Source organism: Oncorhynchus mykiss, chromosome 27 (assembly GCF_013265735.2).
Source record: "Oncorhynchus mykiss isolate Arlee chromosome 27, USDA_OmykA_1.1, whole genome shotgun sequence".
Taxonomy (NCBI): domain Eukaryota; kingdom Metazoa; phylum Chordata; class Actinopteri; order Salmoniformes; family Salmonidae; genus Oncorhynchus; species Oncorhynchus mykiss.
The window spans coordinates 24,203,527-24,273,691 of NC_048591.1; the positions used below are offsets into that span (position 1 = coordinate 24,203,527).

General features: G+C 42.6%; 5 protein-coding genes and 1 long non-coding RNA gene across 65 annotated transcripts in view; 2 read left to right on the forward strand and 4 right to left on the reverse strand.

Moving 5' to 3' along the window:
• Positions 1-8,091: 8,091 nt before the first annotated feature.
• On the reverse strand, positions 8,092-23,128 carry igsf5b (immunoglobulin superfamily, member 5b). The gene is made up of 9 exons (XM_021588128.2): positions 22,844-23,128; positions 22,077-22,156; positions 20,445-20,756; positions 14,589-14,888; positions 14,011-14,148; positions 12,219-12,243; positions 10,928-11,016; positions 10,538-10,608; positions 8,092-9,259 (listed from the first exon to the last, which is right to left on the reverse strand). Exons 2-9 carry the CDS (start codon positions 22,120-22,122, stop codon positions 9,146-9,148), a joined length of 1,095 nt encoding a protein of 364 aa, XP_021443803.1. The 5' UTR covers positions 22,123-22,156; positions 22,844-23,128; the 3' UTR covers positions 8,092-9,145.
• A 453-nt stretch (positions 23,129-23,581) lies between these two features.
• Positions 23,582-40,801, reverse strand: LOC110507833 (SH3 domain-binding glutamic acid-rich-like protein). Of its 50 annotated transcripts, none has more exons than XM_021588131.2 (13): positions 40,619-40,801; positions 39,904-40,089; positions 39,690-39,770; positions 34,128-34,304; positions 32,643-32,831; positions 30,741-30,767; positions 30,618-30,644; positions 29,655-29,681; positions 28,854-28,877; positions 28,483-28,509; positions 27,563-27,592; positions 25,523-25,586; positions 23,582-24,605 (listed from the first exon to the last, which is right to left on the reverse strand). In XM_021588131.2, the coding sequence occupies exons 1-12, from the start codon at positions 40,661-40,663 to the stop codon at positions 25,566-25,568; spliced, it is 861 nt and encodes a 286-aa protein (XP_021443806.1). In that variant the 5' UTR covers positions 40,664-40,801; the 3' UTR covers positions 23,582-24,605; positions 25,523-25,565. The 50 variants fall into 50 exon arrangements, with proteins under 50 accessions (XP_021443806.1, XP_021443808.1, XP_021443807.1 ...); XM_021588133.2 differs by having other exon boundaries at positions 27,572-27,592; positions 30,741-30,770; XM_021588132.2 differs by having other exon boundaries at positions 25,523-25,583; positions 30,741-30,770.
• On the reverse strand, positions 30,777-32,636 carry LOC118944777. 10 transcript variants are annotated; one of them, XR_005040089.1, is made up of 4 exons: positions 32,040-32,636; positions 31,724-31,982; positions 31,391-31,633; positions 30,777-31,320 (listed from the first exon to the last, which is right to left on the reverse strand). It is a non-coding gene; the product is annotated as an uncharacterized LOC118944777 (long non-coding RNA). The 10 variants fall into 10 exon arrangements; XR_005040088.1 differs by having other exon boundaries at positions 30,777-30,966; positions 31,177-31,633; XR_005040083.1 differs by having other exon boundaries at positions 30,777-31,143; positions 31,177-31,633.
• Positions 40,802-47,591: 6,790 nt separating the features above from the next.
• On the reverse strand, positions 47,592-54,340 carry LOC110507834 (guided entry of tail-anchored proteins factor 1). The gene is made up of 5 exons (XM_021588185.2): positions 54,188-54,340; positions 52,369-52,534; positions 48,364-48,431; positions 48,084-48,198; positions 47,592-47,763 (listed from the first exon to the last, which is right to left on the reverse strand). The coding sequence occupies exons 1-5, from the start codon at positions 54,326-54,328 to the stop codon at positions 47,690-47,692; spliced, it is 564 nt and encodes a 187-aa protein (XP_021443860.2). The 5' UTR covers positions 54,329-54,340; the 3' UTR covers positions 47,592-47,689.
• A 351-nt stretch (positions 54,341-54,691) lies between these two features.
• Positions 54,692-58,107, forward strand: LOC110507835 (non-histone chromosomal protein HMG-14). Of its 2 annotated transcripts, none has more exons than XM_021588187.2 (6): positions 54,692-54,955; positions 56,272-56,295; positions 56,381-56,410; positions 56,527-56,565; positions 56,673-56,807; positions 57,014-58,107. In XM_021588187.2, exons 1-6 carry the CDS (start codon positions 54,938-54,940, stop codon positions 57,074-57,076), a joined length of 309 nt encoding a protein of 102 aa, XP_021443862.1. In that variant the 5' UTR covers positions 54,692-54,937; the 3' UTR covers positions 57,077-58,107. The 2 variants fall into 2 exon arrangements, with proteins under 2 accessions (XP_021443862.1, XP_021443861.1); XM_021588186.2 differs by having other exon boundaries at positions 54,693-54,955; positions 57,011-58,107.
• A 1,050-nt stretch (positions 58,108-59,157) lies between these two features.
• Positions 59,158-70,165, forward strand: part of LOC110507831 (bromodomain and WD repeat-containing protein 3) — a 17,659-nt gene continuing 6,651 nt past the window's right edge. Inside the window, exons 1-26 of the mRNA XM_021588127.2 lie at positions 59,158-59,390; positions 59,492-59,550; positions 59,657-59,686; positions 59,903-59,962; positions 60,876-61,026; positions 61,151-61,249; positions 61,421-61,581; positions 61,665-61,886; positions 62,274-62,374; positions 62,468-62,538; positions 62,774-62,874; positions 63,046-63,086; positions 63,383-63,484; positions 63,576-63,729; positions 65,433-65,567; positions 65,664-65,792; positions 65,882-66,107; positions 66,216-66,404; positions 66,608-66,797; positions 66,967-67,057; positions 67,159-67,302; positions 67,423-67,493; positions 67,606-67,822; positions 67,953-68,069; positions 68,315-68,422; positions 68,574-68,698. Of these exons, the coding sequence (XP_021443802.2) occupies positions 59,354-59,390; positions 59,492-59,550; positions 59,657-59,686; positions 59,903-59,962; positions 60,876-61,026; positions 61,151-61,249; positions 61,421-61,581; positions 61,665-61,886; positions 62,274-62,374; positions 62,468-62,538; positions 62,774-62,874; positions 63,046-63,086; positions 63,383-63,484; positions 63,576-63,729; positions 65,433-65,567; positions 65,664-65,792; positions 65,882-66,107; positions 66,216-66,404; positions 66,608-66,797; positions 66,967-67,057; positions 67,159-67,302; positions 67,423-67,493; positions 67,606-67,822; positions 67,953-68,069; positions 68,315-68,422; positions 68,574-68,698 (3,131 nt within the window). The 5' untranslated portion in view covers positions 59,158-59,353. The remainder of the gene's footprint in view (positions 59,391-59,491; positions 59,551-59,656; positions 59,687-59,902; positions 59,963-60,875; positions 61,027-61,150; positions 61,250-61,420; positions 61,582-61,664; positions 61,887-62,273; positions 62,375-62,467; positions 62,539-62,773; positions 62,875-63,045; positions 63,087-63,382; positions 63,485-63,575; positions 63,730-65,432; positions 65,568-65,663; positions 65,793-65,881; positions 66,108-66,215; positions 66,405-66,607; positions 66,798-66,966; positions 67,058-67,158; positions 67,303-67,422; positions 67,494-67,605; positions 67,823-67,952; positions 68,070-68,314; positions 68,423-68,573; positions 68,699-70,165) is intronic.

The window sequence follows — 70,165 nt, forward strand, 5'->3', positions numbered from 1 at the left end:
AAGTCTCCTGTGAAATAAGATTCAAAGAACTTGTTTATCTATGTTGCTCTGCTGTTGTTACATTTGTATTGGGGTTTTGTCCAATGCGCTCAGGGTGTTGTTACATATCATTTGAGCAGTGTGTATCATGAGCAAAGTCATTGTAGCCTATCATTTCACTTTCCATGTGGGAACCATGAGCACGGCTGACTTGGCTTTGCTGTACTGCAGCCGAATAGCCTACCAGCATCCTACCAAAAATTGCACCTTGTCCCTTACAATGTAGAATAACGCATGTCTAAACCAAATCGTTCAATAGTTATCCATATTACCAGAGCTTGATCTTATTATTTCAAACTATTACAATGGTTGATTTGCGGCCACAATTTATGGAAGATGCCAAAACTTTGGAGATAACAATAGATGGCGAAGTCAAAGATAGGCTACTGATTTCATCTGTGGCGAAGTTTCCCCTAAATGCTTATGACAAATCCAGCTCCAGAAGCAGCCAGAGCCAGCTCTCTAATCTTTTGAATACTATGTAAAACAGCAACAACAGATAACAGCTACTGTAGCTAGATAAGGTTAGCATGCTAGATTGACAGATGTCAGTGTCCTATTTGTTGTTGTGTCTCTCCACTACACATGGAATTCACAACAACGTTCACACCCCCAACTTGTGAATATGTACGAGTCTGTGTCATACTTCGGAGGTGCAACTAAACAAGCATTTCCGTTCTAGGACAGGAATTACTTCGAAATGGGGATGGAAACTTCCTCTGGAGGGCACCTTTAAGGTTACCAAGCAGGAGAGAGGGAGCAGGAGAGAGAGGGAAAGGTTAGACTAGAGCAAGTCTGCTCCTCCACTGTTTCCTAGGGAATGGCTCCAATGTTTGCTTTTAATTTCCTCCATAAAAGGCCATGGTGTGAAATGTACACATTGAAGTGGACAGTACAGGCAAAGTAACTATGGAGGTGTGCTATCAAGTTATGACCAGAGAGAGAAGGACAGAGATGGACAGAAGAAACCACAGACTATCTACCTATCTCATCCTCCTACCTCTAGTTCTGGTACAGCTGAACACAAAGCCCATGCAGTGCTGAAAGAGAGAAGCAACGACTGCCATCTCCCAGTCAGCATAGTGAGATCAAAAGGAAAGATAGGTCAATGCTTAATTACTGCACAACCAAAATACCTTGGATTGATCTACTATCCAAATTACTTTATTGAAAACTGTTTCTGAAGATTACTTTAAGCTGTTTTTTTATGAGAAGTGAATATATTGAGGCAAGACCCAGACCAGGAGTTAAAAGGCCTTGGCGAGCAGAGGTTGCATTACTGATGGTCTATCAATAGCCATTAGCCATTTCTCATTCCCTGTTGCCCTGACAATTGTCTTCGCTAAGAAAGGGGAGAGAGAATATATACATCCTAGCAACAAGGTTAGTCTACTTAGCCCAGATGAGACCTCAGACGGTGAAAGGAGCAACACAGAGACGTGGTAATCGATGGCTCCAATGGGTTCTGTAAAAGGAACGGCACATTTGGGAGTCAATCATGTCTTCCTTGCCCCATTACTCAGCCCTTGTCATCAATAGCTCTGTTTGCTCATCTGTGGAATAAAGACTATAGGGTTGCATGTCTTCAGAACCAGGGCTGAGACCTAGCATAGGAGCCAGAGGTAATGCTAAAGGGAGAAGCCTAATCTAAGGTACTCATCCCTGGAATCATGTCTAATGCATGCAAATTGTCTATTTAACTATGTATGAATAATTGAGGCCGATGATTAACTGTGGAATGGGATTCACCCAGGGATGCTGCTTTCTATCTCTCTTCCTGTCTGCTAATGGCTAGAGATGGGATGACCCCAGCCCCTCCCAGCAGGCTCACACTTACGCTGATCCTTGATGATGGGCTGCATAGCATAGGGGAGGTGTATTGAAACCAATAGCTACACCAACAATGTCAAACTGACTTTGACAGCAATTGATCAACTCTCTCTGGTTAGTGCAACTGGATCAACTATACATTTCCAATATAGAACTCTTATTTTATTTTTATTTCTTATAATTTTTGTAATGTTTTATTTTATTTAAATTTGTTTTATTTAATGTCCTTGTCTATAACTGTTCTTTACTTTGTAATGTATTTGTACATTTTATGTGCAACCCAGGAAAGTAGTGCATATTGATTGCCAATATTGTTCAGCTGGTCACTAATATTTTGTAAATGGATAAGAGGAGTTGGTTTGGTTCTCCCTGAAGGTAAGCTAGATCCGTAATGTAAATGCATGTTCAACGTACAGAGAGGGAGACAATTTCTACAGTAAGCGACTGTACATAAAAACGAATATTGATTACTACTGAAAGATATCAAATCGAACAATTGTATTTCCACTTCAGGCGAATACTGTTCTTATGGAATTTTTTCAGAATGTTTGTCAAATAAGGGCTGCAGGATGTTGCTTGTCAAAAGTGGTTTAAAAAAGAAATAGTAGGAGACTGACAAGTTGTGACAACAAATAAGCGTGCTATGGCAATAATCCTTCCTGTCACCAGTCATGAATATATTTGTCACTACACTGTCATTGATTGGTGTGTTTGAGTTAAGCAGAAGGAACTGCTCAATAGCTTACTGATAGTCTCAAGGATTCACTAGCAGTAAATACACACTGGGATGTGTAGTTTCGTAGACTTCGGAGAGCCATGGCATATTGATGATTAGGCAGTGTAGAGAAAATCTTTACACACTAATGCCACACAGTACCTAGGCTTTGTGATTTCTGTCATTATTAAACCCATGCCGAGTACAAGGCTTATTTCACATTATGATTTGCAATGATGATTATTCAGATCAGGGATTTAAAGATTGGACGAGAGGTATCATTAAACAGAGGTTAGGCTGCTGAACCAAAACAAATACAAGTGGTCAGTCAAGAGCAGCTTCATTTTAGCGGACCGGGAAAATTAAGTGCTGGTGTGCTTTGGGTTTTGACAAACTTGAACTTTGGGCATGTGCTACTCAAGTTGTGAGCAGAGAGGATCATCAAAAAGGACAGCTGTGTCTCTTGATAAAATACTGCCCATTGCTAAGCTCTGCTAGCATGTTGTGATAAACCTGGAAAGCCTCTTTCAGAAACATAAACAGTTTCCAAACCAGTGTGCACCTTTTAAAATACCTGACACAGCACTCGACGTTCAGGAAGAGAACATAAAGTAAATTCAACAAAAAAACGTGAAAACTGTCAATGCGATTGTTACCCTACATACTGTACTGGTATGTATGCATCTCTACCCTGACAGCTTTACTGCACCCTGCTGACAGTGCATATATGTGTCCAGGGCCCGTATCTACAAAGCATCTCAAAGTAGGAGTTTGTCCATATAATCTTATTCATTTTAATCTAAAAGGCTAAACTGATCCTGGATCAGCACTCCTGCTCTGAGAGGCTTTGTGGATACAGGTACAGGTCTAAATCCATGGGAAATATCTCATCAGATGGTCACAGAGAAACCATGTCACCACCACTTTTACAAAAGGCCCCTCCAATATCGCAGCTCTCTGAAAAAAACAATGTCTGTTCTTTCTTTCATACCAGTGAGCACACCTTTGATTTTTCCCCTCCTCTTTTGAAGCACACAGAGGTTGGCTCCAACACTCCAAGGTGATGGTGTGTGTGGGTGAGACAGAGGTGAACTCTCTCATAGCCTACTGTAAGGCATCCTTCATCTTCTAGGTCTCTCTGGAGATTAAAAAAAATTGAATCCTGGTCCCAAAAAAAGAAGAAGCCAAAGTGCTGGATGCCTTCATGCAGTACTGTGGAGTACAAGACACAAGTTATATCTGCTGATCATCTCAAAATAATACAAAAACAGCTCAGAGACGGCTTTAGGAAGAGCTTTTCAACTCACCTTAACAAAAAAGTGCGTTGGAATTTAAACTCTGGGATAGTACTAGATAATTCCAATCCAGGAATCGGTATGTGCCAGTATTGGTCATGGTATGTCTCTAATTTGTTGTCCATGGGCTAATACCAGAGTTAGCAAACTGATCCACACATATGAAGTCTAACATCCTATCTAATGCTGTAGGTCTCCGTTTGGGAGTTGTTTTACTAAGCTACTTCTGTGATGTGAGAGTGAGCAACGATGAGCCAATGCAGATTTTTTATGAAGAGGCTTTCTATTAGGGGCTCTAGTGTTGCATTAGTCTTTTGCCTGCTGCCCTGTGACTGCTGGGTGTAGTTTATCAGGACGAGAGCTGTCAGGGGACGTGAACTGCTGCTCCCTTTCTGCCAAAGTCCCTGCCATCTGAGCACAGCAGTGACAGGAGTGCAGGTCGGGACATATGGAGAAGGGTCCGCAGAACCTGCAGAGAGTTCATCGGAGCAACTGTGGGTGAACTCAATGTAAGGATGGGTTGGGTGATGAAGTGAGATTTCATTGAAGTGCCCATGCACCCAATCTAACCGTGGTAATATTCGAATAGGTACAGGGAATAGGTACAGGGTAAAAAATACAATAGACTGGACATCAGAAGATAACATCTGTTAGATAAAATATGTTCTTATTTGCCCAAAATGGGTGCAATTGAAGTCATCAAAAATGACAGAATAATCTGAATCAGATGCAGTCTACACTGATATAAAAATTATATCCATCCTTAGTTGGCTGGTGATATAATCGTTTCTACACCCTTGTTTGAAACAGCAGGTTGCCCTTAGCAACACACTACAAAACAATTCCCCAAACCAAGATATTAGGGCCTGTCTCAAGAAACAAAAGACTTCTGTCCAGTTCACTTATGATTCTCTGAGAATTGCCAGCGATAATATAAACACATGCTGCAACAAAAAAAAAGAAGCTTTCATCCTTAAAGAAATGGACCAGAAAATATTTAACGGCAAATCATTATTTGAGTGCACATGACGACATGAATCGTCCCCAAGGCTTAACTTGTACCACATAAGTCCAACAGCGCTTTCTTGCCAGCTACCATTCAGTCATTAATGTGATTACAGTCTGTTGACACAGGGAAAGGAGAAAAACAAAGCTAAGATGTAAGAGTTGTCATGCAATGCTATTGCTATGATTAGCAATGCACCATTAGAGTATAGAGAACACTATAATGTATGTATACTGTATAATAATGTTCTTCCTAGAATGGCTAAAAGGTGACCTTGATGTTCATTCCATGCTCTTCCAAGATGTATCCCACTAGAGGGCTTGTTTTTATTCTGGTGATAACCCTTGTGCAACTAAAAATGTGTGTTTGGCTACGGCTAATGTTAATGGTAGGATATGAAATTGAATCTAACTGAAAGTACAGTGAGTCAGAGACACATACTGGAGGGAGAGGGAAGGCAGGGCAGGGTTGGAGATGCCTCAGAGGTTTAAAAGTGGAAGTGTTCTGCTTAGCTAGGAATCAGAAGGTGGCCATACCTTGACCCTGCTCCAAATTCTGCCACAACCAGTTAAAGTGATGCTCCAGAGCTTTTGTATAATTTCAGCAAGTAGTTTTGAAAGTAGTGCTCACAAGCCAAAATAGGTCCATGATTATTTTTTAAATTCGTATGAAATGGTACGAATTCCTAAGTGCTTAAGATCCCGGATTGCATCTTCAATCAGCCACTGGGGTCTGGAGCAAAGTGAAGAAACATATACCAGTCTGCCTCTCTCAGAGATCTCTCACAGAGAAAGGACAGCCACATGCAGCTCTCTCTCTCGCACTCTGGTAAAGGGCTGCGGCATCTATTTCTAAATTGCATTAATCAGCTAATTAAGAGAGCCTTAATTATGTTAACAGGGTCACGTCAAGGATGTTTTGCTCCAGTTGCCTTTAATAACCCAGACACATAATACAGTAGCAAAGGACTGGTTTTGGAAGCCTTTCACTCATGCCCAGGCCAGTGAAAGATGCACTTGAGAGCATTGGCTTTCAATAACGAGAGGGGGGCCATGCTAAGTTATTCATCAGCATTGGCCCTGAGAGGCACAAACCAAGCACAATAGTTTTATTTGCCCTGACCAATGCCAAGAGGGACAATTTAATTCAAGTCAATTACATCAAATCAAGACCCCTCCTGAAGAGGCAAAGTAGTTTATGTCACTGGGGTCTAATATGCATGAATAAATATTTATAGAAATGGTGAAGAGCTCTCAGGCTTCACATCCTATTACTGCCGTATTATTATGTTAATATTGGAGTGACGGAGTTGCACTCATGTATCTACATTCATGGGTCAATGAGGAGAGATGAATCTGGTGCCACCTTGCCTTGTGTTTACTCAATAGAATAACCTGTGTTTCTATATCTGTACAAGCCCTGTTTCTCTCCGGCACAAGCAGTTCAAGATTAAGAATATACTTACTGTATGCAGACTGTTTAAACAAGCATGCAATAGAGAACCAGAGAACCCTTAGCAGAGGCTCCATTTATTTATTCATATGTTAGAAAAGCCCCTTGAAGAGAGGAGTGTTTATTACGTAAGAGCTGCCCCCAAAGGCTGAGAGACAGGACGGCACCTGAGAGAGACTGTGCAACGTGACTGCAGCCTCACACAAGAACCTGAGCAGGTGGAGAGCTAAGAAAGAAAGGAGGAGAAGCAATGGAGAATGAGTGAGGGAGAGACAGAGATGCTGCCAAGATGTTGATGCTGGAAAGGCACACCTTGGGGTATCCTAGCGATATGAATACACCGTTGATGAAGGGTAACTGAAAACCTTGGAGCTCACTTGAGCTCCAGGGAGGGTAACATTAGTCTGGAAAACAAAACACAGAACAGAGTCATGTAATAGGCCTCTCATATCATGCCCCTCTTTGTGAACCCACTGGAGGATGTTTAATTTATTTAATAGCCGCTGCTTTGACGGCACGGCAGGCGTTTGGTGTGGAAAAACAGAAGGCTGGGACAATCACGTTAGGGCTAGGCCACTTTCCTCTCAGGCACAGGCATTATGGGATTTTTAAGGAGAAGATCTGTACTATCACCCATCTGGTGAAATAGAATTGCAGTGAACAAAACACCACCCAATAAGGATGTTATGTCTTTCATTTACTTTCTATTAAAAGTTCTCACTCACTCTCTGACACCAAGTGGAATCTTCAAACTACAGGCTGCACAGATACAATTACTGTACCATTTACAGATAGACAAATTAGACTAGAAAACCACATAATCTGCATATAAAGAGGTATTAAGGTCAGGGCCCAAACATTTTGCTCTGTGGTGTTTCTGGCCCCTTCTTCTCCACCAAGGTCACAGACACTGACAAATCAAATCAATGTGCTAAATGGGTCTATAAGAATGCATAAATACATTGAGATGTCTGTGTGTTTTCTATTCACAAAGCATAAGCCACTGATTGCATTCCTTGCCACTTTCCACTCCCATGCTGTTAAAAGATGTAACAAATCAAGTGCCTCGACCTCTGAGATAGAAGTCATAGGCATGTCATTATTTTTTATGCATGCCGGCTCTGTAAGTGACAGTAACGCCAGTCTGACTATAGAATTGCTATGACAGGTTCATATACCTCTGCCACTCGTGACTATTCTCCTTTACCATTATAAAATGCAAATGTGATATCATCCCTTCTGCAAGAATATCCACATTCCAATGCATTGCTGAGCCTCTCTCTCACAGGAGCAGCAGCAGCATACCACTCCAAGCTTTTCCATGGCTGTTGTAGCCGTTTCCTCCCCTGAAAAGGGAATTCATTGAGTTAGAGATATAAGGAGGCGAGGGGAGAGGTGCTGACACATATTGGACTACGGTTTAGCTGTCAAAATGATTATATGAAGAAAAGGGAAGAGGGGGGAACAAGGTTCTCGGACTGGCTATTGTTGGTGAAAATGGCTCTTTCAGATTAAACATTTTATGACACCCTGGTTCCGCCTTTGTGAGGGACAATGACTGACCGAACACTGTGGCTCTGCAAGTTAACTGGGGTTTGGTTGCTCCTTGGTTGCTTAACTCTATTCAGGGGTAGATAGAGACAGTGAATGGTCTTTCTATTAATGCCAGTAGTGTGTATTGAATACATACATTATTGAATCCCTTGAGTTCCATCCAGCATGGTCGTATTGCGTAACATACATTTACTCTCATATAATATAGAACATGCTTTATTTTTATATCATAGGCAGCTTTTGAAGAGAAAGTTTACATATCTCACGTAATAAAAAGCCATTTTTGTCTTCCGTTTTGTTGAAAGTCACTTGTATCCATTTTCACAGGAAGGGATAGCATACATTATTAATGTCGGCATCATTCATCAATGAACACAGGAAGGTATCCCTATCCTATAACACCTCAACTGGAGGAAAATGCCACTAGAACACCTGCTGTCACTCACTTCCCAGGCCTTATCATTGACCATTGTGATGATTGGTCAATACAGACCCATGTAACTGCCGGGTTAACATCTACTTACAAGGAGGTCTTGAAACCATGCCACTATATCACCGAAAATTGTCCCATGCTTTATCTTTTCCGAACCCTGTCACCTATGAAAATGTGAAACCTAGCTGAGCATTGTGATGATGGTGAGTTGGCCATGTAACTGTTGACAGGAGGATTAACATAGGCTTACACAACAGATATCAACGATGAACCCATGAGTCGGTGGGGTCCAGGCTATTGTGTTTCTTAATCCACATCACTAATATACCACAGTTGATTTGATACCCAAATGAGGACAACAGCGCTGTGCGCAGCTAGCTTGATTTTAAACAGCACTATACATCCTACACAATCTGACTATAACTATTATACAGCAAACTAAGAACCTTACACAGTCAAATCATAAATCACAGTGTGCACCTTATAAGATGAATCTGTTGTTTTCAGTCAGAAAGAGAGAACAACTCCTCCTAAAACATGGGAAGAATATGTGAGTGAGAACAAAAATGTATGAGAGAGTCAGTCATCAGATGTCTTGGTCTGTGTGATCCCAAAAACTGTGTGAACACAAAACCCCACAAACAATATGCAGTGACAATACAAACATTTAAAAAAAAGTTTACATCAAGTGAATATACCTACTGTATGTACAATAAAGTGTGATACATTTAATGAAAAGCATGTTGTGTAGCATAATTGGCAATGTTACACTAATGTAACAGTAAAAATCCAGCATATCTTGTTTGGACACCATACAACGATCACACCGTAGTCATTCTTCTGACTGTCTTGGAGCCATCTCCACAGTGGTCAGTTGGGGCAGTACTCTCTCTGGTGGTTGGCGAGAAGTTACTGGAAGAGACAACATCTGGGATCTGGAATATAGAAAATGGGAATATTTTGTGACAGTTGAACTTTTGACCTTGCGCAAAGCTACTTGAAGGACAAGGCAAGGAGAGTGTGGTTGCCATATCGTTCTCCCATCACCATTACTGATCATGCAACAACTCTGAACATTCCTTTGATCAATATTCCAATCAGTTACTGGTGTTATTTCTTAACTGTCTTTAGAAAACCATCTAAGAAGCTCCATTGGCTCATCAACACTGATGAACTAATATCCAATATATTATTGACTAACTTTAATCTACATTTTGAACAGTCAGTTAGTTAGCCTGTTAACATATACAGTACAGTGGGTGTATTATGAGTAAATCATGGGCCCTTGTCAAAACTAGTGCACTCTATTTTATTTGATTTGATTTCATCTTTATTTAACCAGGTAGGCTAGTTGAGAACAAGTTCTCATTTACAACTGCGACCTGGCCAACATAAAGCATAGCAGTGTGAACAGACAACACAGAGTTACACATGGAGTAAACAATTAACAACAAATTAACAAGTCAATATAGTCTATATACATTGTGTGCAAAAGGCATGAGGAGGTAGGCAAATAAATGAGTGAAGGAGGCTTTGTTGCGGAATAGAAAACCGACTCTAGATTTGATTTTAGATTGGAGATGTTTGATATGAGTCTGGAAGGAGAGTTTACAGTCTAGCTAGACACCTAGGTACTTATGCCCACATATTCTAGGTCGGAACCATCCAGGGTGGTGATGCTAGTCGGGCGTGTGGGTGCAGGCAGCGAACGGTTGAAAAGCATGCATTTGGTTTTACTAGCGTTTAAGACCAGTTGGAGGCCACGGAAGGAGTGTTGTATGGCGTTGAAGCTCGTTTGGAGGTTAGATAGCACAGTGTCCAATGAAGGGCCGGAAGTATACAGAATGGTGTCGTCTGCGTAGAGGTGGATCAGGGAATCACCCGCAGCAAGAGCAACATCATTGATATATACAGAGAAAAGAGTCGGCCCGAGAATTGAACCCTGTGGCACCCCCATAGAGACTGCCAGAGGACTGGACAACATTCCCTCCAATTTGACACACTGAACTCTGTCTGCAAAGTAGTTGGTGAACCAGGCAAGGCAGTCATTAGAAAAAGTTAACTGTCCTACGACCAGGGGAGGACGATCTGGGCAGTCCCTGCAGTCCCCGTCAATGTGAGAGCCTGGGAGGTGTCAGGGACTCCGGCTGCAGTATGGAGACTGACTCTGCATTATTCAGCTGCAGTAAGTGGCCCTCTCTCCCTCTCCTTACCTTGTGAGCGCTGATGGAGTTCATCTGGCTGTGGGTTTCCCCAGTGACGATGAGGTCACTGCGGCCAGCGTCTGTCGAGTGAGAAACAGGCATTTACCTGACCTGACATCCCCTCTGACCATTTCACTGTACCACACTATGCTCAGGGGAAGAAGTATAGTACAACGGCTCCAACATAGAACATGGCGTTATTATTACATCATAGTCAATTATAGCCTCTAATGCTGTTAGTAGCCTATAATACTTTTAACAAATTCTAAAAATCACAGATAAAATAGAATAGCCTATCCATTCTGATTTTCTATGCCTACCTACCTCACTGATCTCATTAGATGTTGAAGATAATGTGTCCTAATGAGGAACAGGGATATTTGTCACCCTGACTCTCACCTGAGTGGCCCTCTGTGGTGTATCCCAGGTTGACCTCCCCCCCGGTCTCCTCGGCAACGGAGCTTCTTCCGCTCTTTGATTCGTCTATCCTGTGGAAACCAAGAGGAAAAGCCCAATGGAAAATATGACCTATTCCTACAGATCTCAGTCTCCTACAGCAGGAAAATGGTGTAACCTTGAAAGAAGCAACAGTTTTGTGAGCTTTATGTTGGTACTATAAATTGTCTTCTCTTGTGACTGCAGTGTACAGGCTATAGTGTTTATTTCCCCATTGTAATCTGCTGATACCTATGAAAAAATAAAGCCATTATAATTATTCAATTTATTTAGACTTAACAACTCTTCTGTCAGCGTGTTCACTGCTTCAATAGTAAAATGGTATCATTAGGGACATTAAAACTGCTGACAAATCTACTAGCTATGTTTGACCCTCCCTAGAGTATACCGCACCAGTTTGGCACAGCTCCTTGACTCAAGCCCTCGCTGACCAAATCAAATCAAATCAAACTTGAGCGAATACAGAAGCATGCTTGCAGAATCCTCCTTGGCACGGCATATGCCCTCACTTCATGAGAGAAGAGAGAAACTGTGCCTGGACTTCAAGTCCCCCATCAGAGACTGATTACCTGCCTGCCCAGGACAAGTGTCAGGCAGCTCCACCAACAGTACACATCTGCTTTCAATTCCACAGGCCAGGACGTCGCACATTCCATACCTATGCAAATTAATTTGAGTCTCCTGAATGTACACATTGTCATGAATTCCACTTGTGAGATCAACTTGGATGTGTTATTGTGTATGTATTGTTTTCTGTTTCCTTGACTACCATGTGGATATTGTGGAGTAAACTATAGTTCCAGTCTTAATGTCCATGTTATAATCTCATAACCATCTAATGTTCCAAATGATTCTCAATTCTTTATTTAATTAACTATAAAATCCCAGTCTCTTCTCAGACACAAGGTAGACTCGGAGCCATATAAATACATGCCTTTGGGTAGACTTATTTACTGATTTATGCTGAGTCCCAGCAGTAACTTGTGTAAAGGACTAATGGAATTTTGTATCAATAGGATGAGACTGTATTAGTTCCCTCTCACAAATGTTTTCCATAAATCGTTTTATGGATGGTTAGTCACGTCCTCGAAACCACATTTGATCCTGGATCTTCATTCGTCAGCTCTCGCCAATAAAAATAAATATCTGTACCGTTTCAAACACTGTATAATCCCACATCAACAAGCAGGTTGAGAGGTTAGAAATAATGGCACAAAGAGCATCAAACTCTCACCTTATTTCCTCCGGTAGGCTTGATTCTGAAAGACAACCAAATACAGAAAAATACATGTCATGATCTTATGTGATCTTACATTATGGCTATCATACAGGATTTTAACTGTCTCAATGCTCAATCTAGACCTATACAGTAATCCTGACCTTGCTTGTGGTTGCAAAGACCACAACATCATTTAGTTTGCTCAGTGTCTGAAGCGCCAAAATACATTCTTAGAAAAAAAAGGTTCCAGAAGGGTTCTTCAGCTGTACCAGTAGGAGAACCCTTTTTGGTTCCAGATAATAACCCATTTTGCTTTCAGGTAGAACCCTTTTGGGTTCCATGAAGAAAGGGTTCTACCTGCAACCAAAAAGGGTTCCTAAAATGGTTCTTCTATAGGGTGAATGAGTGTATAAGAGTGTATGACAGCTGTAAATGCAGCTTTCACTCGTTTTGGGCCAGCACACACTCACTGTAGCCTGAGGTCACTTAAGAAATGTTAGAGTGAAAGCCTGAGCTGATTGTTAATGAATATTATCACACAGCATCATTACCTTTCTTAGCCCAAGGTCCTGGCCAGAGAGAAAACAATTCTATAACAATGGCGGTACAGATGGTGCCGGCCCAGGAAAAGGATAAACCAGACTCTTTTACAAGAGGAGAAATTGCCTCGTCCTTTATTGTTTTAAACCCACACTGTTCAAAGTTATTAAGGTGAATATATTTCATCCACATTCTGTCTGAATAATTACAATGCATACATTACTCTTCAGTGTGTTGGATTAGTTCAGGGAGCAAGACTGACTTGGAGCCATGCCATTTTCTTAAATGGGAAAAATACTGATTATGTTGATTTGACGCTTTGCTGCCTGGGAATTACAATAAGGAAAGCAGCGGGAAAGGAACTGGACCAAATCAAGGACAGTGAAAAGATACCAGCTATTGGTGAATACTGTAAATGTACTTAAGAGGGCACACCTGCCTTATTAAGATAATCCTACAACTGCCAAATAACGGCCCTGATATGCACTGGTCTGAAATCAGTTTCAGGGATTAGAGCAGTCTAATTTATGACTCAGGGGCAAGTTCTGTTATCTCACACAACAGCAAGACGGCCGCCTCGTCGCCCACAACAACGATCACCTCCGAGATGGCTCTCCAGAAACTCCTCACCAACCATCTCTACCCCTAAAGTCGCCAAAGACTCACAATACATTCTAGTCACTGGTTGCTGGTAACCCAGAAAGACATTAATCCCAGGGGTATGAAGTTGAAGATTTTTGGGGGTCATTTCAGAGACATGTTTGTGGATTGTGGCCCCTATTAGAGTCATAATGAATCAGTCTTGGTATATAAACTAAAATAAATATATATATAAAAATAAACTAAATATGATTGGCTAACTCCTGCCTAATGTAATTATCACCCATATTCATGAGTCTGTCTACCTGTGTTACTTAGTGACAGAATAACTGCATTTCCATAGAGTGACCACCAGGAGGTGCTGTGTCCAGTGTGTCTCTCCTGGACAACTATCTCTCCATGGTAGTGCTCCTGTATTTTACGGACAGGTGGGGGGTTAGGCCAAAGCCAGCACTTTAGACCTGGAGCATTCCGCTGACAGTTGAAGTTCTGTATGTGTTCAAAAATCCATGACCTTGCCGATGCAGGCGTGGGGCACACTGCAGAATCACTACGTGTGACAGCCTAATTCCTTCATTATACTTTAATCATTGTTCCTGTGCGGGGGGTGGGGGGGGTGATGGACATTTTTCACTGAGCCGTATAAAAAGAAAAGAAAGGTGCTTACTTGCTCTTCTCCTCCGTATGTAACAGAGGACAATGCAGATGCTTAGCAGCAGGAGCAGGAGCACGGCGGACACGGAGGCTGTTACTGCCATTAGAACAGCGCAGTCGTCACAAACATTCTCCACACCCACCTCTGCAACTAAAAAAATAAGGTAATTTATGAGATTTAGTCCCAAAGAAGCTGAAAAATTGCATTCTTCAATTAATTAATCAATTAATCAATTAATCAATAGACTATTATCAGGGTTTGCTGGCACGGAGAGTGCCGTCTTTTGTTTACACTATTGAATGTATTTCAAGACTACCCAAACCACAGAGGGGAAACTCAGTGAACGCAGCAAATCCTGCAGCTCCCAATACTCTATTCATGTAGGATGACTTCAGAGAGATTGGGAACACTTTGCTACACTTCAATGGTGATTAAAGCCTTGTGTCTATCCTGCAATGTCTTTCTTGTAATTTCTCTCATCACCAATAACAATTCCCCACCATCTGCTTTCACTGATGAATATGTGGACATAGACAAACCCCAGCTCAGAGTAGAGAGAAAGAGTGAGAGAGAGTGTTTATGTTTCTCACCCACAGTCAGGCGTACACCGCTGGCCTGGGGCGTGGGGAGGGCAGAGACAGAGGCTAGGCACTCCACATGAGAGCTCTCTGCTGCCTGGACGCTGAGGTTACTGGTCAGGTTGTAGAGCCCATCCACATCAACAGGCCCTTCCGTGCTGATGTTGTACTGACTCTGGTCCACCTCTCTGCCATTCACAAGCCAAGTCAGACTAGGCACTGGGTACCATCCTACAGCCAGGCACTGGAACAGGATCTCTTCCCCCTTCAGCACAGTCACGTTCCCCCCTGTGATGGCCACATTACCCCTCTCTGGAAAGAACATTTTAAATGTTTTGGGATACTGTATGTATTTTTTTTTTACAGTTTACCAGGTCATTCTAGTCCATTGTGAGACTGATAGGGATTCTCCGATCGCAATTTACCTGCTCACTTATAGAGGCTTCTTACTCTTCCTAAATGATTAATCGTGTGCCTCGAGGTCTCAATTGGCTGATGGGAGAATGCCTCTTTCCCCTCTCAGACACTGGCAACCAAATAAGCCACTTAGACTGGGCAATATCGTCTGTGAAGTCTATTGTCTGGCAGAGTGAAAGGCAGACGGCGCAGCAGAGAATTGCTATAGATAGACAGATAATTACTGACGCTTTGTCGCTTTGTCTAACCAAATTACATTCAGGATCAAAGCTTTCAATGTTCTGTGCACAATGACGGCTCCCCCATTCGTCATAGGCTGCACTTTCATATTTGATTTGGTGTCATGTACTGTAAGTTGATGTGTAACTTTGATTACACCGACTCCCCTATTGAAAAGGCTGTAAAAGGAATCTCAGCAGTGCAATAAAGTAATGGGGATCAGAAGAAGAAAGCAGCATCTCACTTCCATGGACTAATAAACTACTGCAACTAATTATGGATGGAAGATTGATACATTTGAGGAGAGATAGTCAGTCTCTCACAACATGAGGCTCCTCCCCATCATTCCAATCTAAGTGATCTCTGAAATAAGGTTTCATAAGGTTTGTTAATCACAGTAAGCCTAGCCATCTTAGACAGGCTTGGTGACTGTTTCCTGAGAAGATGCTGTGTTTTTTCAATAGGGCCCTCGGCAGGGAAATTGTAACTCTGAGGGACAGCATTTAATCTGGAAGAAGTATGGGCACTTTCTGCTCAGATTAGCAGTATTGTATGTTCCAACAGCACTAGTGGTTATGCATGTGTTTGTATGTATTTGCATGTGTGTCTGTGTATGAATTTATTCTGATGAACATCCAATCACCAAAGGCATACTCTGATTTACACCAGTGGCCTCATCCTCGGCTCTAGCCCTTACAGCACATTCTGTTCATATTATATCAACCACATACAGACATATTGATTTGTTGAAGAGAAAATGTGTGTGTCTGCATGTGTGTGTCTGCGTGTGTGTGTGTGTGTGTGTGTGTGTGTGTGTGTGTGTGTGTGTGTGTGTGTGTGTGTGTGTGCGTGTGCGTGTGTGTGTGTGCGTGTGTGTGTGTGTGTGTGTGTGTGTGTGTGTGTGTGTGTGTGTATATTCATATATGTCTGTTTGTTTGTGTGTCTGCAAGCAGTACGTGTGTATACGTTCTGTGTGGGCGTATTTACATCACATTCATATTGGACAATTAGAACGGAGGGCTGAGGAGAGCAAAGGGCCCGTCTCCAGTGTAGATTTGTGGCTCTCCTCCGATGGTATATTTGGACCAACAGGCCACAAATCACCAGAAGAGTTGCTGACTGGTAACTGGAAAACACCTAGATGCACAATTAATTCAAAGGCTGTGAGATCTTCTGCATCCACACTGGAGGACTTGATCCACCATGCACTATTGTTAATGGGTAGTGGTTACATACACTGAGTATATAAAACATTAAGACCACCTGCTCCTTCTATGACATAGACTGACCAGGTGAATCCAGGTGAAAGCTATGATCCTTCTTGATGTCACTTGTTAAATCCACTTAAAATCGTGTGTGCCATTTAGAAGGTGCCTGGGCAAGACAAAATATTTAAGTGCCTTTGAACGGGGCATGGTAGTAGGTGCCAGGCACACCGGTTTGTGTCAAGAACTGCAACACTGTTGGATTTTTTCACACTCAACAGTTTCCCATGTGTATCAAGAATGGTCCACCACCCAAAGGACATCCAGCCAACTTGACATAACTGTGGGAAGCATTGGAGTCAACATGGGCCAGCATCCCTGTGGAATGCTTTTGATACCTTGTAGAGTCCATGACCCAATGAATTGAAGCTGTTCTGATGGCAAAAGGGGGTGTCCAACTCAATATTAGGAAAGTGTTCCTAATGTTTGGTATACTCAGTGTATGTCAGTTATAATGTGTAGAATTGGCAATAAAGGAGGAATCCTGTAATATATTGAAGGCAATGGGTCATTGCTTTGTTCCCTCCTTTTTGCATGGATGACTTTGTTCAGGCTTTTAGCTGAGCTCTCAGTTTGCAGCAGGGCAAAATTAGCTGAATAATGAGAGCAGAAAGGGGAATATCTGAATATCTTGTATTGTGTAATGTCATCATCATCATCTTAAAAAAAAAAAAATGTTTACATATCATCATCATAACCATCTCATTCATTTTTATGCTAAAATGTTGCAGAGTAAACATCATTAATACAATATTTATGTTTTCATCGCAAAATTAATTATTAATTTCACAGCTTTTCTTGTTACCAACCCATTTGTCTTTGGTCCAACTTTCCAATATGAGTGGAGTTTATAATAAGATTATAGGACTTGTGAAAAATGTAGAGGAGATATCAGCAACACCTCCTAGCATTGCTACTGTCCATACCAGCTTATCAGTTCTGGTGAATCCTGGCCCAGTGTATGGGTTGTAATCAATCTTTATGTTTCTTCATTTCTGGCTGAGTATTCTCTGTGGTAATTCTTTTCCATGCAGGGCATCCCCAGAAAACCCTCGGAGATGATTCACTGGAATACTTTTGGCTTGGAGAAATAACAATTTCAGCTAAATCTGAGGAGGAGCTCCGATTCTTATCCTGCCCTGACTTTTGAACACTATTCAATATTTGTGTTACTCAATCTCTCCACACTTTCGCCCTTGTGGAACAGTCTATCTGCATGCTGTCAAACGTAGTGAAATCAGAGAAATGCACTGTGGTTACAGTGGCGCAAAGCACTGCATCAACGATCAGAAATGGAATAACGAAAAGGAAAACAGTAATGTCCTCCAGATCCAAATAAAAGTTCAAGAAGAGTATTTTCAGTCATTCATGAACTTGCTCCAAATACATCAACATAATATATCTGAACAAGATAACCAATAGTTCAAAGCACAGACAGTGATACTTTGAAAACCATGCCTGTCAAGGAAATCCATTATGTGAAACACCACCCTTATAACTTAGAAGATAACAGTGGTTTAAATCCTCCTAGTGGAACAAAATAATGGATACAGGGATAAAGGAAGAGGGGACAAAGAGAGAGAGATAGAGGAAACAGGAAAAGAGAGATGGAGGGGAAAGGGGAAAGTGAGAAAGAGGGAAATAGGAAACGAGAGATAGAGGGAAACAGGGAGAGAGGGGGAAAAGGAAAGGGGATACCTGGTCAGTTGTACAACTGAATACTTTCAATCGAAATGTGTCATCCGCATTTAGCCCAACCCAACCCAACCTCTGAATCAGAGAGGTGCCTTAATCGGCATTAACAAGTCGAGAAACAGTGATGGAGAAACATATGGAAAGAGAGATAGAGGGGGAAAAGGGAAACAGGGTGAGGGAAACATATGGAAAGAGAGATAGAGGGGGAAAAGGGAAACAGGATGAGGGAAACATATGGAAAGAGAGATAGAGGGGGAAAAGGGAAACAGCGATGGAGAAACATATGGAAAGAGAGATAGAGGGGGAAAAGGGAAACAGGGATAGAGAAACATATGCAAAGTGAGATAGAGGGGGAAAAGGGAAACAGTGATAGAGAAACATATGGAAAGAGAGATAGAGGGGAAAAGGGAAACAGCGATGGAGAAACATATGGAAAGAGAGATAGAGGGGGAAAAGGGAAACAGGGTGAGGGAAACATATGGAAAGAGAGATAGAGGGGGAAAAGGGAAACAGTGATGGAGAAACATATGGAAAGAGAGATAGAGGGGGAAAAGGGAAACAGCGATGGAGAAACATATGGAAAGAGAGATAGAGGGGGAAAAGGGAAACAGCGATGGAGAAACATATGGAAAGAGAGAGAGGGGGAAAAGGGAAACAGTGATGGAGAAACATATGGAAAGAGAGATAGAGGGGGAAAAGGGAAACAGCAATGGAGAAACATATGGAAAGAGAGAGAGGGGGAAAAGGGAAACAGGGTGAGGGAAACATATGGACAGATAGATAGAGGGGGGAAAGGGAAACAGCGATGGAGAAACATATGGAAAGAGAGATAGAGGGGAAAAGGGAAACAGTGATAGAGAAACATATGGAAAGAGAGATAGAGGGGGAAAAGGGAAACAGCGATGGAGAAACATATGGAAAGAGAGATAGAGGGGGAAAAGGGAAACAGGGTGAGGGAAACATATGGAAAGAGAGATAGAGGGGGAAAAGGGAAACAGGGGTAGAGGGAAACATATGGAAAGAGAGATAGAGGGGGAAAAGGGAAACAGGGTGAGGGAAACATATGGAAAGAGAGATAGAGGGGAAAAGGGAAACAGGTGTAGAGGGAAACAGCAAAAGAAGGATAGAGCAATAGAGGAATACAAGGATAGAAGGAGGGCGTATCAGGTGAGGGATGACAGACTAAATCCTGGCTGGTATATCATTTTAATTATTTAACCTTTATTTAACTAGGTATGTCACTTAATAACAAATTCTTATTTACAATGACAACCTACCCTGGCCAAACCGGACAACAGTGTCCAAATTGTGAACCACCCTATGGGACTCCCAATCACAGCCAGATGTGATGCAGCCTGGATTCGAACCAGGTACTGCAGTGATGCGTCTTATAACTGGCGCTCAGGAGAGTGCCCTCCACCCTGTATTTATAACTAGCCCAATCGATTTCCATCCCACACACTCCAACAATGTCATACAGCCCATCAAAACAGCTAATGCAGCAGTCTTCCTTTGAGACAGGCCCCAAATGAATTCCCTCCATTGATATACACCTGGATCGATGTCCAACAACCAAATCAGCAGCTGTGAGAAAAACTAGAGAAAATCTACCTCGCGCATGAAACCCCAAACAAGTTCAAACAAAACCTTTCAATTAAAAGAACAAGCCAATATGACTTAGGAATACATTGAGTTTTTGTCTCTAGGAGTGTGTGGGTGGCATCATCAAGGATAAGGTTCAACTTTTTGTTTATTCTGCTTTTCCTCTCCTAGTCAAGGTTAAATCCTTCCTTCATGTCTTCTTTCATTTTTTATTTAACCTTTATTTAACTAGGCAAGTTAGTTAAGAAAAAAATCGTATTTACAATGATGGCCTACCCCGGCCAAACCCAGACAACGCTGGGCCAATTGTGCGCCGCCCTTTGGGACTCCCAATCATGGCCGGATGTGATTCAGCCTGGATTCTAACCAGGTAAAGTAGTGACGCCTCTTGCACTGAGATGCCCCTGAATAGTGTTGCCACTGTTTTGTTTTCTTTGTGTGTGTGTATACACGTGTACACGTGAGTGTGCGTACATGTGTGAGAGACAAGGAGAGAGAGAATCCATAAGAAACTAAAATCTCACTTCACAGCTGCCTTTTGAAATACTCTCTTGAAAAACCTTTGCAGTACAGTAGCTGTGGCTCCTTTGTTTCTCTGCCATACTAAATACTGTCAGCCAGCCAGTAGGCAGCCACCTCAAGGACAGCCGAATGAGAAAAGCACACAAACCTTGAACAAACAGATCGGCAGTTTGCCTCTGGATGTTTTGGAGGTCACAGGTCACCTGCCCCTGGTTGCTGCGCTGGACTCTATTCAGTGTAAATTCCCAGCTGGAGAGCTGATTGGTGGAGCAGTTAATGGCGTTCACATTGGGGTTGTTTGAGAGAATACCGTACTGGGCTGAGATGGTCAACACAGAGCCACCGTTGAGGATCCACACCATCACCTCCCAGGGCTCAGCTGTGCTGCAGATCAGTCGGGCCGTGTCACCTCGCAGCAAAGTGATGGTTCTGGGATTCAGCTGCATCTGGGAATTCAACACTAACAGGGACAGACAGAGACATGGGCGTCAGAAGCATGGTGGTCGGGGAATGTGGGTGACATTGGGGTGTTGTGATAAAATCATGATTGAGTTATAATAGAAACCAATGACACATTTCAGTGTTTGAATCCCACTGAATCACTCTCTGATATGGTATATGAGGTGTGACTGTCTTGGTTGATTGTGAGGCTGTTAGAAACAAGCACGATCTGACTAAGATTCATCCTCGAAAAAGCATTACATAAAACTGACTCAAAAATAGTTTTGAAATGTGACCTACTCAAGCTTATCTCAATCTTTCTTACCCCAAATTTGCATATACATCTTTTGAATGCAGACAGAGGTAAAACATTAGTCACATGCTTGTGACTAGACAACCATGTAAACCAGTGGGTCCAAATGAGGAGAGCAACTCTAAATCTGTGCCGACCTGTCCAGATGGCAAGCAGGATTTGGCTCGGGCAACCAGGATTTACAGAGTAGAGTACAGACCAAAAGGACAATGTAAATTAGGGCCCATAGCAGCAGCAGGCAGCAGGCAGCGAGCGGGTGGGCGCTCTTTATGTAGCACTGCGCTGGGATGGGTAAACAAACACATTAACAGCTGAAGTGCCATGTTAGATTTAATAACCAACAAGACCGTGTACCTGGTAAAGAATAGATAGACTGTATAGTCTGTGAGGAGAAAAGCTCTGCTGTGAGACATTTACATTACTCTCCTTCTTTAGAAAAGTCATCCCCCAATTGAATTTCAGTGGTGCATCACAACTTAATTCCATTGATAAAGGGAGGTGTAAAGGGGAAAATATTAATGGGTCTGGTGCAACTTTGGAATATGAAATAATACGCTAATTTCCAAGTAATCTGGGTGACGTATAAATTGTTTGTGCAGTGCTAACTGTGTTAGCTGATATGGCCTGTGTGGAGTCATAAATGATGTATCCATTTGGGAAATTAGGTCTGAGAAATATCTAGGGCAGCTTATATAGCTCATACTTTTATGGGAGAATGAATGAAGGAATGAACATTTTCATGCTCTAATTTGAGATGGGATTCAGTGACACTCTTGTCCCTGACCACTATATCCTCCAACTAACAAGAAACACCACCAATTTGAGGAAATTAATTATGCAGAGCACATATATCATTAGGAAGTTAATTAGTGTGCCTGTGGGTTTAATATCAAGGGGTTCAATGATCAACCACATTGTGGTGGTGGTGGTGGTGGGGGGGGGGGGGGGGGGGTACACAGGCAAATGAGTGACTTCTGATATAGGAATCTAACCCAAGTGTAGCCCTTGTTGGTATGACAGTCTCACCCTGAGCCACACAGGCCAGCAGTATCAAGGAGATGAGGTTGTCCATACTTTCCAGAGAACAGTCAAGCCATTGTTCCAAGCTGAAATGACACAGAGACAACAGAGTGAGATAAAAAAAATACATTAATGAACATGTGTTCATTACAGAATGGATGTGGCAGTGTGTTACAGATACAATCATGCACACCATGTTGGCAGTCAAAGGCAGGAATCTGGATTGCTTTCTTTTCTAAATTGGCAGGAAAAACATAATTTATTTTGTGTAATGATATTGTCATTCAAATTTAAACATCTACTACCTCTGATTAAATGTACCAAAAATAAATCAAGGTGATTCAAGCTGTTTTTCCGCTTCAGAGAACGTTCTTCTCATATAAATGAAATTGACTTATCTCAAATAAGAAAAACACATCCCTAAAGTTTGTTCTCTAATTGTTCTCTAATCCTTAAGGTATAGTTTGAGAAGATACAATCTCAGTAAAATAGAGTAAGTCCCCAAAAATATACTGAAGAGATACAGACCGATATGCACTATAAAATTTGTATTGTGTAATCTCGATGCAACTTCTCAACCCTATATCTTGTAATAATCGTAGATATCCAATAAATCATCCCTTATATTATATCTTTATGGTAATATGCAATGTTTGTCCTCCTATTGTATATGCTAGATACCACAGAGCTGCTATATCCCACAGAAATATGTTGACTGGGTGAATTTATTGTTGAACAAAATACAGATTTTTTACAGTATCTATCTCACTTACCTCAGTGTGAGGATTTCTGACAGGTACTGCACCACAGGCTGTGAGAGGAGGAACACTATTGATGATGCTTCTGATATTTCCTCTTGTGTGACGGTTGTGTACTGTAGCTACCATATCACCCAAAACCAGCCTGTTAAACATTACCACAGACGAATGGGAACTTTGCTCCCTGCCTCGAACAAATGGTGGCAAACATACATCATGACTCACTCCCACAGTCCCAGTGAGAACAATGCCATTGAAATTCCCCCAGTCTACAGAGGCTTCATGGCAGCTCCCCTCCCTCTTTAGGAGAATGGGTCTGGACAGACATCATGACCTGTACGTGAATTTAGAGGGAGAACATTGATCACTGTAATGCCAACCGACCAAAAGTATGCTGTGTTCCAAGGGAGAGCACATACGGTAAGGACTCTGAGACCTCTGACGATTTTGATTTGCAAGGTATGTCTTCAAAAGAGAGCACCAAATATCGCATTTCTAGGACAAATTCACAAAACTCACCCTTGTAATACTTTATGCATATGTGGACATAAATGTGTTCTTGGTTTTCTTTTCCACTGAATTCTTTTCACGGTGCAATACCCTCCTCCCTAGCTCTTTCTGGAGTCCCCAGAGATAGGCTTTACACTGAGCTACATCCTGTTGACTTGACCTTGCACTGCCCAGCCCTAACATTGTACACTGATCTATAAATAAAACCCAATGAATTGAAAATAGAACATAATAGGCCATGGGGAGCTGTTCACACCATTCAACTTTATTGGCATTTCACTTCTCTTACATCTAGGGGGATCTCTTAGTCATCCACATAATTTTACATTCAACAAAGTGCACAGTAGATCAGCAGATAGTAACGTTCAGTGAATGGTGTCCAGTAGCTGCAAACACAGTCATAAAGCACGCTACATGAGGGTTGTCACTAGTTTCCACAGCCACAAAGTCATAATTATGGTTAAACCCCGCCCATTTCTACAATTTATATTTTACCCAACCCAACCACACTGCTAACCTTATGGTTAACCCTAACCTTAAAGTAAGACCAAAAGCAATTTATGGAATCTGACTTTGTACACTAGCTTATGAAAGCTAGTGTAAACACTACACAAGGGTCTTTCTCATGTTGGATTGAGACATAGAGTCACTGGGTTGCATTCACACATATAGATCTAATATATTTGCTGGCATCGAGTGAGAGGCACTGCATTGATAGATCTGTTTCAGTCTGAGATTATAAGTCCATTCAGAGTGATCTTCACTCGGATTCTCACAGGGTTATAGCTGTCCGTCATTGACTGCTAAGTTGTTGGTGGTGACATGCTCATCATTCTATACAAACTGTGGTATAAAACTACCATTTTCAATTTGAAACATGAGAAGTATGTTTGAAATCTTTAAAACACTTAACACATGACTGTGTATGTACAATTAGAAAAGCTGCTGAAAAAAACCAAACTAATAACACTATGTGATTGTGCTACACACTGGATGGAAGCTACCATAAACTAACAACGTTATACAAATGAAGTACAGCAACACATCTTCTCTAGTCCTAGTCCCCTACGCAATATAAACATCTGGTAAAACAGGGGGTTATCTCTGGAGTATGGGTGGGCCGTACAGACAGTGTGTGATTGGCAGGTTTCAGCCAGCAGGGTCCAGCAGGGGAACATGTGCATTCACAGTGAGCATCGTGGGTAGTGGGATGGGTGTGGGACGATCTGAGGGGTCAGGAAGGATCGGAACAGGGGGTCTCTCGAGGCTGGAAGACAAAAAAAGGTCACCAATGCGCCGCTGTTAGTGGCTGTGGGTCCTAAGCTTCCAGTCACCATGGTGCCCAAACTGCCCATGCCTCCCTGAATGCCAGTCCCTCCCGAGGCTCTTCAGTAGCTCACTTAACTGCTTTCTCTAACTGGGCGTGACAGGTTTTTTTTTTTTTTCAGGGAGGGGGTGTGGTGGGCTACGCCATCCGATCAAAGTCTCAGGCTGTTCCCTCTCATCAACCCAAATATCTCCTGAAGAGAGCAGAGTCTTTTCCTACACTACTGGAGAGTGGCGATGAGTGCGGCTTTGAAGATTACGATTATTATTATCATCATCACTGCCGCAGGAAAAGAAAAAAAGAGAATTCATGAGATATAGTTTTATATGGATGTTCCTTGGATCCTTCAGGCATTCTGTGCTTGCTAAAGCTTTTTGTGTAGAGACTGGTGACAGTCCCTGTTAAATAGACCAATGCTCTGTTCTCTCTAGCTTCTCTGACAGAACACTTATGAAAACACACAGCTACCAATACAGAACAGCAACAGTGTACATTACATACAGGGATTATATCCTCACTTTACACTGGTTGGTTTATGTGGTTTTCTATAATTGATATATATAATCTGTATGATATCATACAGATTATAACCTAGGTACATGTAGGGCACTAAACAATTCAATAGTATAATAATTCCAGTATGACAAGACATTTGCTAAAAGGGTCAAAAAGGCACAGAGTAATACATGTACTGAATAGTTTTCTATTTAAATTACTCTAGAAAGACATTCAGTAACAAGAAAACATGTTTATGAGATGCAGCCATCAGTTCACTGACTACAAACTACATGCTCTAATACTGCCACCCAGTGGCAGAGAAGAGAATTCCAATTAAGCAATAAATAAGTGTATTTTACCTGGGCAGTAGTAAATCACATCCTAAACCTTTCCTGGCTGTTACTACTCGTCCTCTTCTTCCTGCTGAGAAAAGAAAAGTGAGTAATGGCAACGTTGATGACAAGGTAAAGCAAGTCATTGTAAATAAGAATTTGTTCTTAACTGACTTTCCTAGTTAAATAAAGGTTCAATTAAAATAAAAAAGAAGAGAGGAGAACAAAGATATCCCACTCAGTACTATCAATATAAGAGCCAAAATGTAGTTTAACTCCAAAGCGCCCATCTTAAATTAAGTGATATCACTCAGCTGTGCTTGATTACAGTTTAGAAAGATTAGTGAGAAGTGGAAAAACTGATTTCATTCAGATAAGGCAGTCATCATCATCAATAACCATTACACAGATTCAGTAGAATACTCAGTAGAAGGCTTCTCAAAGTGGAACAAGAGTCTTTGTCATCATCATCAATAACCATAACACAGATTCAGTAGAATATTCAGTAGAAGGCTTCTCAAAGTGGAACAAGAGTCTTTGTCATCATCATCAATAACCATTACACAGATTCAGTAGAATACTCAGTAGAAGGCTTCTCAAAGTGGAACAAGAGTCTTTGTCATCATCATCAATAACCATTACACAGATTCAGTAGAATATTCAGTAGAAGGCTTCTCAAAGTGGAACAAGAGTCTTTGTCATCATCATCAATAACCATAACACAGATTCAGTAGAATACTCAGTAGAAGGCTTCTCAAAGTGGAACAAGAGTCTTTGTCATCATCATCAATAACCATAACACAGATTCAGTAGAATATTCAGTAGAAGGCTTCTCAAAGTGGAACAAGAGTCTTTGCACCAAGGTGAACACTGGCGATAACTTTTTCTTCTTTCTCCTTTGCATAAGGGGGGGGGGGGGGGGGGGGGGGTCCAGCAGAGGGGAAAAGGAAAAGTTATTGTGTATAGTTGGGTTAAAAGGGAGTAAAACCATATTACATTCCACGGGAGGCATCAAGAAAACAGGTAGGAGAGATGAGGATGGGAAGACATTAGGAATATATCCATTACTTAGGGCAAGGGAACAAGTTGTCCACAGGGATAAGGCACCATTCCCTTAACTGCCAGTGAAGGAGTAAGAGTAGTGTGGGCCTTTAAGCAAGGCACTGCATACTTCACAAATCATCCGACCACATTCACTCCAAGGTGCATGTGTTGGGTTGAGCATGTTGTTGCTCTAATGCAATTAGCTACATTTCTACAAACGTAAATAGCCTTTACACTATGGGTGACATTTTAAAAAGGTGATACAGTGCAATTATTTAGTCCTGTGACCAAGTAATTCACTGTTTTTAATGACTACATAACGGACAACTTGCTTGTGGATATAGTGCTTGCTGTGTATTCAAGATTTGACAAATAATGTCCACAATAACAAATGATTTAAAGCAGTGTAGTTTGGTGCAACATATCAGACACTGCCAAGATCTTGTTGTGGGGGAGCATTGCACAATAACAAACAGTCCATTCATCTTCTGCTGTGCTTGTCCTGTCCACACTCAGTCTCAAGACTCTCCTCCGAAAGAGAAGCCATGCCAATGGCTTTTTAAACATCACAGTTGTCATCAAGTTCTGGTCAAGTCACTAGGGATCCCTATGCAACACCGTAAGATCCAATTCACAAGCATGTCTATGTGTCAGACTTGTGATCATGTGCGCACGGGCAGATCTTGACACCAAACGATGCATGTCACCTGTTATGAAACATCCACTGGCACAATGCTACAGAATACTCAAGCCTCCACGTAAACCAATGGGCAATGACCTCATCCCAGTCGAACTGCATCAAAACCAGAACCAGAGTCAAGAGAAAATCCAATCATTTCCAAAGATTAAAGACAGCATAGCACAGGAGTGATGCTGGCAGCCTTGGGGAATAAGAAAGTAGAGAGGCTCTTCATAAACCCACACTAAATCCACATATGAAGGAGTAGCGTCATGCATAGGATCCATTTACTCCACGTTAGGGGCCACACCATGCAATGGGCTGGGAGCACAGCCAGAATATACCTCTGTTACCTCTGGGGCCTCTTCTTCTTCCTAAGGATGGGGATATCAGGGGTTTTGAGCATTTCAAAGGCAAGAGATACAATGGCCTATATTTGAGATAAGTGAAACGGCATGTCACTAAGGAGACTACAAGAGGGAGGAAAACCATGTGCTACTTAATGTTCCCACTATTATTATTATTACCATAAGTGTACCGAATGACTGTGTTTGCGATGTTGTGTCTGTCATGCTGCACACCATCAGTTATCTGTACCACAGAGACCACCACCCATGCAGAAGCAGAGACAAATAGAGAGATAGAGACAGAGAAAGGGTGTTTCCAATCTAAGATCCACAGAAGATGCCACAAATTACAACCAGAGGAAACTATCTCAACCTCACTGACTGACTCTTCTTGCTCCTGCAATGAAGGTATAGGAGGTGGAGGAGAGCAAGAAAGGGGAGAAAGAACAGAGCAGAAGGAGAGAGAGCAAAAAGCAGTGTGTGTGTGAGAGAGACAGAGAGAGGGAGAAAGAGAGAGAGAGGGAGAAACAGACAGAGAGGGAGGGAGAGAGACAGAAAGGGAGAGAGAGAGAAAGTGAAGACTATTCTAAAATCACTATGAATGACAATGTTGGGTTTCTATATTATGGTCTGTGTTCTGATGGCTACCAGAGTTACCATGTTGCTCATCCAACAATTGAGATATCATTATCTGGCATGAGTGAGAGGGCTAAAGAAATACAGTAAGGGCTACAGTCTGTTCAGATGCCATACGTCGGTGAGATAGGTTTGTTTAATCTACATAAAAAGTAGTGGAGGAGGAAATTGAAGGAATGTTGAATAAACTGCAAGGTGTGGACGCAAGAAAAGCAGCATTGATAGAATGATGGAGAGGTAGAGGGGGGACAAATGTAGTTTAAAAACACATATCAATCTACCTCAAGCTGTCGCAGCTCTTCTTCCTCCTAGAAAGGACGAGATTAAGTGTCAGTGGTGTGAATGGAGAGGTCAGAGGTGAAACCAGAGGCATGCGCTATTGGAGAAGTCCGTTATTTTTTTATGGAATCTACATGTATAGTTCAGGCTGGCAGGAAGGAAGCAGCTACAGGACTAGGGAAGAAATTAGGAAGAAGAAGGCTAAAAGAGAGGGGAGACAGACAGAGGTTCGGAGGGAGTGAACACAGGCTACGGATGAGGGGCAAACGGCAGATAGATCACACAAAGCCTTCTGATCTCTGCCAGACAAACCCACACAGCTGGTGACTAAGGGAACAACCGGAGAAATTCACAGCCGCAGACACCCAGTTACCTCCGACCCCAAATCCTCTTCTCCCTGGAAAACCAAACCAAGAGACGGGGAAAAGGGCAAAGGGGGGGAGGGGTCAATGTGTGGAGGAGGTACAAGGAGATGCTGGAGGAAGAGACCCTCTTGCAAATAGTTTTACATGCATGATTCAACATGAACCAAGCTGGAGCCCTAAAATATTTAGATAAACTTAATTATCTTTATCTGACTTTATTGGATTTATTTAGATGTACAATCCTTGTTACTGTATCTGTTTTAACTACTTATACAAGATATCTTTCAATGTAGACACTAAACAGAGTAGCAGCTAAACGAGCATGACATATTTCTAAATAAAATCATCAAAATATCTTATCAAATGACAAATATGAATGTTATTGACTAGAGTATCTAATGATTATGTCTCTAAGGTGGCATGTCATAGAACAAATCAGTAGTGTTCTAAAATTGTGTCAAGGATTAAGATGAAATGCATCCGAACATACAGCAATCCTTCCACAGCAGACCTGTGGAAAATGGGAAGGGGTCAAAAACAACTAAATTGGATCTGGAGTTGTAAGTCATGGGACTTCGAAGGAAGAGGGGTTTCAAGCATTCAACATTACACAAGAAAAGCTACAACAAAGAAGAATGTGAGGTTAGTTGTCTGGATGTCGGACATAGATCACAATCACAAGGATGCCAACAAACTACATTAAAACTGAACACCCAAGGCCCTTAGCACAGAAATTGAGACTACAGTATATAATGGATACGATTTAAGGACTGAACACTACAGCTATAGAACATTCAAAGTAGATCTACCTCAGAAACCGGCTGATCGTCTTCTCCCTAAAACAACGAATAGCAGTGATTAGCTTTGGATCAACTCGCTAGCTTTCACCAGGTTACTGGTAACTAGGAAATAGAGATTTTAACAAATTGATTATTACTACAATCCAATAACATCACAAGTGCTTTGATATCTATTGACACGTTGCACATAAATACTGAAGGATATATTCAGTTGAACTTATTCAATAGCATATAACTTTCTATCTTATCAATAACGAGTTTATAGTGGTTCACTCTGTAGAGAACAACAGTGCCCTGGGTAACACGAACACATGTCTTGGTTTACTCTGCGTCTGTTTGTTTGTGCCACAGCACATTTTATTCAATACCAGCATTCGCTTCTGAACCCAACAGAACACAACAGAGGTATGAGACATTAAAAGAATGTGATATTTGACCTTTTCTGATCAGTCAGGCTTTTGCCTTCATATAACATTTACCATTCTCAATACAGCTTCACAATAAAAACATGTATTCATGAATTAAGCTGCTGTTGCAAGTGTATACAGATGGCATGTTATTAAGCATGTATGACGTAATCATGTTTTGTTACAATGGCTAGCGGACATTGCTGGGCCTGGGCCTGGGCAAAGAAACTTCATAGTACTGATTTATAATCAGTGACTATGGCCAGGAAAACGTAGACCTAACATGCTTATTTCCCTTTTAGACCTACATGGAAATGCTTTGTTGAGAATAGTTGAATGACTAAAATATATACAAAATAATAATTTACTTTATTCCAGAATATTAGAGTTAAATAAAGGCGCAATGTACTGTAGTATGGGACCATGTGTCAGGTCTATTGGATCCAGGCTAAGAGCGTTTTTTAGTGGGGCAGATGGCACAATACAGAGAGCAGTGGATGTTGTTATTAATGACAATGCCCTTCATATCAGGCATTACTCCGGTGGACACAGTGTCGCCTGTTACCTTAGCCTCCTCATCCTCTACTTCTTCCTGTTTCGGATAAGAGAGAAAAATAGTGAGACTGAAACATCACTCCCAAATTTGTATTTGATTTCAATACTTTTCAGAAATGTAAAAACACTTTACCTGGGCTTCTTCCTGCTTCACGGGGGCCTTCTGACAGAAAGAGGAAAAAATAGAAAAGATTGTGTATTAGTATCTTTACAATGAGAGCATGACCTCAAGGAGGCATATGGGAAACAGAGAGCCTCTCCTCAAATGGGAGGTTGTGCAACTTGAACAGATTTCACAGATCAGGCACATTGAAGAACATGTGTGGATTTCCAGAGGACCCCCACCAACACTTACACACCTAGACATGGATGGACAGTGGAACTACACATACACACCTAGACATGGAGACACATACTACACATACACACCTAGACATGGAGACACATACTACACATAAACACCGAGACATGGATGGACAGTAGAACTACACATACACACCTAGACATGGATGGACAGTAGAACTACACATACACACCTAGACATGGAGACACATACTACACATACACACCTAGACATGGATGGACAGTAGAACTACACATACACACCCAGACATGGATGGACAGTAGAACTACACATACACACCTAGACATGGATGGACAGTAGAACTACACATACACACCTAGACATGGAGACACATACTACACATACACACCTAGGCATGGATGGACAGTAGAACTACACATACACACCTAGACATGGAGACACATACTACACATACACACCTAGGCATGGAGACACATACTACACATATACACCTAGACATGGATGGACAGTAGAACTACACATACACACCTAGACATGGAGACACATACTACACATACACACCTAGGCATGGATGGACAGTAGAACTACACATACACACCTAGACATGGAGACACATACTACACATACACACCTAGGCATGGAGACACATACTACACATACACACCTAGACATGGATGGACAGTAGAACTACACATACACACCTAGACATGGAGACACATACTACACATACACACCTAAGCATGGAGACACATACTACACATACACACCTAGGCATGGAGACACATACACACCTAGACATGGATGGACAGTAGAACTACACATACACACCTAGACATGGATGGACAGTAGAACTACACATACACACCTAGACATGGATGGACAGTAGAACTACACATACACACCTAGACATGGATGGACAGTAGAACTACACATACACACCTAGACATGGATGGACAGTAGAACTACACATACACACCTAGACATGGATAGACAGTAGAACTACACATACACACCTAGACATGGATGGACAGTAGAACTACACATACACACCTAGACATGAAGACACATACACACCTAGGCATGGAGACACATACTACACATACACACCTAGACATGGATGGACCGTAGAACTACACATACACACCTAGATATGGAGACACATACTACACATACACACCTAGACATGGAGACACATGTATGTATGTGTATTACTGCATGTTCGGAACTAGAAGCACAAGTATTTCGCTACACTCGTATTAACATCTGCTAACCATGTGTATGTGACCAATAAAATTAGATTTTTGACATACTATACATACACACCTAGACATTGATGTGGAACAAAGAACATAGTACATATCAAGGAAAATCAAGAACAATGACGACACAAGGCTGCAAATGGAGTCAATTAAAACAAAAATACAAAACAGCCAACAAAGAGATTACAGTTAACTGCTCCAGAACAGAAGAGTGGTTAAACATCCAACAGATCGAAGGAATAGAACAGTCAACAGAAACAGCTACAGAACAGTCAATTGAAACAGTTATGGGACAGTCAATATAACAGTGGGTTAGTATGGTCCAGAGTTGAGAAGGAGAAGAGGACAACAGGAGCTCGAGGGAAACAAAACCCTGAGGTAGAGGAAAATACAATATTAAAGAGATGGAGGAGAGTAGATGCCACAGCACAGGATTCTGGGAGCCAATTACAGTGTCTTCTGTGGCTTCCTCTGTGTCTTCGACCGCCTCCTCCTCCTCCTTTGCCACCTTCTCTTCTGCGGCGGTGTCTTCTTCTGTGGCCTCTTCTGCTGCCTCCTCTCCTGTTTCTCCTCCCACCTCTGCTTCCACCTCCTCTGTGTGTTCATCTCCATTGAACTCCTCCATCGGAACCTCTCTTTTCTAGAGTGAAAACAACAATGTGCCATCAAGGGGGAAAAAACTATGTGTTAGAATAGGAATGACACAGCAGCTGTCATGGGCACACATCAAACACCAAGAGGGGAGCAGGCCTACTGCTGGAGTCACATGTTCAAAGACATCACAGAGTAAGGCATCAGCATCAGCAGCTCCTCTGAGTAAAGAAAAATGCATGAATAAATTAAGGGGAATTACATATGGCTGCAAGATGATGAATATCAGTATATTGTGCTGTGGAGAGAAATTAGAGATTTGCAATGATGTATTGTGTAGCAAGGAAGACTGCATATTATCACACTGCCGGAAGCCAGATAAATCAGTACAGTCAACAGTATCAATAAAATAACTGTCATTACCTCAACATCGCAACTTAAATGGAAAATAAACTGGCCTGGTACTCTGGAGAACAGCGAAAGCAGAGGGCTCAATTTGCACTCTTCTGGAAACCGCACCATCTAAAAGCCAGTGGGATTTATTAGAGGAAAATCACAGGTTCCGCTGGGCAATATTTATCTGCTGTCCCTGGCCCCCTCCTTGAAAAAAAATTAACAATTCCTTTTTCTGTGATGCTCATGCACCAGCATCCCAAAGTGAGTTGAGAAGTTTAAGTTTGCCTAATGTACTTCTTTTTAAATAAATCTCCATATAAATGTTCATATCATCATTTTTTACAACAGCATCAGCATGCTCTTCTGTAAGAACAATCCTATTATACTAATTATTAATTTGAAAAAGAATGACCTGATTCCCAATCATCTGCTATCTATTGAATAGAAATCATATATATAATATCATATAATTATTATAAACACTTGATGTGCTTTGCAAAAACTACAGATGAAATATAAACACAATGAAACACTATTAAAGTGAGAAATGTACACGTTAATTAATGAGGCATGGTTACACTGTGCTTAAACCAACTCTAAATTGACACTCATCCATGCAATGAGAGGATTAGCAACATTACTGGTTACTTGGTAATCGTCCATGGAAAATGAAACCAACAGGAGTTAACTGGAGAAATGGTTAAAGTTATGCTGGATGGGAGGAAACTGGGGGGGAAATGGTTAAGGTTATGCTGGATGGGAGGAAAGTGGGGGAGAAATGGTTAAGGTTATGCTGGATGGGAGGAAACTGGGGGGGGGGATGGTTAAGGTTATGCTGGATGGGAGGAAACCGGGGGAGAAATGGTTAAGGTTATGCTGGATGGGAGGAAACCGGGGGAAAAATGGTGAAGGTGAGACAGGGACTGAGGGGATAAAAGAAAGGCATTACTAGTGAGTCATCATCAAGGTTCTCCTCCTCAACCTCCTCAGCTTCAAGGTTCTCTTCATCCTCAGCATCATCAGTTCCGTTCTCAACGGTCTCACTCTCAACGGTCTCAATCTCAACAGTCCCATTTTCAACAGGCCCATTCTCAAGGATAAATGCCTTTTCAGCCTCTTTCGCTTCCTGCACCAAGGAAAATTGTCAGGTTGTTTAACACAGTTGCATCATCCTCAACTAGCGTAGCATACATGTCACATCGTATCCCTCTCACACAATTAACCTCACTAACTCCTGCTTGCCCTCCAAATGAATATGATATACAGTATGGAGTGTAAGCAGCCATGTCTGAGCAAAAACAAACTAGGACAATACATGACTGAGAATGTCAGCTAAATAAACATTAAAACTGTCAGGTGCGTGAATGAGGACCCAAAAGCGAATTAACAAACAGAGTTTCTTTAATGATGAACACACGTGGGCTCAGATGGACAGGTAGATTCCGACAGGACAGGACAAGGTTGCAGCAAACACGATGATAGTCTGGTTCAGGCATGAGACACACAAACAAGAATCCGACAAAGACAGGAGCAGAAACAGAGAGAGATATAGGGACCTAATCAGAGGGAAAAAGGGAACAGGTGGGAAAAGGGGTGACGAGGTAGTTAGGAGGAGACAAGGCACAGCTGGGGGAAAGAGGGGGAGAAAAGGTAACCAAACACGACCAGCAGAGGGAGACAGGGTGAAGAGAAAGGACAGAAACAAGACACAACATGACAGTACATGACAGTACCCCCCCACTCACCGAGCGCCTCCTGGCGCACTCGAGGAGGAAACCTGGCGGCAACGGAGGAAATCCTCGATCAGCGCACGGTCCAGCACGTCCCGAGAGGGAACCCAACTCCTCTCCTCAGGACCGTACCCCTCCCAATCTACTAGGTACTGATGACCACGGCCCCGAGGACGCATGTCCAAAATCCTACGGACCCTGTAGATGGGTGCGCCCTCGACAAGGATGGGGGGGGGGGGAGGAAGACGAGCGGGGGCGCGAAGAACGGGCTTGATACAGGAGACATGGAAGACCGGGTGGACGCGACGAAGGTATCGCGGAAGAAGAAGTCGAACTGCGACAGGATTAATGACCCGAGAAATACGGAACGGACCAATGAACCGCGGGGTCAACTTGCGAGAAGCCGTCTTAAGGGGAAGGTTCTGAGTGGAGAGCCAAACTCTCTGACCGCGACAATATCTAGGACTCTTAGTTCTACGCTTATTAGCAGCCCTCACAGTCTGCGTCCTATAACGGCAAAGTGCAGACCTGACCCTCTTCCAGGTGCGCTCGCAACGTTGGACAAAAGCCTGAGCGGAGGGGACGCTGGACTCGGCGAACTGAGATGAGAACAGCGGAGGCTGGTACCCGAGGCTACTCTGAAAAGGAGATAGCCCGGTCGCAGACGAAGGAAGCGAGTTGTGGGCGTATTCTGCCCAGGGGAGCTGTTCTGACCAAGACGCAGGGTTGCAAAAAGAAAGACTGCGTAAGATGCGACCAATAGTCTGATTGGCCCGTTCTGCTTGACCGTTAGACTGGGGGTGAAAGCCGGAAGAGAGACTGACGGAAGCCCCAATCAAACGGCAAAACTCCCTCCAAAATTGAGACGTGAATTGCGGACCTCTGTCCGAAACGACGTCTGACGGAAGGCCATGAATTCTGAAAACATTCTCGATGATGATTTGTGCCGTCTCTTTAGCAGAAGGAAGCTTAGCAAGGGGAATGAAATGAGCCGCCTTAGAGAACCTATCGACAACCGTAAGAATAACAGTCTTCCCCGCTGACGAAGGCAGTCCGGTGACAAAATCTAAGGCGATGTGAGACCACGGTCGAGAGGGAATGGGAAGCGGCCTGAGACGGCCGGCAGGAGGGGAGTTACCGGACTTAGTCTGCGCGCAGACCGAACAAGCAGCCACGAAACGACGCGTGTCATGCTCCCGGGTGGGCCACCAAAAACGCTGGCGAATGGAAGCAAGCGTACCCCGAACGCCAGGGTGGCCGGCTAACTTGGCAGAGTGAGCCCACTGAAGAACGGCCAGACGAGTAGGAACGGGAACGAAAAGAAGGTTCCTAGGACAAGCGCGCGGCGACGGAGTGTGAGTGAGCGCTTGCTTTACCTGCCTCTCAATTCCCCAGACAGTCAACCCGACAACACGCCCCTCAGGGAGAATCCCCTCGGGGTCAGTGGAGGCTACTGAAGAACTGAAGAGACGAGATAAAGCATCAGGCTTGGTGTTCTTAGAGCCCGGACGATAAGAAATCACGAACTCGAAACGAGCCAAAAACAGCGCCCAACGCGCCTGACGCGCATTAAGTCGTTTGGCAGAACGGATGTACTCAAGGTTCCTATGGTCAGTCCAAACGACAAAAGGAACGGTCGCCCCCTCCAACCACTGTCGCCATTCGCCTAGGGCTAACCGGATGGCGAGCAGTTCGCGGTTTCCCACATCATAGTTACGTTCCGACGGCGACAGGCGATGAGAAAAATACGCGCATGGGTGGACCTTGTCGTCAGAGAGGGAGCGCTGAGAAAGAATGGCTCCCACGCCCACCTCTGACGCGTCAACCTCGACAACGAACTGTCTAGAGACGTCAGGTGTAACAAGGATAGGAGCGGATGTAAAACGATTCTTGAGGAGATCAAAAGCTCCCTGGGCGGAAACGGACCACTTAAAGCACGTCTTGACAGAAGTAAGGGCTGTGAGAGGAGCTGCCACCTGACCGAAATTACGGATGAAACGACGATAGAAGTTCGCGAAGCCGAGAAAGCGCTGCAGCTCGACGCGTGACTTAGGGACGGGCCAATCAATGACAGCTTGGACCTTAGCGGGATCCATCTTAATGCCTTCAGCGGAAATAACAGAACCGAGAAATGTGACGGAGGAGGCATGAAAAGTGCACTTCTCAGCCTTCACAAAAAGACAATTCTCTAAAAGGCGCTGGAGGACACGTCGAACGTGCTGAACATGAATCTGGAGTGACGGTGAAAAAATCAGGATATCGTCAAGGTAAACGAAAACAAAGATGTTCAGCATGTCTCTCAGGACATCATTGACTAATGCCTGAAAGACAGCTGGAGCGTTAGCGAGGCCGAAAGGAAGAACCCGGTATTCAAAGTGCCCTAACGGAGTGTTAAACGCCGTCTTCCACTCGTCCCCCTCCCTGATGCGCACGAAATGGTAAGCGTTACGAAGGTCCAACTTAGTGAAAAACCTGGCTCCCTGCAGGATCTCGAAGGCTGAAGACATAAGAGGAAGCGGATAACGATTCTTCACTGTTATGTCATTCAGCCCTCGATAATCTATGCAGGGGCGCAGAGACCCGTCCTTCTTCTTGACAAAAAAAAACCCCGCTCCGGCGGGAGAGGAGGAGGGGACTATGGTACCGGCGTCAAGAGCTACAGACAAATAATCTTCGAGAGCCTTACGTTCGGGAGCCGACAGAGAGTATAGTCTACCCCGGGGGGGAGTGGTTCCCGGAAGGAGATCAATACTACAATCATACGACCGGTGTGGAGGAAGAGAGGTGGCCCTGGACCGACTGAACACCGTGCGCAGATCGTGATATTCCTCCGGCACCCCTGTCAAATCACCAGGCTCCTCCTGTGAAGAAGAGACAGAGGAAACAGGAGGGATAGCAGACATTAAACATTTCACATGACAAGAAACGTTCCAGGAGAGGATAGAATTACTAGACCAATTAATGGAAGGATTATGACAAACTAGCCAGGGATGGCCCAAAACAACAGGTGTAAAAGGTGAACGAAAAATTAAAAAAGAAATGGTTTCGCTATGATTACCAGAAACAGTGAGGGTTAAAGGTAGCGTCTCACGCTGAATCCTGGGGAGAGGACTACCATCCAGGGCGAACAAGGCCGTGGGCTCCCTTAACTGTCTGAGAGGAATGTCATGTTCCCGAGCCCAGGTCTCGTCCATAAAACAGCCCTCCGCCCCAGAGTCTATTAAGGCACTGCAGGAAGCTGACGAACCGGTCCAGCGTAGATGGACCGACAAGGTAGTGCAGGATCTTGAAGGAGAGACAGGAGTAGTAGCGCTCACCAGTAGCCCTCCGCTTACTGATGAGCTCTGGCTTTTACTGGACATGAAGTGACAAAATGACCAGCAGAACCGCAATAGAGACAGAGGCGGTTGGTGATTCTCCGTTCCCTCTCCTTAGTCGAGATGCGGATACCTCCCAGCTGCATAGGCTCAGCTCCCGAGCCGGCAGAGGAAGATGGTAGTGATGCGGAGAGGGGGGCAACGGAGAACGCGAGCTCCTTTCCACGAGCTCGGTGACGAAGATCAACCCGTCGCTCAATGCGAATAGCGAGTTCAATCAAGGAATCCACGCTGGAAGGAACCTCCCGGGAGAGAATCTCATCCTTTACCTCTGCGCGGAGACCCTCCAGAAAACGAGCAAGCAAAGCCGGCTCGTTCCAGCCACTGGAGGCAGCAAGAGTGCGAAACTCAATAGAGTAGTCTGTTATGGATCGATTACCTTGACATAGGGAAGACAGGGCCCTGGAAGCCTCCTCCCCAAAAACAGATCGATCAAAAACCCGTATCATCTCCTCCTTAAAGTCCTGATACTGGTTAGTACACTCAGCCCTTGCCTCCCAGATTGCCGTGCCCCACTCACGAGCCCGTCCAGTAAGGAGAGATATGACGTAGGCGACACGAGCAGTGCTCCTGGCGTAAGTGTTGGGCTGGAGAGAAAACACAATATCACACTGGGTGAGGAACGAGCGGCATTCAGTGGGCTCCCCAGAGTAACACGGCGGGTTATTGATTCTGGGCTCCGGAGATTCGAAAGCCCTGGAAGTGGCCGGTGGATCGAGGCGGAGATGGTGAACCTGTTCTGTGAGGTTGGAGACTTGGGTGGCCAGGGTCTCAACGGCATGTCGAGCAGCAGACAATTCCTGCTCGTGTCTGCCTAGCATCGCTCCCTGGATCTCGACGGCTGAGTGGAGAGGATCCGAAGTCGCTGGGTCCATTCTTGGTCGGATTCTTCTGTCAGGTGCGTGAATGAGGACCCAAAAGCGAATTAACAAACAGAGTTTCTTTAATGATGAACACACGTGGGCTCAGATGGACAGGTAGATTCCGACAGGACAGGACAAGGTTGCAGCAAACACGATGATAGTCTGGTTCAGGCATGAGACACACAAACAAGAATCCGACAAAGACAGGAGCAGAAACAGAGAGAGATATAGGGACCTAATCAGAGGGAAAAAGGGAACAGGTGGGAAAAGGGGTGACGAGGTAGTTAGGAGGAGACAAGGCACAGCTGGGGTAAAGAGGGGGAGAAAAGGTAACCAAACACGACCAGCAGAGGGAGACAGGGTGAAGAGAAAGGACAGAAACAAGACACAACATGACAGTACATGACAAAAACAGCCTGAGTTTATTTGCATTTTAAAATCCCTTGAGTGGAAAACAGGTTGTGTTGTTGTAATATTAAACTCAAAAGCTATATAAACATAATTTTCATTTTAGAAAAGTAAGTGAAAGTTGAATTCCAACCTTGGATCCTGGAGGAGGTGGCAGACCCAGGAAGGCAAACACTGCATTGTCTTCTTTAGCGTCAAAGAATGTCTCGTAGTCCTGTGGTAAAAGACAAATGAGACATTTCAGTTTAGTCTCTAATCGTTCTCTCAGCATTTTAATGGACATTTTCTCCCCAGCTTTACCTGGCCTATTAGTTACCACACCTTCTACATGATCTTGTTATGCTCACCCCACAGTAGCTCTCTTCATTGAAGATCTGAGGGGGTAGGGGGATCCCGTTGGTGGGCTTTTTCTCCACAGGGACATTTTCCCTCATCCACATGCGGTTGTCCTCATTGCAGGCAATGTCCAATGGAGCGTAGTCCACTTTCAGGGCCTCCAGGAACCCAAGCACATCCTGTTGCTTCTTTTTGATCTGGACCATCACACAGGTGTACAGACAGACAACACAGTATAGATAGGCTTCTGCTTTTTTCTATCATTAGGTTGGGGAGAGCAGAGTAGAAGACACTAATACATTAAGGAAACATTTTTACTTTTTGTTTTATATTTTCTGGACAAAGAATCAGTTCACATATCATATATATTATTTGATATTGTAGATTAGGTTTGAAGTAATCCAAATATATTCCAGAAGGTTCTGCAAGTGAATGCATGGTGATTCATTTTCAACAGATTGCTATTGCAGGTTTGGAATGTGATCTCAGCGACGGTCGAGATATATAAGGAAACTCGAGTTGTCCTAGAGCTCCTTAACTGAGAAGTTAGACCAAATAACGGTACTAAAAGTTGACAAACCGCTAAATTGTCTAGGCCTATAATAACCTAAACCGATTTGAATTTGTTTGCCAGATACATAAATGCATGTACTAAGAGCTGAACAATAGTCATGGGAAACAAAGTTAATTTAGCATTTAATAACAAAGACTCGGGTAAATGCTTACCGCTGTCGATCCTGATGAAGAAGCTAGAAATACTTTTATAACCATTTTGTTACGACGTGTTCTGTAGAATGAGGTACTAACGTAGGTTATTAAAGATACAGGCTGCCTCCCCTAATAGTATAGCGTACCCAGGACATTACTCTGCGAACACAAGCCACACCACTGAGGCTATTTTTGTCCCCAAACCCTCCATCACTTCAGGATTGGTGGGCCAGGTTTTATGCGTGCAGCGCTGACCGAGTGATTGGCAACTTGAGCTGTCTGTCGGCATGGGGACCACAAAGTTAGTTTGCAGCCACATGCAAAGTGCATATATGGACAGAAATAGCCACTGACCAACAGAGCAACTAGTGAAAATAATACCAAGAGTTAAATGAAATGAATGCATATTGTTGGACCATGATTATCTATAGGCCTAACAGTTTTGTTGTTGTTGTAAATCTACAGGGCACATCTTTATTTGTTTAACTTATTATAGGCAAATGTATATTTTTGTTGTTGTAGTATATACTGAAAGTTTATTAAAAAAACAATTGCAAACGAAGTCTAATGTAATTGTTTTACTAAAAAACAATTAGTTTATATACAAATTAGGATGGTGTGGTCTCTAATTCTCCCAAAAGCATTCAGTTCTAAGAAATATCCCATGATTAAGGAATGTATTAACATTCCTTGCCTATGATTTGCCCATATAATTCGAATATATTAAGCGCTCAGTAGCCAGAAAACTACATGTCCCCTCGTCCTATTCAATGAGAACGCTTGTTTCTACGGCAACCTAAAAATACAATTTCAGAGACAGCCAGCCAACAACATAATCTGTCAATGACTCTCTTGCTCATGAAGATACATAATCATTTATTTGAATGCAAGTTAGTGGGGGGGGGGGACATTTCGATTTTAAAAAATAATGTCATGTTAGGATAGCATTGGCATGGGGAATTATTAGGCTTGGTTGTTAGCTTTGTAGAATAGTTGAAGTCAGGAAACATTTTTATCAAGGCAAGGAATGTCTGTCACTCTCTCTGTCTTCTAGACCTAGCTAGATAACGTTAGATTAGCTAAATGTATTAAACTATTAATGAATGTAAGTAGGCTATAGTTGAAAGTATAGATTGTTTTGGTTCTTATAATTTCACATACAGTGTGGCTAAATTATCTACTCCAGCTCATTGGATATCTGTCTACTATATTACAGAAACTGGTGCGGACTTATCTTTGGGGACACATGTCTCTGAGGCTGAGACACCACAGCAGAGGCATAGTGCAGCAGGACAATGCTAACTATGAAGTGGGTGCAGGCGATGCAGACTCAAGCTGCTCCTCAGGCCAGTTAACCTCCTCCAGGTCAAGCAAGGGATGCAGCAGTAGGACCGGCAGCAGGGAAGACTCTCAGGGGTCATCCACCCAGTCAGACTACAAGGAGGAGGCTGACACTACTGCAAATAGGACCCTTTCCCTCTCACCAAGCAAGAAGCCAGGTCTAAGCACGAAGACAGAGAAAGCACGAAGTGTGTGATATCAATCTGATATTACATATCTTCTCATTGCTACAGACAGTCTACCTATAATTACATAAGTGTAGGCCTATAGGCCGAGATGGTTTGCAGCATATTCCCATGTAAGCATAACACTTAGGTGCCCTTTTCCTCTCAGCTCAAAACAAAAGAGGGCAGTGGTGCAAAAATAAGAAAAACACTCTTTCAAGGAACCACAAGGCCTCTCGCTTCCCTCCAATCAAGCCCCTGCAGGGCTCAAACCAGCGCACCAGTTCTGCCCACAGGCGCCGCATCAAGGAACTCAACAGCCAAGTGTGGGAGCTACAGCAGCAGCTGAGTGGTGTCGCCACAGAGAACAAGTTGCTAAAGCAGCTCCAGGGCCGCCACGCGGTGGTGCTACAGCGCTTCCAGGATTCACAGAGTGGCCTTTCCCGGGTATGCTGCAGTAAAAAAAATTGGGCTTGAATAATTGATTTATAACACAGCTATAACAAACTCCTAATCAGCTAACAACAATAATCTGATTTTGTAGCATTGGCTAAGGTCATAATGTTTTGCACCCACCCACACCGTGGCCAAGCACGGAAACGCGATGCGCGCTCTGCAGGAGCTCAAGCGTAAAGCCCGCAACCGCCGCAACTGTCCATCCAGGCGTCTGAGGGGCACAAAGTTGGAGCTGCTGTGCACCAAAGACGCTCTGTACCGGCTGCAGCTGCTCAGCGAGGACTGCAGCCTGGAAGAGAGGAAAGAGCTGAGCCACAGGCTGGCCCTGATCACTGTGGACCTACACAGGAAGAACAAGAGGATACAGGTACAGTACATGCACTCACATGGCAGGGCTGACTCCAGCAGCACCCTGCATCCCACTGTGGTCACTAAAGATCCCATGGCGCTTATCGTAAGTGTGTTAACCCTGGTGTCCTGGCTAAATTCCCAATCTGGCCTTCATACTATCATGATCACCTAATCATCCCCAGTTTACAATTGGCTCATTCATCCCCAGGTTGTTGCTGTAACTGAGAATGTGTTCTCAGTCAACTTACCTGGTAAAATGAGGTTTAAATACATGTTCACAGGCCAGGTGGATGTTTGGATTGAAACTGATTGGGTTTTCAACTCTGTCCATTTGTCTTCTATGGGGAGACCGATATAGGTGGACAGGGTCAACACAGTTATGCTAGATTGATAATGCACACATCCACAATGTTATATCTGTAGTGAAATGTAAATAAATTGTGTTGCAGGACTTAGAAAGGAATCTTGAGCTGAGCCAGATATCCTTCAATCACCCTCTTGCCACAGAAACAAGGAAGACCAATGAAGCCAGAGAGCTGTCTGATTACCTCCAGGCACAGATCAATCTGTTGACCAAAAAAATCTAAGTAAGTTTATAAAGAACTTGAGAGCAGCAACATACAGAGTGTAAAAAACATTAGAAATACCTTCCTAATATGCCTCCACCGGGTCAGTCTATGTCATGGCAAGAGCAGGTGTTCAGAAATGTTTTGTACAATCAGTGTAGGTAAACTGTTCCAGATCTTAGTAGATTTGGAACAGTACTGTTGTTTGAAAGAATGGTAATGTGATTTAACTCGCAGTACTGCAATGTAAACACAAGAGGGAGTCTAATATAGCTATATTTCTGAAGGAATAATTGAAGGTTGGAGTAAAATACCCATTTCCTAAACTTGCCTGGCTACCCAAACGCTACACCACACCCACGGACGTTAGTTTCTTCTTCGCAATGAATCTGGATCTGAGTACCTCCCCGACAATTTATATAATGTAAATACATTATAACCATTCTAATTGGTCCCAGAAAACGATGGATTGGGCCAGAGCCAGAACACACATGGGTAAAGCTGCGTTTTGAAAATTCATAATTGGCTTTGATACTCTAATTGATTAGAGATGATCCAATCGCTGATTACTTTATTTTGTACAACACCCCTCATTTTGACATCCCCACAAACAACTTAAAAGATGTCAGTTTCAGACTGAAGTATGTAGCGAACATAAGAGCAGCGGACAAATTCAGTTTGAGTCATCGGGCAACTTGTAAACCTGCCTGGTAATAGATATCAGGATGATAACACTACATTTGAGAAATGAACATTTATTGTACATATTGCATTCTTGAGAAATGGCTTACTGATGCATTTAACACGAAATATAGGAAAGAGAGAGAGAATTGGAGATCCACAAAATCTACTCACATAGATTTCCAAAAGGCTGGAACAGAAAAGGTACAAAGACATTATGAGCTACTTTAACTTTTAACATGTTCAACCCATGATCCAGATCAAACATTTTTTAACTTGAGGATTAATATATTTTGCCATTAACAGGAGCAAGAGAAACTAAATCTGTTCAAACAGATGACACATCCTCTCTCCCCATCGAGGCTCTGTGCCAATTTGAACTAGAATATGCCTGTTCACTCCAGCATCTGAAGTTGGAGAAGCAGAAGAGTTTGAGCTGGGTATGTAAATGAGTTTCGTTCTCTCTCCCATTCTGTGCAGAATGCTGTTTAAATGGGTAACGGTAAATAAAACATTTATTCAATATTGACAGATAAAAGCAAATATTAACTCCTTGATAAAAGTTTGTGTATTGAGTTCCAGTGTAAAGTTGATATGTTTTATTTTTTTTCAGGAGTCCTTTGCAATTGGCTTCCCAGACAGAAGTGACACAGCAGACCCGTTAGTGGATGACAGAGGATCATACGATAATGAACATTTTGCTGGTAAGGATTTTAAAAACTTTACTACAGCCTATTGGGACTACTAATAAACAGATGCAAAGTTAAGGGGATATTGAGGAAAGAAATGTTTAAATTAGATTCTGAAGTGTGTACTCTCCAGTCACAGAGTATATGCAAACAAGAGAGCAAACACAAAAAACTCCCAAACATTGGGACTAATTAAAGCTCACGTAAGTAACAGGACTGAAATAACCGTTCCTGTGTCATGTTATATCCCAAAAAAAGCCAAGAAAATTATGGCCCCAATTTTTTTTTTTTTATGTGCAAGCAACTATCCTATTTATCCACAGACGATGGAGAGCTGCATGGTGATTATGACAAGGAGGATCCACAACTTTAGGGTGAGGAGTATTGCCTTGCAGAGGAGGCAGTGAGTTCCCTCAAGGCTTCAGAAGGAGAGCAGACAGAGCCATTTGAAAGCTAGGTCCGGTACACTCTGGATGACTCTCTGAATACAGAACGTGCCAACAAGGCCCTCGAATCCTCTCCCAGGACCAAGCGCCTCTACACATTCAAAGAAACCATCCAGAACCTGCACAGTGGGAAGCCTGCCTATGCCAGCCATAGCCAAAGCCTGAGAAAGAGCCCTACTAAATACATCAAGAGCCAGGCCAGGGTGGAGAACCTGGGGTCTAGGGCGTATGAGCCCTCCGTCACTCTACCAGCAGAGAAGTGCCAAAGGCGTGACACCATGGACCCTCAACCGGAAGATGGCGTAGTCCGCAGCAAGAAGAGTATCTTGATGAAAGAGCTTTTTGGCCAGGCCCCAATCACTGATCCAAATGGCCATGCAGACAGGCAGATCCAGAGTTCAAAGCACAGACCTGGACAGAACGTCCTCTTACCATACAGGAGACGCTAGCCCGGTCTCACCTGGGAGACCAAGATAATTTTTTATTGACCCAAGAAGTATACAAAATGATAATATATTTTTATAATTTGATAAATTATTATTTATCTGCCATGGCAACTCAACACATTACTAAATGGAGTATTTGTATTCTGACACTATTGCTCATGACAAATTCCTTAACTCCCTTGAAATCAGATTGTAATAAAAGCAACATTCAATGAAGATGCCACCTATGCCACAACGGTACACTTAGTTTTTTATAAAAGCCTCTCTAAAATACCTAAGATGCTAAGAACAACCAACACTTTAGGCCTTCAGTTTTCAAATTCTTTATTGTGTTGAAGTATGCTTAATTCTTATGCATACTTCAACACTTCCAAAATCCAAACAGTAAACTTTGTAATATCAGTTCAGGTTTCATTCAACAAATGAAAATGTGCTACAGACCATGCCTACAATTAACATGAACAAAATTGCATAACAATATGAAACAATTGCAACACTTGCTCAACTCATTTCAATCAGTTGAAATTAGATTTAAAACGGTCATTAAACATGCTCATACAATCATTACGCAGTGAAGCAATTTGTGAAATACACTAGATTGCCAAAAGTACGTGGACACCTGCTCGTCGAACATCCCATTCCAGAATCATGGGCATTAATATGGAGTTGGACCCCCATTTGCTGCTATAACAGCCTCCACTCTTCTGGGAAGGCATTCCACTAGATGTTGGAACATTGCTGCGGGGACTTGTTTCCATTCAACCACAAGAGCATTAGTGAGGTCTTCCAATTCATCCCAAAGATGTTTGATGGGGTTGAGGTCAGGTCGACAAAATGATCAACAAAACTTTTCTGTATGGACCTCGCTTTGTGCACAGGGGCATTGTCGTGCTGAAACAGGAAAGCGTCTTCCCCAAACTGTTGCCACAAAGTTGGAAGCACAGAATTGTCTAGAATGTCATTGTACGCTGTAAGCGTTAAGATTTCCCTTTACTGGAACTAAGGTGCCTAGCCCAAACAATGAAAAACAGCCCCAGACCATTATTCTACCTCCGCCAAACTTTAAATTTGGCACTATGCATTCAGGGAGGTTGCGTTTTCCTGGCATCCGTCAAACCCAGATCTGTTCGTCGATCTGCCAGATGGTGATTCATCACGCCAGTGAACACGTTTCCACTGTTCCAGAGTCCAATGGCGGAGAGCTTTACACCACTCCAGCCGACACTTGGCATTGCACATGGTGATCTTAGGCTTGTGTGCGGCTGCTCGGCCATGGAAACCCATTGAAGCTCCCGACGAACAGTTCTTGTGCTGACGTTGCTTCCAGAGGCAGTTTGGAACTTGATAGTGAGTGTTGCAACGGAGGACAGACAATTCCTACGCACTATGCGCTTCAGCGGTCCCGTTCTGTGAGCTTGTGTGGCCTACCACGTCGCAGCTGAGCCATTGTTGCTCCTACACGTTTCTACTTCACAATAACAGCACTTACAGTTGATCGGGGCAGCTCTAGCAGGGCAGACATTTTACGAACTGACTTGTTGGAAAGGTGGCATCCTATGACAGTGCCACATTGAAAGTCACTGAGTTCTTCAGTATGGGCCATTCTACTGCCAATGTTTGTCTATGGAGAGTGCATGGCTGTGTGCTGTACTTTATACACCTGTCAGCAACGTGTGGCTGAAATAGACAAATCCACTCATTTGAAGGTGTGTCTACATACTTTTGGCCATGTAGTGTAACATCCGATTCCGAAGCCAACATAAGAGACACTAAAATATGTGCAATAACATTGGCAATGTAAGGCAATGTTTGAATATGGGGTGCTTTGTAAAAGTGCTTACCAACAGTACCAATTTACACTTTAATATCAAAGTGCTGACTAACAATGCCTGACTTCATTCTCAGAGCATTTGGGGAATAAATAAGACATTAATAAAAGATCCCATTCCTTAGCTAATTGCATGTAGACCAATAGATGCCACTTTGTTGCACACCACCAGCCAGCATGTGATTCCAACACCACCTGAAAGGATACAAAGGCTGGGTTCAAATAGTAATTGTCAGAGTTGTCAGTTAGTAGTATTTGATGTAAGTAAAAACAAAAATGTGCATTCAACATGGCATTTTGAACCAGTTCAATGAGAATTCCATGTTAAGAGAGGAAACGAGTCATGTGATTCTATCTTCAGTATTTAAAGAGAACGAATAGACGAGACATTCAGAAGTCGTCTATAATTAGCCAAAGTTTACAGATTAAACACTAAACTTGATTACTATGAATTTACCCACAATCAAAAGCGAGTGTGGGCCTCAATCCTCAGGCGTTGTAATCACACAATTTACCTGCTACTCCAGATGGGAATGCCACCAGCTGCTCCAGGGGGGCAATCCACTTACTGGGTACAACAGTCACTGGGTCAGCATAATACTTCCAAATCAGGGAGATCATCAGAGCAGCCTAGAGAGACAACAGAAAACAACCTGATTCAGTGCATCAAAATGCAACACAATCACTTGTGCATGTCACCGGTGGTGAAAACTGACATTTAAAAAATGTATGTATATTTTTTACCAATTAAAGAATATAGGATATATTTCTAATTTCAATATGTTTAATACTCACCTGGAGGATGTAAAAACCTATATTCACCATCCATTTCATTTTGGCTTGTTGAGCAGTTCTAGACTTGACTGTAAAGAAGAAAAAAACAGATCTTATCTGCAGAGGAACCATCTAAATTAATTATTGGTATCCATTCTCTAAATATAGGAATTTCTACAGCTCTAATAACAGTTGCCCTTTGTGTGTTATTCTCAATTAATTTCAGTGTAAATACTACACAACATGCATTGGAATATAACCTGTTTTGTATGGTATGGCATAAGGGAGGGGTTGGCAGGGGAAATAAGCCTGATGTGTAACCAGTGCATATGACTGGAGAAATACGCATGTGGTGCATTTCAATGTGAAAACACTTTTCATTCCAAAATAGTGAAATATTCCTGTTGAACAACAGGATTTGAACTTGAAGGCATGTTAGTTGATAGGCAGTGGCCCTGAACTGACACAGCATGGGAGAGAGTTAGAGACAGTTGTTTGGGTGTACAGTAGGGAGGATCTAGAGACAAAAAGTTTATTTTGTCAATGTACGAAACAACATATTTCAAAATCACCTGCATTGTGACTCATCTAAACAATGTGGTAAAGAGTGAACTTGTAGACTTTTTTTGTTGCCTTTTTGACAAATTCAAAACTAGATATTTTCAAACAAAAACATAAAAATTGCCTTGGGGTTTTTGTCGCAACATGTATTTGCCACTGTAAAAATATAATATTGTAACAGTATACTACTGAAGAGTGCTTTCTAAACAAACCATTGTCATTCCTGAGAATTGGTGTGCAATGTCTAATATTAAGGAAGTATCGAGGTATTGCTCGCCTGAGGTAGCATACCTCATGACAAGCTGTAGACCACACTATCTACCTATATTTTTCGTAGCCGTCTATTTACCACCACAAACCGATGCGGGCACTAAGACCACAGATCCACAGATGATGCAATCTCAAACGCACTACACACTGCCCTTTCCCACCTGGGCGAAGGGAACACCACAGCGCCTTCGGAAAGTATTCAGACCCCTTGACTTTTTCCACATTTTGTTACGTTACAGCCTTACTCTAAAATAGATTAAATAAAAAATATCCTCAGCAATCTACACACAATACCCCATAATGACAAAGCAGTGTACATTTTTTTTTGCTAATGTATTACAAATAGTAAACAGAAATACCTTATTTACATAACTATTCAGACCATTTGCTATGAGACTCAAAATTGAGCTCAGGTGCATCCTGCTTCCATTGATCATCATTGAGGTCCCACAGTTGACAGTGCATATCAGAGCAAAAACCATGCCATGAGGTCAAAGGAATTGTCCTAGGAGCTCTGAGACAGAACTGTGTCGTGGCACAGATCTGGGGAAGGGTACCAAAATATTTCTGCAGCATTTAAGGACCCAAAGAACAGTGGCCTCCATCATTCTTAAATGGAAGAAGTTTGGAACCACCAAGACTCTTCCTGGCCACCTGGCCAAACTGAGAAATCAGGGGAGAAGGGCCTTGGTCAGGGAGGTGACCAAGACTCTGATGGTCAATCCGACAGAGATCTAGATCTACTCTGAAAGAGCTCTGGAGTTCCTGTGAGGAGATGGGATAACCTTCCAGAAGGACAATCATCTCTGCAGCACTCCACCAATCAGGCCTTTATTGTAGAGTGGCCAGACGGAAGCTACTCCTCAGTAAAAGTCACATGACAGCCCGCTTGGAGTTTGCCAAAAGATACCTGAAGACTCTCAGACCATAAGAAACAAGATTCTCTGGTCTGATGAAACCAAGATTGAACTATTTGGCCTGAATGCCAAGTGTCACATCTGGAGGAAACCTGGCACCATACCTACGGTGAAGCATGGTGGTGGCAGCATCATGCTGTGGGGATGTTTTTCAGCGGCAGGGACTGGGAGACTAGTCAGAATCGTGGCAAAGATGAACTGAGCAAAGTACAGAGAGATCCTTGATGAAAGCCTGATCCAGAGCGCTCAGACTGTGGCGAGGGTTCACCTTCCAACAGGTCAACAACCTTAAGCACACAGCCAAAACAACGCAGGAATGGCTTCGGGACAAGTCTCTGAATGTCCTTAAGTGGCCCAGCCAGAGCCCGGATTTGAACCCAATCAAATATCTCTGGAGAGACCTGAAAATAGCTGTGCAGCAACACTCCCCATCCAACCTGACAGAGCTTGAGAGGATCTGCAGAGAAACATGGGAGAAAATCCCCAAATAGAGGTGTGCCAAGCTTGTAGAGTCATACCCAAGAAGACACGATGCTGTAATTGCTGCCAATGGTGCTTCAACAAAGTACTGAGTAAAGGGTCTGAATACTTATGTAAATGTGATATTTCCATTTTTTTATTTGTAATAAATGTGCAAATATGTGAGCAAGACAAAGGAACTGATCGTGGACTACAGGAAAAGGAAGGCCGAACACTCCCCCATTCACATCAATGGGGCTGTAGTGGAGTGGGTCGAGAGTTTCAAGTTCCTTAGTGTCCACATCACCAACAAACTATCATGATCAAAACACACCAAGACAGTCTTGAAGAGGGCACGACAACACATTTCCCCCCTCAGGAGAATGAAAATATTTGGCATGGGTCCCCAGATCCTCAAAATGTTATACATCTGCACCATCGAGAGCATCCTGACCAGTTGCATCACTGCCTGGTATGGCAACTGCTCGGCATCTGACCGTAAAGCACTACAGAGGGTAGTGTGTACGGCCCAGTACATCACTGGGGCCAAACTTCCAGCCATCCAGGACCTATGTACTAGGCAGAGTCAGAGGAAGGCTCAAAAAATTCATAAGAGACTTTTCTCTCTGCTACCACACGGCAGGCAGTATCGGAGCTCCAAGTCTAGGTGCAAAAGGCTCCTTAACAGCTTCTACCCCCAAGCTATAAGCCTGCTGAACAATTAATCAAATGGCCACCCAGACTATTTACATTGACCTCTCCCCTTTGTTTTTACACTTCTGATATTTGCTGTTTAATATCTATGCATAGTCACTTCACTCCAACCTACATGTACAAATTACCTTGACTAAACTGTACCACCGAACATTGACTAGGTACGGGAACCCCTTGTATATAGCCTTGTTATTGTTATTTTGGGGCGGCAGGGTAGCCTAGTGGTTAGAGTGTTGGACTGACAGTTAACTGACTGTCTTGGTGTGTTCTGCCCCTGAACAGGCAGTTAACTGTTCCTAGGCCGTCATTGAAAATAAGAATTTGTTCTTAACTGACTTGCCTAGTTAAATAAAGGTAAAATAAATACATTTTATTGTGTTACTTTTAATTTTTTACTTTAGTTTATTTAGTAAATATTTTCTTCACTCTATTTCTTGAACTGCATTGTTGATTAAGGGCTTGTAAGTAAGCATTTCACGGTAAGGTCTATCTACAACTGTTGTATTCGCGCATGTGACAAATAAAACTTTATTTTATTTAATTTGATAATGGATCACTCTTATCTCTATATCAGGGATTTTTCTGTCATTGTAATCCTTGGGCAGGCGTTTTTTTTCGGGCCACCGAACAGTGTTAAATAACATTTCCGGGATGGAAAAATGCTTTCAATGTAAACTTAAATGACTAAAAACTGATGTAAAGTATGTAGAAAAGACAATAAAGATATATTTTTAAAGGAAATCATCTTTAAGAACTAACAATAACTTAAATAAACAGTCGGGGAGAAAATTCCAAAAGCAATGAATTCAGCAGTATTGATTTTGTTATTATATTTGAGCATAAGAACATAGCATTAAAACTGCACAATTTTCCCTCAGCTTCATGGCAGAATGTGGACTCACATGTTGTTAACTTTAAAACTGCAAAAATGTATCTCAGCTCCATGGATTGTAGAACTGCAGGAAATTGGCTTAAAATGCAAACGTCAACTGGCCCGACCACGCCCATTGCCATGCCCCCTACCACAGCCCCTTTTGGATCCAGAAAAAAAATAAAAAATAAAAATGTAGTGTGGACATCAATTTCAATTGTGTGTCTCTCTTACCATGTGTCTTCAGCTTGTCAGTCATCTTGTTGATTTTGCGCTCTAGTCTGGCGTATCTGGCAAACTCATCCATCATGCTAACGGAGTTGTGCTCCTTCTTCATCTCCTGGATCTCAGCCCGCATATCCCTCTCCTGCTCAGCATCTTTCTGAAGGACCTTCAATAGCTTCACATTCCAACAGACAAACATTTAATTTTAAATTTCGCAAAAACATAGCAAACACACACTACTAGATCTACTGCCACCAGATGGTGCTGTTATTCCTTATGTCTTTAAATGCATAAGCAATAACAGCACCATCTGGCTGCAGCAGGGCTATTACACTACAAATGTAGCCATGTTTCTGATATGAGATCACTTTGGGATGGTTACCAGTTAGCCATTGATCATGACTCTAAGTTTCATTACATTACACATAAGAGTCATTGGACGAAGGCGTCTTCTATATGGTGGAGCTTTGTAAAGAGCCCTGACGCTTAATCTGAACATAAGGACCTTATCGTTCATATCAGCAAAAAATGAAGGTTAAATTGTTACACGCCTCGATAGGTTTAGGGTCAGTGTTCCCATGCGGCCATAACGCCATGTTACAGCGCTTGTTTATGGAAGCCAAGAGGCTACCACCAGTGCTAATTATCTATATAGCATGCTCTAAACACCTGTGTGTATGCGTAACTCGGGAAGTGTAGTTCCGTTGGATGAAGGTACCCATAGCTGTATGAATCTGTGCAAAACTGCTACAGTAAGTGCATTTTTTTATTTGAAGCATTCTTTCTCGCTGATTTTTCAAAAGCCGTATCGCGATCAATGATTATTGATGTTTCTAAACGTTAAAACACAGCGTCAGGACTGTAGTCCACATGAGGTAGTCGTGGATGAAGCTAATGGCTGAAAACTGTAGGGAGAAGGCAGAATGCTGCCTAGTTTGAGAACTAGTTACCAGTATGTTACTGCAACAAAAGTGCAAAAGTAGTGGAAAGTTGCATTATGTCCGATAAACACTGTAGTCATCCTGTTAAATGTGTTGTTCAGATACAATGATGATCATGAATTGCATTTACATGCAAAAATGTTTACTAATTTAAAAAGTACATTTTCTTTGTAATTGAAATTGCCTCTGCAAGTGACAAGTATTTTTCTGCCTCCTTGGGTCATTTATAGTTTATTGCATGAGAACATGCAACACCTGGTTTAGTAGTGTATTGCTTAATAAAGTAATAAGGCACGAGGGGATGTGGTACACCCCCATAAGAGCTATTCTTATGCAATGTGGAGTGCCTGGATACAGCCCTTAGCCATGGTACATGGACCCTATACCACAACATCTCAGAGGTGCCTTATTGCTATTATAGACGTAGAAACGTAATTAGAACAGTAAAAATACATGTTGTCATACCCATGGTATACAGTCTCATATACCATGGCTTTCAGCCAGTTAGCATTCAGGGCTCAAACAAACCCAGTCTATGACAACCCATATTATATGCATTTAGACTAGAAATGTCATCAGACGACCTTATTTACATTTTATGGTTGATATTTTAATCTGTGCCCAATATATAACTACACGGCATTATCTACCTGGTTATGTCTGGCAATGTTATCAGTCTAACACACCTTACATGCTACAATGTAACAGTTTAACATTTGTCAACAGGGTGGAATGGTTGGTTAGCTTCGCTGTTGTTTATGGGGGGCGCGAGAGGTGAAATAGCTAGCTAGCTAATATAACCTGGGCAAATCTGCCAAAACATTACATGATTTACAAGCCAACCCTGCATTTCTCACACGACCAATGCCTAAATAACCCCTACTTACGAAAGAGGAAATAGTCGGCAAGAGTGTTTTGAAGAGATTGCACAAAAAGACAGATCCCAACACCAGGAACCAAGCGCACCCAGCAGCCATTTTTTTATCAACCTTTGTTGCTGATGCGCTCGTCATAAAGGGACGCCACATCCAGGCTGAACTATGTGCTGAGGTTTATATTAGAAACGTACTTAATTCAAATACAGCCTATTTTATTAACTTCAAATGTAATATATAAATTCAGTATCCAAATGTGCTAAATTTACTACATTACTTTATTCAATAAAAACAAAATACTGACAATTCTATAACGGTCATTTACAGTATGTGTACATTATTCTGATATAATATCAACGAAAATAACACATCATTTTGAATCTAGCTATTCCCACCCCTAAAGTCAACATTTTTCGTTGGAACGACTGATTGGCATACAGACCTACCCACACAGGTAACTTGCTTTGGTTTAAAAATCTGTTGCCTGGACGTTAAAGCCAATCAATGGCAACAAGGGGCGGAGAATAAATTGCCAGTCAGGTTGGTAGGATAAGGAATACAATATAAAGAGGGGGGATCCAATCCAGTTTCAGCTAGTTTCTGGACGTAGGCCTATTGATGAAATATTTACGTTAGTTACAGTGTGTTCTGAAGGAATTGAGTGACTTACATCGGACACATTCAGAAGCCTGCATTGAATTTTCAGTAACTGAGAAGGCTAATTTGTCCTCTAATTCTCTAGACAATACAAGCAAAGCAGCCATGCCGAAAAGAAGCAAAGTAAGTTGGAATGTTTACCTTTTAATTTAAACCTTATTTTACAATGTATAATTTCTCACATGAAGTGTTTTTATAAATATCTGCAACAATCGCATGTACTCTAAAATATGCTTGATACAATGTAACAAGTTTTCTCTAAAGTATGAATGTTTTTTAGTGTGTCTGTCTTGTCGAAATGGAAGTGGCGCCTTTTTACTTAGTGTGGTAACATTTTGCTTTCGATCTCACTTTCTCATTTTAGTAACCTGTAACGTTACATGATAAACTATCGCAGCTTGTACTTTTTATATAAGTTACTTAATCATATAATTTAATTTGACGCATATCGGGTCTTTCATGAATGTAAAGTAGCTTTTAATAGCCTTCTCAGCAATGAGATCAGACAAAGGGGTGTAACCCACCTGCAATGTAACTAAGCTACATGTTGCCATTGCAGAAATGCGTGCATGATCTAAAGGATATTTTGTGAATATTGGGATTGCTTTAATCGCCTATATATTTGGTTCACGTTTATATTCATATACTTTTAATAGCCCATGCTTGTGGCATCCTATATTATCATTTTGTGTCCAATGTGCAGTAAAGCGTATTGTAATGCGCGACACCCTATGGCACGGAAAGGTACGGTCTTTGAAGTGTCATGGCAGCCCCTGCAAATAGGAAAGGCATCGACAACTCGGCGCCATGTATCACTTTAATGGGGTTTTAGAGAAAGTAATTCTAAAGAAAACGAGCTGGTCACGTGTTCAGTTTTTGGGGATTTGTTTGTGTGCATTTCCTGCCTTTGCTTCCCTAACAAATGTTGCATTATGTAACAGCGAATTTCTGAAGACATGCTCCACAGCGCATATGGGTGAACTGGTATCGGGGAATTATAGATATTCAACTAATGGCGGGAATATACAGTTGACGTAACGTGTGGATGGATGCCTTCATATAACAAATCTCCGTCGGTTGATGGGGGAGGGGCTGCTTATTATCCTTTATGCGTATGGGCTACTAAAGCCTAACTAACATACCGTTTTACTTGTCACTCTCTAGGTAGTTGGTACCACAAAGGCTCCATTTTGCACCATGACAATGGGAAAAGTCAAATGGCATAGTAATGTTAAATGCTTACCCTCCCCCACTCACTTTCAGATTACATAATTTGTATCTAATTTGGGGATGGGGCAGTGGGGGTACAGTTTGTGAGCCCATCCCCCTTAGCATTACACACCCACTTCTCTCTGCAGCTCCTGACCTATGATTGTGGGATTGTTCTTCTTGGTTTTTACTAAGAATTTTACTTCTTCTCTCCCACCACCCACTCACAGGCAAATAATGACACTGAAGTCGAGGTTAGTATTTAATGCTCTTATACAATTTTATATTATGAATACATTTTTTCTGCAATAGCTGATTTAACTGTCTTTTTCTCACCAGCCAAAGAGGAGATCCACGAGGTTATCATCTGTAAGTTTGCTATATATGATCAAATTTATGTTGTATATCCTGTTTATGTTTTCTGTGAATAGATGCTATTGTGTATTTGTAATTGGACTAATTATCTAATATGCATTATTTTACAGAAACCCACTACTCCAGCTAAAGCAGAGCCTAAGGCAAAGGTAAAATAAATGTTGTAATTTCAGCTAATTTCAACCCCCAAAACACAATTATACATATTATGCATTTGTACATTGAAATGTATGTCGTGTATTTCTGATTCTTGTAGACACCAGTCAAGGCAGCAGCCAAACCCAAAAAGGTAAAGGCGGTAGTAGAGAAGGCCAAGCCTGAGGAGAAGAAAGAAGATCCTGAGGAGGAAGAAGCAACACCGGCAGAAAACGGAGAGGCCAAAGCTGAGGAGGTAAGACTTGTTACCTTAGTTTCAATTATAAGATATGCCATGCCAGTGATGTACGACATTCAAAATCAGGAGTATTGGGTATTACAAACAGACCAACAATAATTGGCATTGCAGCTGTTTGTACCCCACATACAAATAGTGTAAACAACTAGACCTAAGAGAACTGTTCTATAATATGGGAACGTAACTTTTTCATCCGCCAGGAGGCAGCAGAAGAGGAAGATGCTGATGCAGACGAGCCTGAGAAAGAGGAGGATGAGGCAGAATAACATCCTTACCCTTTTGCCAGTGCTCCCTGTACCTCCTTTCTTGTACAATTCAGAAGAATATTTTTATCAACTATTTTCTTAAGAAAAAGCAGGTTGTGTAGTAGTAAGATTGTAGAAACTTTTTTTTTTTTTTTAACACCTCTGGAAGAAAGGTTATGGTCATTGTGTGTTTCCCTTTTCTTTTGTGGTCTGGTTCAGTTGTCAGAGGGAGGGGGGCAGGTTTGTAGCAATGACATGCAATCACGCCAATATCAGGAACTTGTTATTCAACTGGGAGAGCTTGTCTGACACTAACATTCCATAGGCTTTATGAGGGACAGTTTATTTAACCTGTGTTGTATGGAGAAGGGTTGGAGGTTTATACACAATAATACTTATTTTATTTATTGTGTATGTTGGGTAGGAAGGTGGTAATTCTGTTTTAAGCTGTGCTCTATGAATTTGTAACTATTATCCACACCGTATTATGACTCCACAGTTATGGTTCATTCTCCCTAGTACATGTGCTGGATTTTTCATCAGGCCTGTGCATTATGTGAAATGGTTTTTGTCTCTGTTCGGTGATGGCATTGCAATAACATTTGATATAGCTGCTGTGAAACTGTTTTTTTTTCTTTTTTTTCCATAATTTCTATGCAGTATGTAATGTAATGGTACGATTTGAGGATGGTTCGTGTGTTTTTAGCCAAGCTAATAACATGAAATACATTACAGTGTTAAACATACTGGTTGTAGCTTATCCTTTTGAGGGTACTGATAAAACATTGACTGTACTTTCACTTAATCCTACAAGTGAACATAGCAGCCGTAGATTTCCATGTGGTTTTAGAATTTTGTGTACAGTTTCTCTTTTTTGTCGTTGTAGCTGTATCTGTGTTGTTATTATTGGTATAAACATGCCAATTGAATTAAAATGATTGTAATGTCTTTGTTTTCTCTGTTCTCTTATTGATCACAAGTGAAATGTAAACATGATATTATAATTAAGACACTCACTGTGAATTGATTAAATACTCTGTAAATTTCTCTTATACCATATTGCGAAAATGTGTGATTGTTTTTTTGCCAAATATTGAGCATAGGACTGCAATTCTATTATTGAGTGCAGCCATACACCAACTCAGTAGGTTATTCGACAAGCTGCTGCATGACAATCGCACTATTTCAGGGGTCGTCGACTGGTGGACCAAATTCACTCTGTTGTCGAGTTTATTTAATACATTCGAATAGCCTACAATGATCCATTAGGCTGCTTGCAGTGTTTGTTTTTTTTTCAATTATTTTTTCCTATAGCATAAATGGCATTTGTTGTACCATAAATACATCGCCTGAAATGGGTAATGTCCTGAAAGGATGCAGCTTATGTCCGTGACAACTTGCATATTCGAATAGTATCGATAATTTTTGCTAACCAACCATTTTAACTAACCATAGCCTAATTATAACCTGCTACGTTTGCTACATTAAGTCTCCTGACCTGCTACGAAGTCACTTCTGACAGCGAATTATCCCATCTAGACAGACACCACATCCGAGACTATAACAATATACTGTATTTACATGATGTAAGAAAAGCGGGTCTATCATGTCATATCTCCAGACAAATGTAAAAAAAAAAGTTTTTTTGTCAACTACAGTATTTCGCCAATTTGTCAATGCAATTGAAGCCCACGATGCACTGCACAGGCTGATAATGCATTGTTCTCGTCAGCATTGCATGGCCCGTTTGTCCATACACCACACATGTTTTTCTTTATTCAGTTGAGTTATTGAAACAGCCTAAGTAGTGAAGCGATGTAAGTGCACTAAAGACTAATCGCACAGAGTAAAATGAAGGATAATAAAACGTGACATTTTTGTCTCGCTAACACGTGACGTCATCAACAAGACACGACCTTGTCGAAGAAAAGACAACAGTGCGGTGTTTAAACTATAATTCCGCATATAGAAATAACTTTATTTACATTGATCCAAAGCTTTCAAATGTATTTAAATATAATATTAGTGCAATTAGCGGCCGAGCTTCGCTTTGTCTTTGTTGTCGAACAATATTGTAAAAGTTGTTCCCCACCCCCTATTTCCTCTGCTGTGGCGGAAGTAACTAGTATTGCTGAGGCCTCATCCTTCCAATGGCGACTGAAAACAGGCTGATTAGAAAGCGGGAGCAACCGTGGAGGGGGTCAGAGCAGTGTAACCGAAATTAAATAAATATATCATACTCTCACTAGTCATAAAGTTAGTTTACAATTGTACACCAACCAAATCACGGCTGATTCAATGGCCAAAAGTCGGAATATTTCGCTCCTTGAATCGGGTAAGGCGCATATAGTTGCCTAATTCATTGCTTAAATTATAGATAAAGCTTGATTTAATTGATATCCAATTGTGGTACTATTTTCTGCTATTCACTTACAGAGCTATATTACCTAATTTCACGTTTTCTGACAACGGGTCCATGTCGGAGAGCGGCTGAGGTAAATTGGCGTGCCTTATTGACAATTTCTTACTATTCAACATTTTTGGCGAATAGTAAATTAAAGCAGCACATTCGAAACACCTATTTGTTTTAATCAATTGCAGGTTCTAGCGAGCGAACTAGAAGAATATCAGGTGTGTATTCCGGCAGCAGCGGCGTTCTGCAGTCGATGTATGTAGCTAGCGATCCCGATTGGACTGGAACGTAGAACTTGTCTCACTCACGACTTTTAATGCTTCTCTGACCGCCTCACTCGTTTGACATCACACGTTTTTACTAACTTAATTTCTGGCAGTGTTTCTAGCATCTTCAGTGTTGTGATTTACACTAATGCGCACCATTTTGGATAGCTTTTACCCTGCAGATTAGACTGGCAAGGACATGAACATCCAAGATCTTACGAAGATTTGGTAAGTCTATAATCAATAGATGTAAACTCATTGTCGAATATCTGTTATTGTTGAATGACAACCACGTTGTGTGTCCGTGATTGGGCCATTTACTCTTTGTTCAATCAGATTTAATCGTTGTTACATTGTTGTTGCATAATAAACAGATTTAACTTTTACCGGTATGTAGGATTACGTATTTTCGTATGTGTCGAAAGCTTGACACTGTAGTATAGAAACAAAATTGATATAGCATTTATAAATATATCTGTTGTACTGCAGATTGGGTGGGGACTCTTGTGGTTCTGGCTACGTCAGGACACCACTGTTGACCAATCCACGCCCTAGAAAGGCTGTCGTTGTGCTATTTTTCTTGTGACCTGTGTTGTGATTCGTCCGTTGATGAATGTGTTTTACATAAAACGTTCTGCCCACAAGGAATGTAGCACACTGGTGGAACGAGATCAGGTGTACATGAAGAACCCTAGTTATGTCAGTTATGTTTTTTTGCCCCTAGAAAAATTAAGAAATGTATATTTTCTTACAATGCCACAGGCTGACAGTGTACTGAAATATTAGACAAAGACTTTCATCTAAATAATAAATAGACAATGTGGTTGCAGTACTGTGATTCCTGGTGTCACCATTGTTTACATTTTTAGAATGTTAGTCATTTATCAGATGCGCCAGAGCGATTTACAAGAGCAATTAGGGTTAAGTGCCTTGCTCAAGAGCACAACAACAGATTTGTCACCTAGTCTGCTCTGGGATTCGAACCAGCGACCTTTCGGTTACTGGCCCAAAGCTCTTGACTGCTACCCAACCTACAAATGTTGTGATGGCTTGAGGAACAAAGCATAGATAGTGGTTTAACTTGTAACAATGAAAGCTGGATGAGTCATTCTGCTCATCAACACTATGTTTGATCCCATAGGTTGCATCCAACAGACACATTGCACCTGACCATTTGCTGCAGATCTGTAAGCAGATTGGGCCGATTCTGGACAAAGAGGTGCCATCATGTGTTCCAGGCGTACATTCCCTACTGGGAACCGGGAGGCAGTCCTTACTCAGAACATCAAAAGGTGTTCAACTTTACATGTCTTGTTTGAGCGTGAATTCTAAATGTATACATCAGCAACTATTCTTTCTGGAATCGAATTGTAAAATTAAATTATTAAATTGCCTTTTTATTTCCACCTCTTCCAGATTACGGCAATGTTTGGAGGAAAGGCTCATCATTTGCTACCCTGCACAGAGGGAGACCACCAGAGATGCATTTGACCTGCAGGGATCCTCCAAATCTAGGTTGGTATTCTCTGACACAGGATTGACATGTTCACACGATTATTTTCTATTTTCACCGGTACTGTAAATGCAATGTGTGCTTAACTCAACACATGTGTTGTTGTTTTCTGTTAACATGATTCTGTTACTATCATGTTTGGACTCTAAATCATAGTGTTTTGTCCATCACAGTGGAGGTGTACAGAGGAAGGGAGCTAACCGGTACTCAACGGTTCAGCGCTGTGAACCCTGTGAGCAACTATCAGCACATGCGGATGCACAGGAGGATTCTGGGTCATCTGTCTGCAGTCTACTGCATCGCTTTTGATCGAACCGGTCTCAGGATTTTCACTGTGAGTCATCATAAAGATCAAGTTCTTGGGGGAAATCATTTTAGGCTCATCACTTTATCTAGCTTATCAAATCTACTTTCAAGGGCTCGGATGACTGCTTGGTGAAAATATGGTCTTCGTTTGACGGGAGACTGCACTCCACCCTGAGAGGACATTCTGCTGAGATCTCAGACCTGGCTGTCAGCTTTGAGAATACCTTGATGGCAGCTGGCAGCTGTGACAAAACCATCCGAGTGTGGTGCCTTCGTACCTGTGCCCCTATGGCTGTCCTACAGGGGCACAGTGGGTCCATTACCTCCCTACAGGTAGGAGCTTCTATCTTCCTCCCTTATTATGTTTTTATCTGACTAATGTTAGCCGGGCAAAGAGTATGTAAGCTAATGCTGTCCACAGTTTTGCAAATGTAGAAAACCATGCAACAGTATAATGTGGTAACTGCACACATCTCCTTTTATCCCATTTTGTACATAATGTTGTGAAATCTGTTGTGAATGTAACATTTAAAACTGCCTTAATTTTGCTGGACCCCAGGAAGTGTAGCTGAATGGGGATCAATAAATACAAATACTAAACCTGGTTTGCTTCAGAAGCTCACATTGGACCACTAGTGTGTTGCTCTCAGTATAGATGTGGGTGCATAAGTCTGTATATCTGGAACATCATTTAACTGGGTGAATTACATCTGTCCTCAGTTCTCACCATTTGCCAAGGGCTCAAAGAGATACCTGGTGTCCACTGGAACTGATGCAACAATCTGCTTTTGGCAGTGGGATGTCAATAACATCAATTTCAGGTGAGTTTCAATTGCTGGTAATTTGATCAAGATAATAATTGCATCCTGAAAATTACATCATAAGTCTGAAACATTTACACTCTGTTTGCAAAGTGATCGCCCGCAGAAGTTTACAGAGCGACCCAGGCCGGGGGTTCAGATGGTGTGCTCATCATTCAGTCCAGGTAATAATGTCAAGATAGCAGTTGTGTAAAAGAATGCTTTGGATCTTTAAATACATTCCTACAAATTGATCGTATTACACTCACCATAGCTGATACAATTTTCAACCGATGTATTGAGCCAGCTTTTTACCTCACCAACTGTTACAAGTATAAGCTACTCTAACATGGGTATAGAGAGACTGAACCAAATTGGGATACATTTATAGTCATTTTTGTGTTTTATAAAACATTTTAGGTGGCATGTTCTTAGCGACGGGAAGTACTGATGATGTCATCAGAATATATTACCTGGGAGTTGGGAACCCTGAAAAAATATCAGAGCTTCATGAACACACGGTAAGATCCCTTGAAGATAAACCATCAAATAGCAGCAAAAAGCTGAACACAAGAAAATAATGAGTTCCTAAAAAAATAATTAAATCCATTCAAGCTTTAATTTACAATAAATACAAAAAACGTTGATGTAATATTCTAATCATTGTTGTCAATATATGTTCTCATTTTTAGGACAAGGTCGACAGCATCCAATTTTGCCACTCAGGAGAAAGGTATGATCAATGTGATTAGTTGAAGCACTCACCTTAGCCCAACAGTTTTTTACTTTATAACATAAGGAATCATGAGGATTGTCTAGAGCAGTGGTTCCCAACCTTTTTCGCTCACTGTGTCACTGAGTTTTGCTCTGCCTGGAGTACCCCTGAAGTACCCCCTCATTTGCATTTTACCAGTAAGCCTATGGTCTCATGAGACTTATAAAGTACCTCTTGTGCATAAGCCAAGTACCCCCAGGGACCCTTGTACCACTGGTCTAGAGTTCATTGTCTTGGTTTGCCTCGTCTCGTAGGTTTGTGAGTGGCAGTCGAGATGGCACAGCACGCATCTGGAGGCTGACTCAGCGTCAGCAGTGGAGGAGCCTTCTTCTCAATATGAACGCCACTCTACCAGGGTAAGGAATGAACAGCTTGACGGCACCATTACATACACCTACACATGCTTGTATTTATGTTTTCCTCCTTTCATATCGACTTTCTCCTCAGCTCGGAACACACAACCAATGAGGAAAGCTTTTTCAAGCCCAAGGTCACCATGGTAGCGTGGGATCGCCATGACAACTCAGTAATCACAGCCGTCAACAACCATATCCTAAAAGTGTGGAACTCCTACACGGGCCAGCTGCTACATATCCTTAAAGTAGGAGCAACCACATTCTCTTACATTCCATTTTCGTGAACATTCTGTTTCACAAAGATAACTGAGGACATTTTGTATCTGTAACCACTAGTAGTGTAGATTGCCATCCTTCAACTGCAGTGCATTCGGGAAAGTCTTCAGGCCCCTTCACTTTTTCCACATTTTGTTACGTTACGGTCTTACTGTAAAATGTATTAAGTCGTCTTTTTTCCCTCAATCTACACACAATGCCCCATAATGACAAGGCAAAAACAGGTTTTTAGAATTTTCTTTGCAACTTTATTAAAAACAGATACCTTATGTACATAAGTATTCAGACCCTTTGCTATGAGACTTGAAATTGAGCTCAGGTACATCCTGTTTTCATTGATCATCCGTGAGATGTTTTGGAAAACTTGATTGGAGAACACCTGTGGTAAATTCAATTGATTGGACATTATTTGGAAAGGCTCACACCTGTCTATATAAGGTCCCACATTTGACAGTGCATGTCAGAGCAAAAACCAAGCCATGTGTTCGAAGGAATTGTCCGTAGAGCTCCGAGACAATATTGTGTCGAGGCACAGATCTGGGGAAGGGTACCAAAACATTTCTGCAGCATTGAAGGTCCCCAAGAACACAGTGGCCTCCATCATTCTTAAATGGAAGAAGTTCGGAACCACCAAGACTCTTCCTAGAGCTGGCCGCTCAGCCAAACTGAGCAATCGGGTGAGAAGGGCCTTGGTCAGGGAGGTGACCAAGAACCCAATGGTCACTTTGACAGAGCTAAAGAGTTCCTCTGTGGAGATGGACATTCCAGAAGGACAACAATCTCTGTAGTACTCCACCAATAAGGCCAGACGGAAGCCACTCCTCAGTAAAAGTCACATGACAGCCCGCTTGGAGTTTGCCAGAACATGATTCTCTCGTCTGCGGCAGGGACTGGGAGACTAGTCGGGATCGAGGGAAATATGAACGGAGCAAAGCACAGAGAGATTCTTGATGAAAACCCACTCAGGACCTCAGACTGGGGCTAGGTTTCACCTTCCAACAGGACAATGTCCCTAAGCACACAGCCAAGACGATGCAGGAATGGCTTCGGAACAAGTCTTTGAATGTCCTTGACTGGCCCGGACTTGAACCCGATCGAACATCTCTGGAGAGACCTGAAAATAGCTGTGCAGCGACGCTCCCCATCCAACCTGATAGCGCTTGAGAGGATCTGCAGAGAAAAGTGGGAGAAACTTCCCAAATACAGGTGTGCCAAGCTTGTAGTGCGCTCAACAAGTGCTGAGTAAAGGGTCTGAATACTTATGTAAATGTGATATTTCAGTTTATTTTGAATACATTTGCAGATATTTCTAAAAACCTGTTTTAGCTTTGTCATTATGGGGTATTGTGTGTAGATTGATGGGGGGGGGGGGGGGGGGGGGGGGAATTATTCAACCTATTTTAGAATAAGGCTGCATGTAACAAAATGTGGAAAAAGTGAAGAGGTCTGAATACTTCCGAATGCACTGTATTTGTATATGAAGAATAGTTGAAGTATAGTCCTAGATTCCTTGGTCAAGAGGACATTATAGTTCTACAGTTTTTTCCCCTTGTCACTGTAAGCATGCTTTTCAGGAACAGTTACTCAAATATTTTTGGTCAGTGACTTGGTAAAATAGCTAAATACCATCAGACAGTGAGTTGACCTGACAGCTGTGTGATGCTCTGTACAGGGCCATGAGGCTGAGGTGTTTGTCCTGGAGCCTCACCCCTCAGATCCCAGGATCATGCTGTCTGCTGGCCACGACGGAAACGTCTTCATCTGGGACATCGTCCGGGGCACAAAGACACAGCACTACTTCAACATGGTGAGGAGGAGCCATGCACCACAGAAGACTTAACAGTAACATCCATTCTCTCCAACTATGACTAACTCCATCTTGGTTGCTCTGTCTGCCCTACAGATTGAGGGCCAGGGTCATGGTGCTGTTTTTGACTGCAAGTTCACTCCCGATGGCCAGCGCTTTGCCTGCACAGACTCCCACGGACATCTGGTCATATTCGGCTTTGGGAGCTCCAAGCCATATGAGAAGGTAAGGATGCAGCTCCTACTACATCTATGTATAAGAAAGAGTCTTCTATTCAATGGTTGGAGATTGACTGCCTGTCTGTCTTTGTCCAGCTTCCAGATCAGGTGTTTTTCCACACCGACTATCGGCCACTGATCCGTGACGCCAACGGCTTTGTGTTGGACGAGCAGACCCAGCAGGCACCCCACCTCATGCCCCCTCCCTTCTTGGTGGATGTGGATGGGAACCCCCACCCACCCAGATACCAGCGGCTGGTCCCCGGGAGGGAGAACATTGCAGACGAACACCTGGTGCCTCAGCTGGGATATGTCGCCACAAGTATGTTAACTACCTCATTACTTGACTATCTCAGTCTTCCTGCTTTGACCATATCTTTGAGTTAATTTCACTATGTCAAATTAACTGTGTCCGTGTTGTCCAACTCAGGTGATGGCGAGGTGATGGAGCAGGTCATCAGTCAGCTGACCACGGACCACGAGGAGGCCACGGCCAGACGCAGCGTTCTGGACGACGCCATCAGGCAGCTGCAGGAGCAGCAGGACAGGCAGAGCAGACCAGGGACACAGGCCCCAGCAGAGGCCCCTGCATTCCCAGCCCCCAGCACCCCACGTAGAGGTACCAAGATAATGTTCCTAGCTCTCTTTTCCTTTCCATAAACTACCATTGCTCTCGGGCATGCTCAAATACTTCACATTCCTACATGTTGATGATTAAGGACTCCATTGGAAATGGAAAATACCCCCTCATCCCTTATGGTTAAATTAATGATTGGGTCCTAGACAAGCAGTCATGTTGTCTTCCCTCCTCTCTGTACCCAGCATCAGTGAATGAGCGAGGTGCAGCTGAGGTGCAGTCGTCCCCTAACGTGGGTCTGCGGCGCAGTGGGCAGGTGGAAGGGGTGAGACAGATGCACCAGAATGCCCCTCGCAGCCAGATGGCCACGGAGCGGGACCTGCAGGCCTGGAGACGCAGAGTGGTGGTACCCGAGCTCTCATCCAGCGGGTACAGGTGAGACAGACATCCCTCTATTCCTCAAACAACGGGGGGAGATCATCTGTATAGTTTGTTATAAGACAAAAGGATGTCATTTATAAACAAGTCTACTCCTAAATGGTTAATCTCTAGAACATTATTCCTGACATGCAAGTTGAAATTAAATGTGTAAATGATCTTGTAGTTGCCAGGATGACTTCCGAATTACAAAAGGAGAGGAGGAGATTGCCATATACAATGCAAAGAAACGCCGTGTGACATACGGCAGTTGTAGAGTAAGTAGACATATTTATTCATTTAAAAATCATGACTGACCACAGGGATTTTAAAATGATACTGATGTCATACCTGCATTTCTGCTTTGCTTCTGCCTCAGGATGATTCTGAAGATGAGGTGCCTTGCATCAAACGAGCACAGTCCCGCAAAAAGCAAAAAGTCTTCCAGCAGACCAGAGATGGGATTGTGGAAGAATTCATTGAGTTCTCCTGTGAGGAGGGAGAGGAGACTGCAACATCTGAGGTATAATCTACAAACCTGTGTGATAAGAAATAGGCTTTTGACATGTCCATTAAAGAATAACAAGCTATTTGGAATATTGGTGAAAGAGGTCAATCTTGCAATCTCCTTCCCCACCTCTAGGACCATGAGATGGACAACAGTGAACTGGATTCATCCAATGAGGAAGAGGAATGGAAAAGTGACAGTTCAAGGTACAGATAAGCTATTTGCTTCTCTTGATTCCTTGCAAAGGGGTACATGGCGTATGTCATATTGTCGTTTCGCTTGGCTTAATGTGAACATAACTTATGTTGCCCATGACAGCCACTCGTCCAGTGAGTACTCTGACTGGACAGCTGACGCTGGGATTAACCTGCAGCCCTCCACTCCCGTGACATCACGGAAACGAGTTCGGCGCCAGCTTAGCAGCTCGGAGGAAGATAACGAGGAGGAAGAGGAGAAGCAGCAAAGTGACGAGGAAGAACGACCTCCTCAGACTAGCAAGCAGAAATCCAAGAAGCCCAAAAGCAAGATGCCCAAGGTTAGCCACTGTACTAACCTGCATATTTTGTTTGTCAATGCTTGTATCCTGCTCTCGTATGACAAAAAGTAGTTTCACTTCCCTATTGAATATTAAATCAATCTTATGTAATTGTATATGTGTATCACAGTGGCCTAAAGCCAGGCCGTCGATGAACAGAGAAGTGTCCAACGAGTTCAGACCCTCAACGTGGATCACTGATGTCGTTCCCAGGAAGTCTCCCTTTGTTCCCCAGATGGGTGATGAGGTACGTGACTGTCTGGACCATATGGCTTCCCTACTGTTGTTGTGTGCATCTTTGGGGTTGAAATCAGGAGGCTGGTGGGAGGAGCTATAGGTATTGATTAAATGGAACGGTATCAAACATATGGAAACCAATTTTGACCCCGTTCCATTAATTCCATTCCAGCTGTTTCAAAGAGCATGTCCTCCTATAGCTCCCCCCATCAGCCCCCTCTGGTCTAATTAATGTTACCCTCCTATCTCCCTCAGGTAATCTATTTCCGCCAGGGTCACGAGGCGTATGTGGAGGCAGTGAACAGGAACAACCTGTACCCCATTAACATGGAGAAACAGCCCTGGAGGAAGATGGAGCTGAGGGTAAGAACATCAAATCCACTCTGCTCCAAACTAGGAAACAGATAAATCTGTCTTCTGCTGATGCAGTAGAAAATGGGTTAGTGTGTTGAGAGGGCCAGTGTCTGAAAGGACATTGTTGAAGAGTAACTTGAAATTCTCCTTCTCTCTACAGGACCAAGAGTTTGTTAAAATAACTGGGATCAAGTATGAAGTATGCCCTCCGACACTGTGCCGCCTGAAACTGACGCTCATTGACCATGGCACGGGCAAAATCACAGACAAATCATTTTATGTCAAGTAAATGATGCAACCACTTCAAAGTGTCTAACATTGAAGATACAGTGGGAGAACAAATATTTGATACACTGACACCATTTTGCAGGTTTTCCTACTTACAAAGCATGTAGAGGTCTGTCATTTTTATCATAGGTACACTTCAACTGTGAGAGACGGAATCTAAAACAAAAATCCAGAAAATCACATTGTATGATTTTTAAGGAATTCATTTGCATTTTATTGCATGACATAAGTATTTGATCACCTACCAACCAATAAGAATTCCGGCTCTCACAGACCTGTTAGTTTTTCTTTATGAAGTCCTCCTGTTCTCCACTCATTAACTGCACCTGTATTAACTGCACCTGTTTGAACTCGTTACCTGTATAAAAGACACCTGTCCACACACTCAATCAAACAGACTCCAACCTCTCCACAATGGCCAAGACCAGAGAGCTGTGTAAGGACATCAGGGATAAAATTGTAGACCTACACAAGGCTGGGATGGGCTACAGGACAATAGGCAAGCAGCTTGGTGAGAAGGCAACAACTGCAATTTATTAGAAAATGGAAGAAGTTCAAGATGACGGTCAATCACCCTCGATCTGTGGCTCCATGCAAGATCTCACCTCGTGGGGCATCAATGATCATGAGGAAGGTGAGGGATCAGCCCAGAACTACACGACAGGACCTGGTCAATGACCTGAAGAGAGCTGGGACCACAGTCTCAAAGAAACCCATTAGTAACACACCACGCCGTCATGGATTAAAATCCTGCAGTGCACGCAAGGTCCCCCTGCTCAAGCCAGCGCATGTCCAGGCCCGTCTGAAGTTTGCCAATGACCATCTGGATGACCCAGAAGAGGAATGGGAGAAGGTCATGTGGTCTGATGAGACAAAAATAGAGCTTTTTGGTCTAAACGCCACTCGCCATGTTTGGAGGAAGAAGGATGAGTACAACCCCCAAGAACACCATCCCAACCGTGAAGCATGGAGGTGGAAACATCATTCTTTGGGGATGTTTTTCTGCAAACGGGACAGGACGACTGCACCGTATTGAGGGGAGGATGGATGGGGCCATGTATCGCGAGATCTTGGCCAACAACCTCCTTCCCTCAGAGCATTGAAGATGGGTCGTGGCTGGGTCTTCCAGTATGACAACAACCCGAAACACACAGCCAGGACAACTAAGGAGTGGCTCCATAAGAAGCATCTCAAGATCCTGGAGTGGCCTAGCCAGTCTCCAGACCTGAACCCAATAGAAAATCTTTGGAGGGAGCTGAAAGTCCGTATTGCCCAGCGACAGCCCCGAAACCTGAAGGATCTGGAGAAGGTCTGTATGGAGGAGTGGGCCAAAATCCCTGCTGTAGTGTGTGCAAACCTGGTCAAGAACTACAGGAAACGTATGATCTCTGTAATTGCAAACACAGGTTTCTGTACCAAATATTAAGTTCTGCTTTTCTGATGTATCAAATACTTATGTCATGC

Bases quoted from the DNA above. Each gene is read 5' to 3' on its own strand.
- igsf5b (XM_021588128.2), bottom strand. From the start codon at position 22,122: ATGGACAACCTCATCTCCTTGATACTGCTGGCCTGTGTGGCTCAGG. The intron at 14,149-14,588 runs GTGAGAAACATA...TTATTTTTTTAG, and splicing joins CGGTGTACGCCTGACTGTGG to TTGCAGAGGTGGGTGTGGAG. The intron at 9,260-10,537 runs GTAAGGAGAGGG...TCTATATTCCAG, and splicing joins ACTCCATCAGCGCTCACAAG to ATCCCAGATGTTGTCTCTTC.
- LOC110507833 (XM_021588130.2), bottom strand. From the start codon at position 40,663: ATGGTTATAAAAGTATTTCTAGCTTCTTCATCAGGATCGACAGCG. The intron at 34,305-39,689 runs GTTGGAATTCAA...TCCTTGGTGCAG, and splicing joins CACCTCCTCCAGGATCCAAG to GAAGCGAAAGAGGCTGAAAA. The intron at 27,593-28,482 runs GTAGATTGATAT...CCCCATCCTTAG, and splicing joins AAGAGCTGCGACAGCTTGAG to GAAGAAGAAGAGGCCCCAGA.
- LOC110507834 (XM_021588185.2), bottom strand. From the start codon at position 54,328: ATGTGGCGTCCCTTTATGACGAGCGCATCAGCAACAAAGGTTGATAAA. The intron at 52,535-54,187 runs GTAAGTAGGGGT...TGGAATGTGAAG, and splicing joins TGCCGACTATTTCCTCTTTC to CTATTGAAGGTCCTTCAGAA. The intron at 48,199-48,363 runs GTGAGTATTAAA...TTGTCTCTCTAG, and splicing joins TAGGTTTTTACATCCTCCAG to GCTGCTCTGATGATCTCCCT.
- LOC110507835 (XM_021588186.2), top strand. The intron at 56,296-56,380 runs GTTAGTATTTAA...TTTTCTCACCAG, and splicing joins ATAATGACACTGAAGTCGAG to CCAAAGAGGAGATCCACGAG. The intron at 56,808-57,010 runs GTAAGACTTGTT...TTCATCCGCCAG, and splicing joins GAGAGGCCAAAGCTGAGGAG to GAGGCAGCAGAAGAGGAAGA.